A 63,913-nucleotide genomic window follows, 5' to 3' on the forward strand; every position below is an offset into this window, starting at 1 on the left:
TAACTCCTCATGGACGTCATGACCAATGGTCACAAATATCTTGGAGCAGATGTCAATCATGGGTGTAGCCCCTCGTGACGTCATGGCCAGCGGTCACAAATATGTTGGATCAGATCACGGTTAGATGCTGTTCATCTGCTATCGTCCTTGTTTTCCCAGATCATACATAATATGCTTATTCGGATTCACGTTTGGGGAGCGTTAGAACCATTCCATGCCATCAACATCGACGTTACGACGTATGTCGACGACACTCGTGTGACGTACGAGATTAGTATACATCTACCCATACGTTGCCCACGTGAGTAATAGAAAAGGATATCTCCCAGGCGTTTGATCTCACACAGGCATTATCCCCATGTGAAACTCGGTATTAAATGATACAAATACTTATTTAGCTGAACACAGAGATAGTACATCCGGATACGAATAACGCTAATTATAACGTTATAGCCTCCTGTGTTATTTTACATCTCCTGATTTTCCTGGTTACCAACACGATACGACCCCTTTATCCTAGTTTTTGGTGTGCAGCTGGCCAAAAGAGGACACAAACACAACATGTTACAAACACGCTGATAGCAGTAGTTGCAAGGCAGGTAATTACAGTGAGTGTGTACGATTTTAACAATATTCCAACAAAATCACGAAAGAGGACACCTGACTTCTTACATTGAACCTATGAGGGTAATCGAACCCGAGTCTTCTGTGTGACGAGTGAACGCTTATACCACTAGGCTACCCCGCCATCCTAGGTAATTAGAGAAAGAATAATACACATATAGCACTGAAGGATAGGGGAGGTTAAGCAAAAAAAAATAAATAAATGAAATAATACCTATTACATTCTGGACATAAAAGGAGGTGGGACGGCCGGTGGGCTCAGGTATCGGTGTGGCGGGTGTGGGGTGTGGGGTGTGGGAGGCATGATGCAGGAGAAGTCCGCCCGACAGAGTAACGCGATAAAGTGTGAATGAATATCATCCATATTATGCTGTGAGTAGTGTGAGAAATGCTACGAAACGTTTAACACTGTCCAGAACAATATAGACGCCCCAGGACATGTACTCCTCTGTTTGGTGAATGTGTGAATGTGGTGACAACAGTATTTGCAATGTCAGGTCCACATCAGCTACATCCTGGTTCTGTGCTCTCAGTGTCACGGATAGCGTTGCCTCTCTTGACTTGAATCAGATATCTGTGTGATGCCTCGACAAACACCGACAGGAATGATAAAATTCATTAGAAAATTTAAGTGCAAACTTATGCTCCCATTAATGGGGTAATAACGTAACATCCGGCGTGACATCAAGCTTTGGAGGAGTGGGTTAGTCCAGTGTGGCTGGGCAATGTGTCACAGTAAAGGGTTGATGTGTGAGTGCGAGTGTGCTTGCGTTTGGTTCCAGACCTAAAATTCTGACGAGCTCACGGAGAGCTGCCCGTGTTGATAATACATGTGAAGCCACAAAGCTGATAGATGTGTTTTCCGCCTCTCCATGTGTAATCGCCCTTTTTACTGCGTGATAAAATCCAATCATGTTCATAATGTGATACGCGATGAGATTATCGACCGACAGGTACCTATGGTACTTCGTGATTTTAGGTATACACGTTTACCACGCATTTCGTTATAGTTTTTTCCGCACTATTTTTCAGTGTGTATAATACTATCATCAAGATGGGTTAGATCAGAGGTATGCGTGACAAACCGTACATGTTGTTTCCGGTACACCACTGTTAAATGGCTCCTACACTGTCTAAACAATACCTTAGCAGGAATGTATGTGCACAACGTCCGACTATTACACATGCATGTACGTTGCGAACAGTTCATGTGTGGGTGACTGTTACTGCTTACAGTAATTCTTCACGTGCGGGGGCGGTTTGGTAACTTCGTGGTAACTTTCACCGGATGTAATGTTCCCCCGTAGTTCCGCATTCTGAAATTGTTGAGAGGTCAACTTAAAAGCTGTGTGCAAAAGACACTTTCCCTGTCCTCGGCAGCGTATGGATAATAACGTGGATACGTAATGTCGATTTTACCCCCTAAATCCGTTATCTGAACAAAACTATATTGAGGATTCTATAAATGACCACATATCGATTTAAGTAAACTGTAGTTGGTCATAGTTCATTGTATAAAAACAACCCCAGTAGAATGGATGAAAACACGGAAGGAGAGTTATGCAGCATGCGCATTCTATCAAGGGGAGATAACTTTGATGTACTAATAAAACAAAACGCCAACGACAGAATTGGAAATCTTTATTGACAGCTGAAACAAGAGGCCAAAGAAGCAGCGAGGAATGGGTCACCATGGCCATGGGTCACTATGTGTTCCGCGCTGTATTGTTAACAATTCCCTGCGAAAACGCCATCTCCATCTGTGGACGGTGCTGTAGATTAGCGGTTAAAGCCCGTCATGCCCACGATCCGAGCTCCATTCCCTACACGGGTGCCATGTGTGAAGTGCATTTCTGGTGGCCACTTCGTGATATTGCAGGAATATTGCTAAAAGTGGCATTAAACTAAACTCACTCACTCACTTACCATCTGCATATGTCCTCCCTAAGATGAAAGATGCATCTCCTTTCACAATTTTCTGCCAAAATCACCGGAGTCCCCCCCTTTTATCTCCGTTATTGACGTCAACAATACTCTCCCCTTTCTGTAATCTTCATGACTCGTCCCTGGAAAATGTTACGTGCGAAAATGTGATAAAACAATCAGAATGCGCGTGAGGATAGATGTACTTCTGGCATTTTGTGATTGTTTAAGAGGTTGTGGGAAAATAAATCTATAGTCAATTTGACATTATGACGAACATAATTCACTGAACTGATGTAATTAATTTGAGGCTTTTTTATATAAGCATATAGCTATGGGTGGTAAGAGATTCAGATGAAAACACTTGGGTATATGTTCATAACGGATCTCCTGTTTCCTTTTGAGTGCCCTCTCTGACACGCCTGTTAAATAAATAAATTCGAGATATTAAGTGCGCTTTCCGGCATATTACGGAAGTGTAATAATAAATAGCTACGAGTTAAATAAAAGTATGAATTTATATAAAACTAATCAACTTTCAACTCAAACACTGTGGTTATATGTCACGCCACGGAGAGTATTTTTTAAACAAATTATCATTACAATCATGATTATTGTTTGAAACAGGATATATTCTATTAGAAGCAGCAGTTTACGAATGCTTCAGAAATACTTTATTACTGACGTAATTAAGCAGAAATAGAGTTGTCGTTCTTATATGAAAAAGTTCAAACATTCATACGCCAATATATACTACCCATCAAAAGTTTAGACTCACTTAAAACACTCACTACATGCCATGCATATGTATATGAAGTTACGTCCAAGATGATTTTTTCCACTAACTTGTGGGAACCAATGCAAGTGCATACGAATTGCACGAGGATCATGCATCAAACTGCTGAATAGCATATGCTAATGCAGGACATGGGAACATCTGCATTTGGGAGTAAAATCGGTATAAGAAGTAACCAATATTCATCATTTACTGAACTTTTCAAAGTAACGAATTTGCTTTACAATACATAAGTTTATGCGCAAACAGTACCTTTTAACATGATGGAATATTTGCAAAATCTAGTTTAGGACAGATGACGGAATTAAGTGGCTACGTTTACATTAGTGAGTATTGTTACGACAGTGTATTTTCTGTAAATTGTTTTATTGATTAAGTAATAATTATTATTGGGTCACATTGTTTAGACTTTTGAGTGATTGTTGTTATGTGTCACATTTCGTATCAAACATGTTCAGTACTATTTTTGGCTGCAGGCCTTTACGGAAGTTGCCTCCCTTGATAAATTGTTTACTTACCTGAGATTACTGGATAATTCTGTGTTGATGGCGATGGTCGTATGTGGACGAAAATTCAAGAACCGATGTTTTTATATATAAAGGCTGGTTGTCGTGTTGACGGCGGACACACACACACAGAGATTAACTGGAGTAACATCAAACTACCTTCGTCAACGTTTGATCTACATAACCGCTCGCTGTGTTGCATTCAGTAAAACTGTTTCTCACTCTCACACCAAGTTGACATTATAATTGTGACCCATTACTTTAGAATTGACCCAGCTGTATTGTATATGGAACCTGTGTCAATCTCTGTATCTTGCTTTCTGTTAATACAATATTATTGAAAATATCAGACTTCTCAGTGTTGTATTTTGCTGGTTCTGAGGGGGTTTCATACACATTTTGTCACTTTTCCCGAGAAGATCTTCAGTAGCAAGTGCTCGTGGTAAGAGGCGACTAAAAGGATCGGGTGGTTAAGTTCGCTTATTGGGTAAACACATGTCGTCTTTTCCCAACTGCGTAGATCGATGTTCATGATATTGGTCACTGGATTGTCTGGTCCAGATCCAGTAATTTACAGACTCCCACAATATAACTGGAATATTTGCTGAGTGCAAAACTAATCTTACTCATTCACTCCTTGTCAAACTATTGAGGCATGTTTTTTCCAAAATAATAATGCATTTAGAGACAGGCGCTACAAGTCCCAACTGGTCATTGTATTACACTCAGTGGATGATTGGATTCCCCAGAAGAAGATACAAATACTCATTTGTCATTGTGCCATATAAACTGTTACACTAATGTTCATTTTAGGCATTGCCAACCTATTCTCATGACGATATCAAGTTGCTAGACCATCATTGTGATCTATGACCTTGTGTCGCATGGAAAGGAATTCATATATGTGTTGAAGAACGCGGACGAAAACAAAATGTACTTACTACAGTAGATTTACATAACTGAAGTGAAAGGTTTCATGTTGTTGCTTGTTGAGTTTTGTCTAATGTCGCACGCAGCAATATTCCAGCTATATGGCGACGGTCGGTAAGTAATCGAGTGTGTAGACCAGACAATCCAGTGACTTACATCATGAGCGTCGAGACACGCAATTGGGATACCATGATATGCGTCAAACAAGTCACTTGACCTGACCGCAAGTCGTTAGTCACCTATTACGACAGTTATTGGCTACTGAAGATCCGGAAAATTTAAAAAAAAATATTCCCCATTTAATATGCATGAAAAATATTGGAGATCTCACGTATATACGTTAACAGCGCAAATTCTGTTTCAGCTGCGTTCTGTTTTCATTTGTCTTTGTGCCACATACTGTTTTCTTTCCAAGAGAGTCATTTTTCTTGGGTTCACGTGCTATTCGGTATTAATGGATTATTAAATGGTTTCGTGGAAAAAGGACATATGCTTCTCCACTTCTTCTTTCATTCGTTTTTTGCTAGACGGCAGATTAAACCTTCTATATCTTATTCTAAACTTACCCACAGACTAGTACATTTCGGTTCACGCAGTGCGAATGCAGCGTGTTCTACTGTACGAAGAAAGTGCACCTGTCTCTTCTCTGTCTGAGGGGGCGGTTGGGTCGCCTAGCGGTTAAAGCGTCAGTACCTCATGCTGAACACCCTGGTTCCATGTCAGACATGGGTACAATGTTTGAAGCCATTTCTGGTGTCACCCTCGATATTCCTGGAATAATGCTAAAAGCGGTATAAAAAACAATCTCATTCACTCACTCACGTTTTGCCCGCTAAGTTTAATCTGACACGCTTGTCAAAATCTTTGTTTTACGTGCTAGTGCTAAAATACATGTAGAGATGTTCACATCACCAGCGGGGAGTATACGTTAAATTCTTCACGAACACCTGGTATCATGACTCTCTGATTAGTGACGGCGTGTGGTCCTACATCAGTTGTAGTTAACAAACACTGGTCGCGGACAGTCTTCAATAGGTGACCGTTTTGGACAGCTTGACTCCTGGGAGGTTTTAGGAATTCAATCCTGGCCACAAAAAGCAAGCATGACACATTGGTTTGTTCACGAATCACATCTTTTCATCTAGCAGTGAATGGGTACCCGGTGGGATAAGTAAAATGACTCTAAACGTTCTTGCGCAAACAGCTTGGGTTAATCGCGCTGATAATGCGTTTGTACTCTGAGCATGCAAGTTCGCCGAAACATGGCGCTTTTGCAATAACCATTATTATCTCATAATCCCAAATGACTGGATGGGTTGGATTTTAGACCTACCTCACACAATTACAAAAACCTGGACAAACAAGAAGACAAACAAACAGACAGAAAGACACACGTTCCTGACATAACAGACGTTTTCACCACAGATTTCTAACGGACTTGTAAAAGTTCTATGTACCTTTCATTGCCAGGAAGATGATGCACACACACCACACTCCGCCACGCGATTGTATAATCTGATCTCACAAATGATAATAAATGTTTTTGAGTCTTTTGATATCAGGAAGGGCAAAGTCCTGAACAATTCTGAACTTTAAAATGGGACAAAAATACATTTGTAAAACAAACTACATGAAAGATAGATGCTATGCTTTCTGTTATGAAAACCGAGATAAACCTTTCTCGTGTACTTAATCACTTTTCAACCTATCATAGATCAGCTGTCCCTTCACCATCAAGAAAGACGTTAAGCCATAATCTACTTGTGCTTCCTCCACAATCACGACTAATGCACAGACCAGTTTCTAGATGTGCGAAAAGGGCACGGACAATATCTACAAATCGATATGATGACATGGTTTAATGGTACCTGCAGAAGGATAATAATAAATCAAACCAATATGAATGCAAGGTCATTATTCTTTTAAACGCCATTTTCCAGAAATTCTCTCTTAAACTTGTGTTTTCATAGGATATGATGTACACTTGTCACAGAGAGTTCATAATTCAGGATACACACGACATCTCAGCAACATAGCGACATACTATGTAAACTTACATAACATGATGATATATGCTTCTGGGCGTTTTGATATCCGTATCCGGGAGAATACGTATCAAACTTTGGCAAATAACAAAAGTTATTTACAAAACGAAACGTCAGGAGACACATTTCTTCCTCTTGTACAACGCCAATACCTAACCATACCTTACTATACCTTACGATACAATACCTTACCTTACGATACCCTACCCTATGTTACAATACCCTACCGTACCCTACGGTACCCTACTCCACGTCACGATACTCTAACCTACGTTACGATACCCCATCCTATCTTACGATACCCTGCCCTATCAAACGATACACTACACTACCTTGCGATATGCTAGCAAACCCTACGATATCCTACCCTACCTTAACATACCCTACCCTACCTTCAGACAACCAAATGTATGATCTTCTGTGTTCACTTTCTTCAAACTTTGAAGACAAGACAAGTGTACCTCAAAAACACCTCATAGCAAGAAGTTTAGTCTTAGCAATATTTCAGCAATATCACATGCAGGGACACCATAAATGAGCTTCATACACTGTACCCATATGGAAAATTGAACCCGTTCTTCGGCGCGAAGAGCGAACACCTCAACCACTCGATTATTTACAGACATATAGCTGAAATATTGCTGAGTGCGGAGTAAAACTAAACTCACACACCCATTATGTTCTTATTAATGTTGTCACAGTCGATCCAACTTTACGTCAGTGAATGGTGTGACATTGGAACATAACACACATAAACACATAGCAGCCGCAAACACCAAACTCACAATGCAGCTATGCATTTGGGGATGTCTGTGTACTGAGTACGAATGCAAAACTGACTAAGAGGTGTCTTATTTCATACTGTATGTGCCCCTTTAGAGACAGGTATTTGTGTGCAATTGTTTATTAATGAAAAGACAAGCAAACAACCGGTTCTGCTATTCTCGAAGGAATTACTATTGTGAGTCTTTTTCACATTAAACCCTGGCTGGTATCAAACCAACATCAGATTGACCTTTCAACATCGTTCATCCTCCCCTTTGCTTGTATCGTGTCTCATGTCTGTACATGAAAAGTACTTAAACAAAATCTAACGGGCGTGATGACTATTAACATTAAGTACCTGATACATGCAATATTGTCAATGTATTTTCGATTATAAACCAAACAATTCTAACCATCGTGTAAGCTGTTTTCTCAAATGGGTCCCTGATCATTCGAATGTGACATAGATATTCTTTTTTCACACATTTTACACAAATTGTCAGTGTTTTCATTTGAAACTGTATCTTCCGTTTTATAAGTATGACCCACAGAAACTTCATATTATAAACTATTCATTTTTAACCAAAGATATGATCAATATGCATTGATTTTTCATCTTTGGTTCTCCTGATATATGTTGTTGTGAAGCAGAGAGAAATGCGAAAATTTTGTAAAACGAAAACAGTTAACACAGAAAATCTGAGAAGTGGTGCCGATGATAATCTTTTGTCGTTAATTCACGCCATATTTCTGAAGGAACTGCCAAGCACTGTAATAGAGTAATGGAGGCGAGTGACGTTTAAATCTTAAGTGTAATATATTTCACGAAAGTAACTAACAAATATGGACTTGGAAATCTGAAAACACATCTCTGTGCGGAAATTATAGTTTCGATATTTTATTTGGACACTCAAAATATTTAATGTTGCTGAATATTAGTCGCTTAGCTCGCCTATAAAAAGACTGGTCTTTCGTCTTTCTACAAAACCTTTTTGCGCTACATATTATCTGTGACTGAATACATGCACCAAATGAACCAAACGCGTTCAGCCGTTTTTCTTAAAGATGAATCGAGCAAGTGGATGTAGTTCGAGGGTGGTATCATCTCGGGCATCTGCTACTAGAAATAAAAAAACATGAATCGTCAAGTGACGGCACCTATAGAACTACTTAAGACAACGTCAATGGTGTATGTTGACATTCAGTCCTCATCACACTGTCAATATCATTGACAGAGGTCATTTAGAAGTGCCTCACCGTTACTCTGATCAACGTTTAAATATGTTTCGCTGGTGTCATTATGGAATCCTGCTCCTCTCCTGCTTTGCGGTTGTGTTATGTTCACTAAAGGTCGACCTGTGTGAACATTGGTCAGAGATGAGACAGACTCACTTCATTCACACAATAAAAAGTATTGGCATCAAATTGTGTGGACTGAAATGCACTGAGAATGGAGGGTGTCTAAGCTTTCAATACAATATTAAAGCTTTAACTTGTCGTTTATCAAGTAAAGAACCTAAGAGGATAAACCGTGAAGAAGGATACGTCAATATTCCAAGAACCCATTCCAGCGTAAGTCAAATTTCATTGTCATGATGATCACAGCAAATCATGTCAATAACGCTTTTAACAGTTAAATACACGGGATATTTCAGAACATGACAAGGGACATCAATAACGCACCATTTGATCTGTAAACATATATGTGAGCTATCTAGAATAATAATCGAATGTTGAGTGTTTGTTTTCCAGTTGTTTTTCTTAAAATGAAAAAAAAAACCCAAAAAAACCCCGACTAACCAAACAAACCCAAAACAAAACCGAGCCACTAAGAATAGTCATGTACTCGGAGGGTTCAAATGCTGTATATCTCATGACCAGAATTTCAGTGTTCAAACAGACTTACATCGCTTTGTTCTCGTTTATCCTCAGGTTTTAACAGGCCAATGTAGACCCAAGAGCTGCCTCCCGAACTTCCGATGTTTGGAAACTCGAAATGGACATGCTGTTTGTGTCAAAGGTAACTGCACGTTTTAAATAATTTAATAATATATAATTGATAAATTTAAATATTACGTTACAGTAAAAAACAAACTTGTCTGCAAGGAAAGTGATGTTTTGAGGTACGATGTACATCCCACATTATGAATTCTCTAACGTGTTGTAGAACGAAGCAGGGCCATTCTTTGCACGCCTTTATGAATCCCTTGGTAAAGGAATTGAATGGCTGTACAATTCCAACATTTCTTGTGAAAATGGACGTCTTCGTTTGTTTAACGCTGTTTAAAGCGATATTTCAGCTGTGTGACGACAGTCTCAAAGCAATTTTGTCAGGACCAGACAATTCAGTGATTGGCATAATGAGATACAATGACAAAGTCGAAGTTTGTGAGCGAGTTAGGCAATTTTTAAGGTCTCATTATCACATCATTATCACCATACATTTGACGTTGCTTACGTTTATAAATCAAACAATGATGATGGAGATGCTCGTCAAAAACACGATGGCATTTTTTAATCCTTCTGCAATAGTGTTTCTCCGTTAATGTTGTGTAGAGTTTCATGTATGTGACGCCAGAGAATATGTTTGGGACGTCATGGAAAATACTAATTTCCATCTTATGTGGAACAGGCTCGTATTCAGCCTCACATTACCTCAAACTGGATAAAAAAAACACGTTGTTTTTGACACAACTTCACTTGCACTACTTCTTTCATGATAGACTCTTCAGATCTGAACATCATTCGGCATAATCACTAATCATCTGAAAACTATAGAAAATGTGGAACCTGTGGTCAACTTACTGGAACAATGGGGTACCCTGAATCACTACAGTAGAACTTACATAACTGGTTCACATGTCAAAGAACAAGTCTATTGTGGGGGGTCTTCCAACACCATTCATTCCCAACACAAGGAAACATGGATCATGGAGTTGTGAAGAGTGTGTCCCTCAGCAATAAACATCTGTATCTCTGGGAAATTATAATCGTCGCCTATCGTGCATCAAACACGACGTTTACATCAAGGAACAATATGGCGTCAAGCAAGGGAGCTCTTATTACTCAAAAAATATCTCCGGGAGAATTCATTAAATCTAATCCTTGATATATAAGTGAATATAAAGTCCCAACTATTCAAAACAATAATGGTAAGTCCTTTTCTCCATTCTGTATATATAAATCATGCACGGATACTGCTTACTCAGCGGCATTGTAAACAAATACCGTGGATGCTGTACGCGGTAGCAATCACGGTCATTGGTGTATGGTTCTATCCATCAAACGAAAAGATGACGACATACCACAGGCGATGTTTCCAGCAAAACAATTAGGGGTAAATCCCCATGTTATGTTAAGATCATGTCCACCACCGATGGAACAACATTTGTCAACGACGCGTATCACTCCACCGTGGTCAGCGGTATGACATTGGCAACACGCATTATGTAAAATAATCACAAAACAATTCATTCCAAAATTCGATTTCAACGCATACGACATGGACATGCTCGTCCTAGATTTGGGACTGGCTATGACTACCAAGGATATGCTCCTCAAGCAATGGATCATTCCGCAAAACATATTAAAATCATGATATACCACATAGTAATGGATACGACTGCCTTGATGGTCGGTGGGGCTTTAGTCAATGCCCTCGCTTTTTCTGGCAGCAATTACCCTTTTTCTTATCTATGAACGTCGAATGCGGCCGACATCGAAGCAGAGTGCTTAGGCCGTAGAGCAACGGCAAGCCGAGTACACTAAAAACGCGTGCAGAGAATCGATTTCATTAACGCCCAAATGGCGTGTGAAAACCATGCTGTTCGTACGTTCAAGAATGTCGAAGACGCCATGCACGGATACTACTTACTCACCAGCAAATGGCTCGAAACTCTCGGCAACAAACCCACCCTCTTGCAGTTTTACACACATTCTCCGGAACAGAAAGACCGGAAGTTGACTTTCGTGGTATTTTAATTAGCCGCAACTGTGCTGATCGTCTATCAATAAGACTAACGTTTATCAATGTGCATACATCGAAGATGAGACCTGCACTGTATCATTGCAAGTACATGCTTCTGGGAAAAGCTGAGACTTGTAACAAACCATGCAGGGTTGAGAACCGATGTCTAGACACATGATGTCTATCCGGAACGGCTTGGTAAACTATATATGTTCCGTCTACAGCGCTGGAGTTAAATGTACAATGCCCACTGAGCAGACGTGGTCTGAAACCAACCTATTTATGATAAAGAAAAAGAGTACCTCAGTGAATGTATCCAACTTCTCAGAATATCAAAATACGACTAGGACGTCCGAAAATGTAAATATGACTAGAATTAACCCTATAGCTGCACTCGTCCTGCACTGTCCACCCTAAATACTATTCATTGCATAAACATGACACAAATCTAGTTATTTTCTAATTTCTTTTATTTAATCCATTCCAGCCATGCATTCTAAACGGCTCGAACAATCAAAGATACCCGTGTAAACATGTATAAGAAAATCGCCGCTAGAGATAAGGCCCGTGATTTAGTCAAATATTTAAAATGCACAACACTGGTACTTTTACTGAAGAGATGGGACAAGTGTCATATGTATCATCTTTCAGAAAAACAAGATAACGTCAGTACCTGTCCATTGGGAGATCAGTTTGCCTCATTATTTCCTTGAAGTCATGAAGATGACGTGATAAACAGTGAAAAACGTCCTCTTCGTGACTTCAAGGAAACACTGAGGTACATGAAACATGAATTTTTCGAGATTCACTTCCTGCTCTGAGCTGCTATGTGATTCCAATGTTATCAAATTCACTCATGACAATCAGAAGCAAAACAGTCGTTGAAACAATGTACAACATCTGAAGTTTGCAAGGGTTTATAAGTGCAAATGGCGACATGTCCTTTCTATTCAGTTGAAAATGTTCAGGAATGGTTAATCTACATATTACTTTCATAGATTGCTTTTGAGAATATTCCGCCGACACAATCGTGATTATGCAAAGTTCCTGTCTTCATAACATACAGGATGTAAGCAATTCACTTGTCATATTGACACGTAAATTCCGTCAGATTCCAAGTGTCGCAGGAACTACAGACAGTTGATTCTGGCTGATGTGTTTTATTCGAAGAGTGATAAACCCGCGGACCACAACAAGATGCTATAGTTGTTGCCTGACATGGTGTGTCCATAGACAATGTTAAGGTTAAAGAATTGTCAAATATTCAGAATATATTTGGTGGACTTAATTGTACTTTGTACAATGAAAATTATCAGTTACAATTCTCTCAAAACATGGTTGGATATTATGTTGAATAAAAGTCATACATGAGAAATAAATACCTTCTGCATAATTACCACAATCATTCAAAATTCACAGCATACCTGTGGACCACAACAACATGCTATGGTTGTTGCCTGACATGGTGTGTACTGGGCCCCTGACACATGTAGCTTTTATAGAGAGCAGTCATATGACCTGCCTCTGCAACACTTGCATAGGCGGCATGTGCAAAGGCCCAGGATGTACCTGTCAGACCACAAGTAAGGTGGGCTGCCTATGCCAACGTCAGTGAATGCTGAAAGTAAGGTGCGGTGTTAATGATAAAACATTTTAGCCTGTGACACAACTGGTAGTTTCTGGGTCGGGAAAGGTGAGAAGACTGCAGGTGGTAGGAGAGTGATAGTGAATGTAACCTCCACAATGTCACATTCAAGCCCACTCGTTAGATCTCTAGAATCACACACACTGAACAGTTTTGGCTCCCGTAGAGTGGGACAACACTGAACGTGAACTGGTACACAAGTACAGACTCCGTAGGTGCAGAGGTATCAACAACAATCATTCTGTGACGACAACCACCAAACGAAAACTATGGCGTCACAAGCTCAAATATTTTATGTTTGCAAGAATTAAAACCATGCACATTTACATGGTAAGATCACAGTTTCAGGTTAACTGTGTGTCATCCTATCTAATTGCATTATCACTATGGCCTTGATGACGAGAAGGTGTTGTAGAAATGATTTGGTGGAGGTCACCCAGTAGGGAATGAATAGTGATTAGAAAGCTACGTAACGTCGGCCATTCATAACGTTGTGTATTATTGCACAGCTATGATGAGAAAATATGACATTTGGATCTATTTAACCATATATATTCACGATATATATATATGGTCCATTACGTAAAGATATTCAGCATGACTAATTGCTTTTGTTAAACATTAGGCTTATGTCAGACGATAACAGGTAATTTTTATTCATTTTGACTTACATTTTGACTTATATATATATATACCCCAGTATATATAGTCTTACTGAATATGGCTTAAATTGTTCCAGTTGTGTCGATGTGATGGGCACCCCGAATTCAATGAAAATAGTAAGGCTATGATGTAATGGACCCAAGCATGCTCTGGTCACTTTTCGTTGGAATAGACCATATATGTACATGGCACCACATGCATATATGTATACCCCAGGTCTGACACCGTGTGCTTCTGTTCATGTAAATCTACCATTTTAACAGCTAAATCCATTCTAAATTACGTCATGTCATATGTATGTTCCCACAGACCGATTTCAGTGTTTTATGTCAGTACATATCTTCAGGTTCCAGTCAATATTACCCTGGAGTGACCCCTCAATATATGGAGAGAATGCCTCTAAAGATAAAATTGTATGATGCCTGCAAGGAAGGTGATCTTGCAAGAGTGAAGTCGATCCTTTCTCATACTCGGGTGAACATGAACGGTAGATATGGTGAAATGTGACACCTCTCCTGGTGACTGCATTCCATGGGCACCGACACGTGTTTGAGTTCCTTATTAGTAAAGGTGCTAATGCATCCCTCGTGGCTGTTAATGGTGGCAACATTCTGCATGCGGCATCTGAAGGAGGACACGAGGAGCTGGTGAAGTGCATCCTTTCACAAAACATTGTGGACGTCAATAGCAGAGACAAAATGGGAAGGACACCGGTGATGTGGGCAGCATTTTGTGGACAGAGAGACGTTTATAACCTGCTTGTAAAGGCAGGAGCTAACATTGCCCTTGTTGACAATACACTTAGAAACATTCTGTTTCTGGCCACTAGGCCAGGACATATGCAGATTGTACAGGACATCCTCACACGGGACAAAGCTGAACTTAACAGCAGAGCAGACGGTGATATGACAGCATTAATGCTTTCAGCATTTTGTGGAAAGAAAGACGTGTATGACCTACTAATCAGTAAAGGTGCCCATGTACTCTTGGTAGATGATGAAGGCGGGAATATCCTTCAAGTGTCATGTTGGGGCGGACATGTAGACATGGTGAAGTATATCCTTTCACAAAATATCGTTGACATCAACAGCAGAGATAAGAAAGGGAACACACCATTAATGGTGTCAGCTTACTGGGGCCATAGAGAGGTGTTTGACCTGCTGGTTAGTGAAGGAGCTAATGTTTCCCTGGTGGCAGATGATGGTTGACATATTCTTCATAGTGCTGCTGCGGGCGGACATGTGGACATGGTGGAATATATCCTTTCACAAAGCATTGTCGACATCAATAGCAGAGATAAAGAAGTGGTTACACCAGTGATGACGGCAGCAGGTCGGGGGCGGAGAGAAGTTTATGACCTCCTTGTAGCGAAAGGAGCTGATGTTTCTCTGGTAGCACACAGTGGTCTCAACATCTTACATGGTGCTGTTAAGGGAGGACATGTGGAGATTGTAAAGAGTGTCCTTTCAGAAAGCATTGTTGACATGAATAGCAGAGATAAGAAAGGGAACACACCATTGATGGTGTCAGCATACTGGGGCCATAAAGAGGTGTTTGACCTTCTTGTCAGTGAAGGAGCTGATGTTACATTAGTAGCTCACAATGGTCGGAATATCCTTCACCGAGCCTCTGAGGGTGGAAACGTGTGGATTGTAAAGAGTGTCCTTTTTGAAAATATCGTTGACATCAACAGCAGAGATACGAAAGGGAGGACAGCATTGATAGTGTCAGGACACGGCGGTCATAGAGAGGTGTTTGACCTTCTTGTCAGTGAAGGAGCTAATATTTCACTCGTCACTGATAATCATCGAAATGTTCTTCACAGTGCTGCTGTCGGTGGGCATGTGGACATGGTGAAGCACATCCTTTCGCAAAATGTTGTTGACATCAATAGCAGATATAGGAAAGGGTGTACACCGGTGATGTTGGCAGTATCTTGGGGACGTAGAGAAGTGTATGACTTACTTGTAAGTGAAGGAGCTGATGTTTCACTTTTGACCTATAAGGGTAACAGCGTCCTCCATACTGCCTGCAGCAGGGGATGTACGAGAATGGTGAATCACATCTTGCAACACCAAAATGGTGTAGACATTCAAACTACGAATGTATTTGGCCTTACACCAGCTATGATAGCAAAACGAAAGGGGAATATGGCAATTTTCAGGTTACTTCTGTCATATGTTCAAGATAACCAGATAAAATAACAGAAAGTATAGAACTGTGATAAGCTTACCGAAGTAAATCAATGAATGGCAGATAATGAATGAATGCTTCCTGAGGTGTACACAACAGGCACATTCACTCTGAACAGTTTGTCTCTTATTATCAATCTCCAAGTCATTCATGATCACAAATGAAATGATAAGGTGACAGCTTTTGTGATTAATGTGAGTACAAAATATGACTGATCTAATCCCATACAGAGCCCGAAATGGGTATTTTTCTCACCCACCCAAGATGCCTGGGCAAATCAGCCATGTTTGGAGGTACTCGAGTAGTATAAGTAATGGGGGTTGTAAATCACCCCATATAACCCCATAATACAATTGTCTTCAGTGTCCTTTTCTTCTGTTTCATCATTTACTAATTCATCTTTATGTTTATCTTCACCCTTTTCTACAATCGCAGTTTGTAATTTAACACCAAGTGAAGTACCAGTACTATTAATACAAATAACTAACATCAGCCACCCCTGAATATTTTGACCCTTTAACAAGACGTCTATGAATATTATTCTGATCATAGTCTTTATCAGTTTCCCTTAATGGATAATAACCAGATATTTTACCGTTTTTAATATTCGGTTTACTTTTATCACATAATTTTACCCAATCAGCAAATTGAGATGAAGGTAATTCATGTATTTTAATTCTTAAAATAGGATTATCTAAAGGGCAATTTTTAACACTTGTTTGGATTTGTGTGAAAAGTTGTAAATTATAAAGTTTTATTCCATTCTGTGGTAAATCAGTATCTTTTTCCTTGTGTCGAAAATATAAAGTTTGATCTATCACGTTTTCTGTAATTTCTTATGTGATTGCCCTAGAAATATATGAAATAGCTTTAAATAATGAAGACTCTTATGGACTTTCATCTGAATCTGGAATTGTGTGTGCTTTTGTTATTGAAATAGTTAAACCAAAAGGTCTCTCGTTTTTAGGTAAAATTCTGTTCGCTTGAATTTCATTTTTGAATCTAAGTCTGAGTATTTTCTTGTTAAATAAATTTTGCATAACTTATATCATTCCTTGTTATTGTCCTATCCCAATCAAACGTTAACAAGTCAGATAAAGTATGATTTTCAATTGCTTTTTCACAAGCGGTAATAAAATCATCTACGTGTGTTGTCATGGTATTCTAATTAAAGTATAAAAGTCTAAATGTGAAGTTCTATCCAGCAAGCCTGCGCTGACAACAGGTACACAATCAACCATTTAGAGAAGTGTTTCACATATAATATAATCGCTGTCCATGCAACCATGCAACATGTTTACAGTGAATGAATTAAAGACAAAAGTGCGTGAACGTGGCCTTAAAGGTTATTCTCGCATGAGAGGAAACACGAGTTATTAGATTTGTAAGGTTTGAAGTATCAAAAAAAAAAAACATCTACTGTGAAAAAGTTCATAAAACAAGCTCGTGACCGAGGAATGCAGGGTTATTCTCGTATGAGGAAATCTGAGCTAATCGAATTACTGAATGAACAAAAACCTATAGAATTACAATTCCTACCTACTGAGCATGCTGTAGGAAAATATTTGAGAGGTTGGAAGATGGAAATTCAATGAAACATAGACCTTGAAGATATAAAACAATTGGTATTTGACAAAGTAAACCAAGAAATTAAAGATTTAAGAGGTATTAAATTTCAACTCACATTAAAGATGACGCTTAATTATTTGGGATGGTATTGATGAACCCACCCCTATTTCCCAGTGCACAAAAGTAGAAAACAAAAGAATTCAGATTTGGCTATAAACGTATTCAGACATGAAGGAAATAAACTTGATTATGCAAGCTATTTCAAAAGTCGAAGGTAACATATCATGTATCCCAAACAACATGGAAAGATATATATCCTTTTCGCTAAACAGGTTGAGATTCATAGATAGTGTTAAGTTTCTATTGTCTTCTCTAGACAGCTTGGTCAAGGCTAATAACCCAAAAGACTTGGCTATAACCAATCGGCACACAGAGGAAGACACAAGATCTTTGCTGTTACGTAAGGGAATATACTCATATGAATACATGGATGACTGGTTTAAGTTTAATGAGACACAATTACCTCCAACTGACCAATTCTACAGTAAGCTTTCTGATGTGTCTGTTTCACAAGATAGTTATGAACACACTAAAAACGTATGGGAAAAACTAAACTGTAAGAATATGGGTCATTACCATGATATATATTTGAAAACATATGTATTATTGTTAGCTGATATTTTTGAGATATTTAGAAAAATGTGTTTGAAACAATATGCGTTGGATCCAGCATGGTATTATTCAAGTCCTGGACTCTCGTGGGATGCCTTACTGAAAAAAAAACCGGTATTGAATTAGAATTATTTACTGATTATGACCTGCATCTATTTATTGAGAAAGGATTACATGGTGGTATTTCCATAGTATCACAACGTTATGCTAAAGTTAAAAACAAGAATGTAACAGACTACAACCCTAAGAAACCTTCAAACCACCTAGTCTATCTCGATGCTAACAACCTATATGGCTGGGCTATGAGTCCATATCTACCTATGGGTGGATTTGAATGGTTGACTGACCAGCAGATGGATGTCATGAACATTACACCGGATTCTAATAAGGGTTATATACTCGAAATGGATTTAGAATACCCGGAGGAATTACATAGATCTCACAACAGCTACCCCCTAGCTCCTGAAAGGTTGAGAGTTAACCAAGACTGGATGTCTGAGTATCAAACTAACCTGATGAATGGCCCACTAGCAAATGTAGAAAAAGCTGGTTCCTAATTGGAGGAAAAAAACAAAGTATATCGTTCACTACCATAACTTACAGTTGTATCTGTCATTAGGTATGATGTTTACTAAAGTACATAGGATACTAAAATTTAATCAGAGCCCCTGGATGAAACCCTATATTAGAATGAACACAGATCTGAGAAAGGTAGCTACTAACGACTTTGAGAAAAACCTGTACAAACTCATGAACAACTCTGTATTTGGAAAAACAATGGAGAATTTATGAAAATGAGTTAAAGTCAAGCTAGTCCGGTCAAGCGAGGAAGACAAGCTCAGGAAACTGATAGCCAGCACTGCATACAATAAAAGTACTATTTTTGATGATGGGCAGCTATACACATGTAAAAAAAGCCACATAAAACTTAATCGCCTTGTTTACGTAGGTATGAACATTCTAAACTTATCTAAACAACTGATGTATGACTTTTACTACAATGAGTTAAAGAAGCAGTATGAAGACAGATGTGAAGTGTTGTACACGGATAGGGGTTCATTGTTAATGTAGATTCAAACAGAGGATGTGTATGAGGATATGTATACCAATATCAACCTGTATGACTTTGAAACATCAGATGAACACACTTCACAGTGATGGGCATAAGATATACGGATTGACTTTCAATAAGAAGTCTCTATCACCAATGGATACAAAACGTTGGATAGGCCCGGATGGTATTAATACCTATGCTTGATCTCTGGAGCTGTCCCCAGGACCTCACACCCCCTAGCCGACCTCAGGTCACGATAAAAATATTTAAATGACATATATATAATGGAGAAAATTTACTACAGCCTGAGGATATTGGAAAGGATTCCGAGGGAGACACCCCTAAATGTGCTACAGATCCTATTTGGTCTATGAAAACGTACAATATCGATCGAGTGGATATCAAAGTCAGGGAACCTAACCTGTACTCCTTACAAAATGGGCCACGAAGGGGATTTGTTCGCGAGGAATTACAAATTATACCACAGGGATGAAAAAAAATACACATTTATCTTTAACAAACGTTTAACTTCGATGATGTAGTCTTTTTCTTCTCATAAATAGGCTCAAATCGTTTTTTATCCGTGCCATGGGCTTTACATAATCGGTAATGACATTTAACTCCTATACCACACACAGAACGCATAGTTGGTATAGGCTTTACGGTGAAAACAACAATAACCCTCAACTTTGCTTCCTTTGCCGCAAATATCACTTTTCCACCATAAGTACCCACTGACAAGTATATGGTACTGTCCTCATTTTTTATTTATAATTTTGTGTAATTAGTCTAATTGTTTAATGATTAACACTGTTGCTGCTACCCCCAGTAGCATAAATACCAACTCAGAATCTTTTTGCCCCTCTGAAGGAGTGTAATACTGAGAAACCGTTGCTGCATTACCTAATGGTTCTAGTTGTTTACCAGTTAACACGTAGTATTCTTTCATAGCGTCATTGACGTCCTTTAAAGTTCTAATGGAATGATTTTCACCTTGGAGTTTAGTATTGATAACATCTAGTCTCTTCATTCGTCTCATAACATATTCAGCCTGTGTGGCCTGTAGTTTTTCTATTGCTATATCATCTCTTTTTCGTTCCGCTTCTACCGCAGCCGCGTTTGACCCTCCAAATTGTGAAAATAGAAAATTACTCCCAGAAAATGTTTGTGCATTCACAAGAGCCCCACCAGCTATCATTGCTATCATATCATTATGTTTAATACTTTAAAATATTTTCAGGTATAATACCTTGCTTTACCAAAACGTCCTTAGTGGCCATCGCCATACCAGTAATCATAGTAACCATAAAGATATCTTGCAGGTCGAAGTCGAGTTTTATAGTCGGTAGTTTTAAATCATTTTAGTCAACCGAGCGTATCTTACTGTTAAACCGGAAACTAATGCGTGGTATGCATCGTTAACGAATGTTTTCCCCTCGGACATAATATATATAAAGGGAAATATATAATATATAACATAATATGAGGGTTGATAGTGGGGGACACCCTCACACCCCCTCGGCTGTCTGCAACTGGTTGTGGTGGGTGAGGTTTGCCCCCAAACCTATATAATGAAACAGTATAGATCCAGGTCACTAACCACGTTGTCAACTATTGAGTTTTGTTTGATCGCTGGTAGCTTCTTTATTTCATTCCACAGCTGGAATGCTCTCATTCCATGGCTAAACAACTGATTAGGCAGTCCCTCTATGGTCACTTCTACTTTGGTGATTTCTGGATTGTAAAATTTCTCACTTTCTCTTTTGAATTGACCATATTCCTCCACGGGTATGATTAAAACACCTTTCATCGATCGTGCCGGAACGCTCATATTGAAATTCCATACCGTGTCACTTTTATCGAGTACTACCGTTCTTAGTCGTAGTATCCTATCATACAGGATAGTCATTTTTCCAGCGTACTGACTTCGAATCTGTCAGGCAAGATCTAGTCACCTTATAGAACTCTAACGATATGTTGTTTGTCTACCCTCATCACCATTTTATGTATGCATGACTTTGCCGTAATCATTGAATGTGAGTTCATATTCCAACCTGTCACCCAATGCAGCTTGGTAAAACGGCGCATGCCCAGTTAGTAACTCAAAGTCAAGTGGGATACAAAACCTGTGTCCATACGCTTCATTGATTGCTTGTTCACTAACCGTTATTTTATCTAACTCTTTTTACGTGAAAATGTACCCGATACATAACCTTTTCGACGTTTTGTTACCGAGTCCCTGGTACGAACCATTATCGCGTTCAGTTTTACTTTTGAATAGGTTTGTGTAACAGTAATACACATCGCTGTCATCTATGTTAAGCACCTCGTTACCGCTATTTTTATGGTGGTCTTCTTGACTATAGCACGACCCACATTATTCACGAGCTCACGTTTGTTATTTTCTAAAGACAACGTGATATTAAACAATAAAAACTATGTTGAGTCTCAAGGTCGAGTGAGTGAGTGAGTGAGTTTAGTTTTACGCCGCACTCAGCAATATTCCAGCTATATGGCGGTGGTCTGTAAATAATCGAGTCTGGACCAGACAATCCAGTGATCAACAACATGAGCATCGATCTGCGCAATTGGGAAACGATGACATGTGTCAACCAAGTCAGCGATCCTGACCACCCGATCCCGTTAGTCGCCTCTTACGACAAGCTGAGTCTCCTTTTATGGCAAGCATGGGTTGCTCTCAAGGCCGAGACTATTCTAATTTTACAATAGATAATAAGGGCATTCTACGTCTTAAGGAAAATGCGGAGATTGATATAATTAACAGGCAAACTAGAAAACCACTTGCCTTATCAACTCTAGCCAGTTGCCATGGTACTAATGTTATACGCGAAAAACTAAACATACAGGATTACGGTGGTTACCTAAAATGGGGGTTCACCCATACCCCCGAAGGTTGTACAAGGTCTGCAAACTACCAGATCCGAACTAAGTAGTAGTGGTGACATTACACAACGTGCTACAGAAGCATCTGACAGCATTGAAAATCTGTTGAATAAAAACTGGGATGAACCATTACCGGGATTTGAATTTCCAATGAGGGAACTGTATGGCCTAGATGAAACCTTGAAACACGTGCGTGGAAAACTCGTGAACAACATGGGGAAACTGAACGAACTCGACAAACACACAGCTCGTGAAAAAGTTAAACTCAGGGAAATGGAAGACGATGATATGAAACGTCGTATCATGGAACGAATTAGTAATTTAGAAGATGAGAGACGTACCCGATTAGAATCCACTTCCTCAAATCGTGAACAGCTTCGAGCTCAGGTCGGTCGCATTCGGGAAACCATCGATAGAATACTGAATGAGGACACAACATTAGCCGACAGGATTAGAATTTTATTCCGTGAGCAAGGTATCACTATTGTCAGCATTCTGACAGCATTAGGTTTCATTATATCAACCATTGTAGTATCAGTTACTGGTTCCCCCAGTGGGACTACCCCACACCCAACACCCAGTGGTGATGACTGGATAAAAAGACATCTCAAATCACTTGGGGAAACCCTAGCTAAGCTCGCTGGTAAGGCTGCAGAAGCCCTGCCCGGTATACTAGGAAGTATTGTTTCCTGGTTACTCAGTACACTAGGTAAAACCATCACGTGGTTTAGTCAAAATCTGTGGGCAGTCATCGTCGCCATGGGTGGGCTGGTGTACGTTACAGCTAATGAATTTATAACCAAATAAGAAACAAGCTGACAGCGATACCTCCGACAACTAACGCTGTTTTATAGTCGATGTGTTGTTGTTTGGTTGCTGCACAATGGGTTAACCCTTGGCTCTGGTGGTGATACCACTGTACCCTTTTCACCAGTATGCATTGATGGTGGTATGTTGAAAACATTGTTATTAACACCCAGTTTTTGATCGGCCATGTCAATAATTATTTCATTGTTGTATCCCGTTATTTTATTTTTTCTCAAACGAACACACTGAACACGTAGTCGCCTTTTGACCTGGCATATTGCAAAGTGTTTTGGTATTGTTTTATTGCACTAGGTAGATCTACAGGTGATGCAACAGCATCTTCAATGTTAACCAAGAATTGTTTCTGTGCATCGTGAGCGGTTCCATTACCTATGATACTGGAGCGCGTCTGTGATTGAACCCCAAGAATAGCCCACACGTACGTTCTAATCGAATTGTTTAAATGGATAATACCAGTGCGAGTGTATCCTTTCGATATATCCAGCATAAATATTTTCCAATTATCTTCTGAACCTGGAGGCTTTTTGAATAGTGAAAGCAACAGTGCCTTTAAAATTCATACAATCATCTCTCCATTCATTACTCGACAGAGCAAAGTCCTGCCTAAGTATACCTCGTTTCAGTAAATTATCGCTGGCATCTTTCACTGGTTTTGGTCCATATTTGGTAGGTTTGGGAACGATATCATCTACGGCATGAAAAAGAAATACCCCACTAAACATTTTTCGTTTCATAAAGTTTGTTAGTAAATCTTTTTTAAATGCTTTTACTGAGAGCCCATCGCTGAAAGGAATTCGTAAGCCATGATTTATACCTGGTAAACACCAATTGGCATTAGGGTCAATTCCGAATTCATTGCAAATCCTTTCGTTAGCCCGTCTGTCATATGGGTTGTTCGTTACATTACATGCCCTGTCCTGTGGAAGTGGAGCGCTGATCTCTTTGAAGATACGCCTGATCTGGTAGTATACATGAAATGTGAAAACTGATGTACTCAAGTCATCAGGTATAGTGTCTGTCAACGTCAGACCGCACCCAGTCATAGCGCACCATACCGCGAAATTGAGTTGGTTCTGCCAAACCTGCATCGGATTATTGAACCATGCGTGGACAGATTTCTCATCAATGACTAATAGCTTATACTTACCAAACACATCTACAAACTGGGTTTTGAAATACGAACCATCCACATCAACCAAGATTTTCATGTGTGTGAAGTCGGAGGCATTTATTTTGTCGTTTTTTGAGTAACGTACTTCAGGTTTATACATATTATTATATTTACTTTATATAATAGTAATATGTACATTACCCTTCCGGATATAACAAAAGGTGAGGCAGTTCGACTTACACATGCTACTGATAACACGTCTGGCCAATTCGAAATAGCACTATGTGATAATAACATGCTACCTGCGATGGACAAACATTAATAAAAGTAATAATAAGATGTTTGTTACTGGAGCTAGACTCCTAATAACTGATGGATACTACAGCATATGTTCTCTCAAAGATGAAATTTTCAAATCCTTGGGAGCTGAACTTAAAATAAATGACTCAAATGGAAAAGTGATGTTGATTAACAACAGTCCAACACCACTGAGACTAGACCGACTGTTGGTGAATACACTAGGATTACTATAAGAAATAAAACCCAATATTACTGTCACCGGTAGGAAAGTACCAGAGCTAGTTCCATACCGCGAGCTATATGTTCATCTAGATCATCTTAGCACAATGTGTAACATAAAACGTGAAAAGCCTTCTACATTGTTGAGGGCTGTCCCGGTTAAAACAGAAAAATTCAATAATGGACGAACTGAGTCATTTTCACCGAGACAGTATAAAAAATTAACTAATCGTTATATTTCTGAATTAAAAATTTCAATTTTCGATACAAAAAATAATACTACAAATATAGGATACTTAAGCGTAACACTATATATACAATAATGGTTAGTAATCAAGGCCCAGGAATGCGAATAAAAAAATGCATTAATATTGGTTTATCAGACATAGGTGATACTAGAGGGTTTGGTGACTCAGGAATAGATGGTAAAATATACGCTTGAAAGCTTATGAACAACATTTACAAACGTGTTGAAGTTCCAACCGTCGGTGGTGATTCTGGTAGTGCCTTTATCCTAGATACATCAAGATCTATCAGCAACACATGATATGATATAGTTCACAACGACGAGGATGAATGGAGAATACACCCATCTTTTGGTGGTAAATTATTCGATTCAGAAGAATAAACGTTACACAAAAACAAATCGTACATATCAAGTGGGTATTGTTACCTTCTCGAATCGATTGGCTTCTCAACATAACACTAAGTTCACCATACGTTTTCATGGAAAACAAAGACCACTAAGTAAACAAAGTCGTAAATAGCGGAACCCTGCTCATGGCTTATGTCCCATTAAATAGACGCAATGTAATCATCAAACGGGTCTCAACTATGGTAACCCACATGATATCGTGTAAACTCGGAGAGAACGCAACAACATTGCAGTTGGTTAGTGAATTCACCCTCCTGGAAAAACTCCCGGAGAATCCAACACTGGTCATGCAAGTCTACCTTGGTCAACCAAGATATGAACCTTTTGGGATCGTAAAGGGAATCAATCTCTCTTGGGAAAAAAACACGAGAATCAGGTTTGCTCTATTTATGTGCGGGTGATACATGAAGCACGAACAAGGTGTGTGCGTTAACATGGAAGATACTATATCTGTAACTAAGATTTTTCTATCTGATCGGTTTTATTGGTTTGAAAGTAACACCTACAACATTAGCAGAAAAACAATTTGAAACTATTTTCTAACAGTTATATAAACAATGGTAAGCAACCACTCTAATGTAACACTCAGTGATCTAGGTAAAACAAAGCAATTCAATTCGCCAGGTGAAGAAGGCACCCCATACCTTCCATACTTTAAAGACAACGCATATGAACGAATGCCACTAGCAGATTTTACAGGGCTTGAATGGTTAATTAAAATAACACGAACCAATCCTTACATCTTTTTTAATCAAAATGATTTGGTTTCCAAAATTACAAACACCGGGATCCTTCTCACTTCCTTTAATTCATTATAAGATAATACTATACAGGTATTACGAATACCAGGTCACACTGGTAACATGTTACCTCCAGTTTGCTTGAATGCCAGTTTAGTCATTCGCAGTAATTATGATTACCAACGGGATTTTTTCGGATTTCAATTGTAGGATGAAACCAAACAAGACACCTTAATTATAGAAGTATATCTTGCAGAGATTTCCGAGTCAAGATTACCTTTAGATGGTCTGAGAATAATTTGATTAAAAAGACATGAGAATAAACGTTGTCGAATCATAATAGGACAAGGCTATTGTGACACATTAATAAATCTAGATGGAGTTCGTATAGTAGATAAAAACATACCTATTAATATTTCACCCACTTACCTGTGCAATAATCTAAACCTTATAAGCTTCCAAATATATCACTCAAAAATAAAATGACGGATAATTAAAAAAATAATTTATAGAATATATTATAGAATGGGGCTATATCCAGCCATAGAAGAAGAAGGAAATGTACAGGGGAGTGTAGATGGATTTCATCTTAAAGAGATATGTGTTATAAAACGTCAGCTGGAGCAAGAACATGATATTCGTACATTAGTACATAAAAAATACAATAGAGCTTTAAACTACATCGATGGAGCTGATACCACACTAATGACAACTAGCATGGGATTAGGAGCAGTAGGAGTTGAGTTGTTAACAACAATCATAGCCGCACCACTCGTATCAAGTCTGGAATTAGCAGCTATAGTTACAGGAACAGTTGGGACAGTGTTAAAATGTGTACCCCGCAAAATCGTAAAGCAAAAAAACACGATGAAATTAGAATTCTTGCTGAATCAAAGCTAAACATGACAGAAGATCATATTTCCATTGCAGTCAATGATAATGTAATAGCTCTATTCGCCGGGAAATGACGATGGAGGCTGTATGGGGTTCAAGCCATTTATTTGTGCGTTTTAGTGATCCAGCGTAAGCCGCTAGTATTCAATGCCCAGGAACATTTAGGGAATTCTTACATTTCAACAGATCACATTTACGTTCAAGATCAACTTGGAACAGTCACTACAGGTTCATGCAGATCATGCAGATTTAGGTTACAATGTATTTCATTTCATTTATTCAATACCTTAAGATACAAATGCCCATTTAAAATATTGCATGATATATAGTCTCACAATACATACAAAGAATACAAGAAAAGTAACACAGCCTAGTATCATGTACAGAAATTGATACACAAGCATGCACTCATGTATATAAGGTACACGGCCTAGCGAGCACATGGCGACGCCCTTCCCTTCCATGACCACATGGCACACACGCTACCGTCTGCAGTACACAAACAGCACAACGATTCATTCACAAATCACCCTTGGGACCAGTAATGTGCAGAAAACTATACAATAAAGTAACATTATTTCAGTAACTAAGTGTATAACGCTGATGCTAAAGCTTATTCAACTTTTACAAAATGTTAATTTATTAACTACAAAAAGTTATAATACAATTACAGCTAAAGATGCAATAATATTCCACTATGAATTTGATTATAATACCTGCTCTACCCGTACCAACAAACACTTAGAACATGTCATGCCAACACAAAAAAATTGCTTACCTGTCTATCTCTGTGTACAAATGTGAAGTGAAGGTTAATTGTTCAGATGCAACATGCAGAACCAACTATTAACCCATCAACCAATCAGAAATGAGCATAGCTGATCACATGATAAACAATTTCCAGTGTCATGACCCGACATGACCTGACATGACCTGACATGACAACCCCTTGAACTATGATCCTATGTATTATTAACATATTAAAATGGCCTCAACCACAACATAATGGCATTTCTAAAAATACAATTGAGACAGTAATAAAATATTAAATAAGCTCATGATGTATCAAGGGTTCATGCCCGGATATTTCATCACTGCCACAATAATAAAATCTCAGAAGAAGAGTTTCGTTTGATCCTAAGTGAACTAGAAAAATACAATAAAATGAACGAAGATATTAGGTCAACGATTAAGATAAAGTTCTGCAATAAAAGAGGACGAGAAAATATATATATATAAAACTAGGGATAAAACAAGCCCAACAAACATTTATTACAACAGCCAAAGGTATAATAGAAGATACACGTTAAACTGTCTTGCTGAATTCAGTGTTTTAAATTGAAACTAATCCCATACCTTTTTATCACTTTTACATGGGAGATGAAAAGCAGTCATGTCATTGGGTTTATAAATTAAGATGGGTGAGAGAAAGATAGGTTATTATATTATAGGGTTATATGGTGTGATTTAAAACCCCCATTACTTATACTACCACTCGCCATTCAAAACATTGTGCGATGATATATGCCCCATGGCATTATTGTGTGCTCTGTGTTCTTCATACTCTGTCTATATCTTGCTTCACACTTGATAAACAACAAAGATGCATTTACAAGTGCCATTATGCTGTTGGAAGATCTTTTACCCCATGAAAACAAGTGTGTTTACAATTACGACTCTCATCACAGGTTGCTCACTGAAGCGAGATGAGCTGTATGCACAGGTACTGACCTCATGGACCAGGGTTTTCGCTCATATACAACGATCATGCAAATGAAGATCATTCACACCAATGACACTGAATTAAATCCTGGCCCTATCACTATGAAAGACCTGAACAATCTTACATCCTCGATACTTGCTGAGGTTAGAGAATTTCGATCATCATTGATGAGAGAAACAGATGGTGTTAAGGATCGGTTAGCAGACATGCATAGGAAGTGCTCTTCACTAGAGAGTACTGTTGACAAAATCTGCAGGGATATGGTAACTGTAAAACATGACCAGGAGATAATGAATAGCAATATTCATGCCCTGTGAGAACATGTTGATAAGCTTGAAGATGGCTCAGTCGAACAATCCAAATGGACAGAAAGGCTTGAAATGTTTATCCGTAGGGACAATGTGCCATTCTATGGTATCACAGAGCAGGCAGAGAGTCACTACAAAGATTCCCGAAATACCGTGTTATCTATGCTCAATAAGAATGTACCGAACAAGGCGTTGCTGGAAGGAAATATATTGAGATCCCACTGTTGTACCCCTGCTTCCGCGGTCCTGTACAACCAGAGCTTAGAAGCAGTTATGGGTTATATTAACACTTTGGGTGATGTTATTTCATCAACTATTCTAGGCAAGTGAAGCTTTCATAAACCATATCATTGAAATTTAGCTCTTTTTCTATACTATATAGAACATTTGACATCAAATGAAGTGTTTGTTCACATATCAGTGCAAACTTAGTCCTCTACTTTTTTCTGTATGAGACGATTAGTGACAGCATCATTTGTCTGACAATACACAATACAATAAAAACTGATAGACATGGGACAATCCCGGGAGGGTATCTGCTTTCATACATAATAGCGTACACCATTTCTGTTCTCTACTAACGTTGGATATTGATAATCTAATTGCCTTTCGTATTTCTAAACTGATATTGCAAAGTAAAAAAGATGTTTTGATAGGTCTCTACATACCACCTGAGGGGTCTACATACTACACATCATGACCACCTGAGGGGTCTACATACTACACATCATGACCAACACGTATATAACTACTTGACCAGTGGTTTTCAGAAAACGTGGATATCTTCTCCGACAGTCATATAGTTATCACCGGTGATCTGAACTCTAGGTTGGGACAGGCAACGAACCATCTCAACCACAATCGAACTTTCTGTGCCTCTTGACAAGAGGCAATCGTATGGTAACTCTATCAATGGATTTGGTAGGATGCCACTAGAATTGTGTTATACGTACCCGTTGCATGTTCTAAATGGCCGTGTGAAAGGAGATCAAACTGGCGAGCTTGCGTCCATATCTAGCCAGGGTTCCTCGGTAATTGATTACTGCATTGCCAATGTAGATGCGTTTGAACTGATCGAATCGTTTCATGTAGAGTCCCTAGTAGATTCAGATCATATGCCATTGCGGCAAAATTTAAAGTCTGTGAGCAAAGCCACCAACTAGAAAATAATCATAACACTGACAGAAAGTGCTCTGACAGGATTATATCGAACCGTACTTTGTCAGATGCTTGATACAGAACTTGACCATGCTCTAGACTTGTTGGTACAAACTGTACTTGATGCAGCAGACTGTATGAAAACACGTAACATACAGTGTACTTCTAAACTTTTTTTATAGAAATCTGATCAACCACTATGGAACAACCAGACGTACATGAGTCAATTACCCTAGACTCACATACACTTTTCAAGAAAAAAAATAGAAACGCAAAATGAAATTCAAAAATGATACTTACAATTTTGTACACATATGTAAACTCAAACATTTTTTTAGGGTTGCACTTTGTTTCTGGAATGTTTTAGAAAGATTTTGAACGGTTTTATCGATCAGGATTGTCGTGATGTGCGTGGATGTCATGCAGCACGAATAAATCAAGCGGCGCAATGATTGTTTCTCACGTGCAAAACATGAGTACAGCATGTGACTCTTAAAGACCCGCAATCATAATTTCATCCACGATCTTTGCAAGTACTGTACACGAAAATGGGACATCTCAACACTGCCGATCGAAATCAGGCAACTGGACGACTGCACGCTGGCGAATGAAAGAATGAGCAGGCAATGATCTTCAACGTTCATCCCAGCACAATAACTCGATTGTGGGATCGATTTGGTCAAACAAATTCGACAAATGACCGTCAAAGATCAGGAAGACCTAGAGTCACCACACCTGCCCAAGATCGGTACATCCGGGTAACCCGCTTAAATGAACGCCATGGTACCGCCCGGGATACAGCCCAAGAGTCCGAAGAATGTCTGAGCAGACAATCAGGAGCTTGTGCATGTCCAAGGCAATCGGACGGCCGCACGTCCTTCACCTAGTTCACCGACAGCTCTTCGAACAGGACAACGTCAAGCCCCACACAGCGCGTGCCACCGTGGACTACCTGGCCAATAACAACAGCAGTACCCTCCCGTGGCCCTCCAGATCCCCGGATCTAAACCCAATCGATCACCTTTTGGGTCAGATTGATAGAGGTCGACGTCGTAATCCACAACCGAATCTTCAACAGTTGTTCCAGGAGGAACTGAGAAGGATTCCACAACAAAACATCCAACGACTGATTCGATCTGTACTCAGGAGGTGTCGCGCAGTGGTAGCACCTGAATGTTCTCATACAAAGTACTGACTTCAACACCACCTGGTGGACAGCATTGATGACTGCGATGGCTGTTATTAGTATGAAATATGGACAAGATAGCAATGCATTGATCCACAAAATTTCATTCATGTATTTTTGTATTCCGCTGATCTACACGTCCTTGAATAACACCAAATTTTCATTGATATTTGGGTTTGGGTTTCTTTTTTGAAGAGTGTATTAAATTTTTACTTCGTCTGAAATTTGCGATGCTATAGAACATATAGACAACAGTAAGATACCTGGAATAAACAATATACTGACTGAAATGATCAAAACACATATTTCGTGCCTTTACTCGCTACTCTCTTCAGTAAACTATATGATTCGGGAGAATTTGCACAAAGTCTATCGTTCTCTCAATACACGAAAAGGTGATAGAAATAACCTCGACAACTACAGGGGCATATCGTTGTTAAGAGTGAGTGAGTGAGTTTAGTTTTACGTCGCAGTTAGCAATATTCCAGCTATATGGCGTTGGTCTGTAAATAATCGAGTCTGGACCAGACAATCCAGTGATCAACAACATGAGCATCGATCTGCGCAATTGGGAACCGATGACATGTGTCAACCAAGTCAGCTAGTCTGACCACCCGATCCCGTTAGTCGCCTCTTACGACAAGCTGAGTCTCCTTTTGTGGCAAGCATGGGTTGCTCTCAAGGTCGAGACTATTCTAATTTTACAATAGATAATAAGGGCATTCTACGTCTTAAGGAAAATGCGGAGATTGATATAATTAACAGGCAAACTAGAAAACCACTTGCCTTATCAACTCTAGCCAGTTGCCATGGTACTAATGTTATACGCGAAAAACTAAACATACAGGATTACGGTGGTTACCTAAAATGGGGGTTCACCCATACCCCCGAAGGTTGTACAAGGTCTGCAAACTACCAGATCCGAACTAAGTAGTAGTGGTGACATTACACAACGTGCTACAGAAGCATCTGACAGCATTGAAAATCTGTTGAATAAACACTGGGATGAACCATTGCCGGGATTTGAATTTCCAATGAGGGAATTGTATGGCCTAGATGAAACCTTGAAACACGTGCGTGGAGAACTCGTGAACAACATGGGGAAACTTAACGAACTCGACGAACACACAGCTCGTGAAAAAGTTAAACTCAGGGAAATGGAAGACGATGATATGAAACGTCGTATCATGGAACGAATTAGTAATTTAGAAGATGAGAGACGTACCCGATTAGAATCCACTTCCTCAAATCGTGAACAGCTTTGAGCTCAGATCGGTCGCATTCGGGAAACCATCGATAGAATACTGAATGAGGACACAACATTAGCCGACAGGATTAGAATTTTATTCCGTGAGCAAGGGATCACTATTGTCAGCGTTCTGACAGCATTGGGTTTCATTATATCAACTATTGTAGTATCAGTTACTGGCGGGGGTTCCCCCAGTGGGACTATTCCAGCTATATGGCGGTGGTCTGTAAATAATCGAGTCTGGACCAGACAATCCAGTGATCAACAACATGAGCATCGATCTGCGCAATTGGGAACCGATGACATGTGTCAACCAAGTCAGCTTGTCTGACCACCCGATCCCGTTAGTCGCCTCTTACGACAAGCACAGTCACCTTTTATGGCAAGCATGGGTTGCTGAAGGCCTATTCTACCCCGGGACCTTCACAGGTCTCGTTGTTAAGAGTCTTGAGCAAACTCTATACAGGTGTGCTCAATAATTGACTGAAAATATGAACGGAGCTATCATTTAAAAGAAAAGGTGTGCTCTACTTACACCAGATTGAGAGTCCCTAGTATGGTGATCTACCTTCTGTTGTTGGCAATATATAGCCTGTTTTTTATATTGTACTGTCCAAATAGTGATATTAGTTTTAACTTTCCACGCTAGTAATAATGCTAATTGCGATATTCTAGTTGGGAATCTAATCAAACGTGTACAGTGTCATATTTACCATCCGTGTGTCTAAATAAATATATTTTAGAAACACTATAGACTTCACTTGCATAAACTTATTAATTATGTATGGCATATATTGTACATGGACCCTTGGCCTCGTTACAAATAAAGTCCTTTGACTTTGTGTTGCTTGTATGTTGTTGTTTATGGGTACAAGTACATCAATAACAAGGCCATTTCACACTAATGATGTGCTAGTGTTATTGTAAGGTGTTCCATCAAATATGACTGTTACAGAAAATTATTAGAGCTCGATATGTGACTATATTTTGAGCGACATTTTAGAATTTGGGAAGTACACTATAGAACAAACTTTATGGATAATAACTTCTATTATTTCTTGAGTGAGACGTTTCGATTACAAATTCGTACATCGTTGTCAATGAGGGATCTATATCGCAATGCCGCACTCAGGGAATAAAACACGTTCTTGTCCATAAAGTTTATTTCATATAGGATTTTAAACCTCGATGAAATGTTTCAGGTGTGCCACCCACCAAAACTTTAAGATGCAATTGTCAGAATTCAGATTGTAACTAGATATAGCGTTTTCATACCTTAATATTGAACATTATATATTAAGCAAAATTTATGTGACCGTTAGTTTGATTGGTAGCGTGATACTAGGAAGGTCGAATGACCTAGACAGGAGAGTGTGCGAGTATATTCACACACGTGATCATTATATGACATTTTTCACATTGAACTATGCATATAGTGCGTAGGTAAAGTAAACCCAAACCCAAAAACCGGAAAGCATCCGCGACATCTCGGATGTCTTTGGAGTATGTAATGATGGACTGACTTAGAAGTCGTGATTTCGTTCAGCTGACTCACGATTCGTTTCATACTTCTTGCCTACTGAGCCCTTTTATGTTTGTGTGTGTGATTGCTTGTGCTCCGGGACAAACAGTCAAGTTTCTTTACTGTCAAAGGAATTACCATTTCCAGTTTATTGTTTCAAAAACTCCTACTGTCTCATTCGCATCTTACCCTTCTGTTCACGAAAGGTTCTGCAACTTACATAACGGGTAAGAAATGAAGATTTTTATGGATATCAATTTCTTTATATGAGAACACAACGTTTCGGAGTTAATACTTACTCCTTCATCAGGTGATTGAGAATGGGGTGCAGAGCTATATTTATATTTACAGGTAAAACAATAACAAAGTAACAAGTGGAATGACTGTGACGACCTATATATTGGAGAAACGCTGAGACCAATCAACACCAGAATGAAGGAACACCAGACCTCCGTCAGCAAACACGACCAGAAATCGGCCATTTCTGAACAAACTCTTAAGAACCCTGGAAATTCAATTCAATGGGAGGACACTAGGATACTATCTACCAACAACAACAACTGGCGCCAAAGGAAACTGCAAGAGGCCATCGAGATCCGGAGACAGAAACCAGCAATCAACCGTGATCAAGGAGTGTACCTACCAAGTGTCTGGGACTTATTGATAAATTAATCTCATCTATCTGTGTACATTCTATCTATGTAATTCATGTATAGCCAGTCTACCCGTGTACATCCTTATCTACTTGTGTTTGTACATCATCAACCCTCATGTATCATGCCCCCTATCATGTGTTATGTAAACATCATCCAACCATGCGTAATGTATCACCATTGGCTTCCATCTTTATCCCCAATCATGTACATCGTCCTTATCCCCTATCTGTGTTATGTAAACATATCCTATCATTTGTAATGTATTACAATTGGCTTCCATCATTGTTATCATAACTGTCGGCTTCCTATCAGTGCTGGTTTATACTGGCTTCCAGCTTTCCTTAATTCATTCCCCTTGTTACTTTGTTATTGTTTTACCTGTACATATCAATATAGCTCTGCCCCCATTCTCAGTCACCTGATGAAGGAGTAAGCATTAACTCCGAAACGTTGTGTTTACGTATAAAGAAGTTGATATCCATAAAAATCTTCATTCTTATGTATTTCACATCTAAATGCCCTTCAAAGACTTGATACATAACGTGTAGACCTGAGTATCGTGTTCTTCACGCAGAAACCAAATCCTTTTTATTGGTTGGTTTTTTGCCTATCGCTAATGTAATATAGAGATCTGTTTCATACACGTAGAAAAATATATCGATCATTCGTAACGATACTTTATATATTACACATATTATATGACAAAATATCATGGATGTCAACTTTGTTATCGTATACACAACGTTTCTAGGCTTTTCTTTGCCTCTTTGTCAGGTCATTATTTTATTTGTAACTGTTCATCGATATGTGTTAACAACAACATATTTTGTTGTTTTTTTTAATGTATACTGTGGCAAAGTATACACTACCATTGGGGGATTTCTTAACAATATACATCGAGGGTCCCATTTACTACCATCATGTTTGTCAGCTTTCAGCAGAAATGTCGTATTTGTGAAAAAAGGGTTTTGTCCCTTCCATTTCCAAAGACATGACATCACATATATCACACATGATATGACATCAGCGGAGTTCATAATTCAGGATATATATGATATATCTGCTACTATCATATTAATGTACAATATCACCTCACAATAATATTATATGTTTTAAGTGTTTAGATATCGGGCACAATATTTGTTGACCTTGGCCGACAGATAAGAAGCCATTTACCAAGCTTCATTTCAAGATGGGACAAACGATATTTGTGAGTACATGAAAGATACGTGTTATACATAAACAGCTTTAAAGTAAAAGGAACCACATGATAAGTGCGATGATAACGCTACAAATTTCTGTTCAGTTGTCTCTTCCAACAATACAAGCAGTACACTATCCATCTTTCATCATTATTTTGTACTTATTTTCTCCACATGCGCGACTAATTCATAGTCCATTTTCTATGTATGACCAGTGGACAGTTTCTGCCAGGCCATGCGATGTCATGGTCTGTCTCCCTTTACCTTCAGAAGGATAATTATAACATGCATAAGCAGCAGCATTGCAAAGCCATGATGCTTCTAAATAACATTGTACATTTTCTAGAGTATTCTCCCTTTGCCTGGTTTTGTTCCGAAGAGATGATGCACATACAGCGCATCATTTCAACAGAATCATAAACTGACTTACAAAAGAAATTTTACACCCGTAATTTCGAAAACATTTCAAAACCCATAAAGTAAACTTGAATTCTGTGCTCAGTATGATATTCCAAACACTCAAAATGTGAATCATCAGCCCAAACACACCAACTTCAGTGCTTTTTCACTTTTGATGTATGTTTCTCGAAATTCAGGTTTACTGGTGACTGCACGCGCAGTCCATGTACTAAGGATATAAAATGTGACCCGCGATATAAACTCACGTTATTGCAACGAAAAGTAGACAAGAACAATGCCTAGGCTATCAGCAGAAAAACGAGAGACATGTCTGTATGTCCCGCATGAGAGCAAACAACAGCCACGTTGCTAGAACACTTGGTTGCAGGCGACAAACCATCGCCATCATTTTAGTCGTTTCCCGCGAACTTGTAATACCGCTGACCGACCCAGGAGATGGAGACAAAGGTGACAACACCCAAGAAGACCGCCACATCCGGTTACTCCTTCTCAGAAACAGGTTCCTGGTAATGACGACACCGACATCAACGGTATTCGGACACTACATCCACAGGAACACCGTCAGGGTCTAGGAAATGCCTGCATGGGGTGCACGTGCTGTTACCAACCGATAAACATGTGAGTGTTAGCTTTCCTCATCACAATTACTATTACCAATCAGTTAATGCAATGCCATTATATTTTGTGCTGCCGCCCTGTGTTACCTCCCTGTTGTAGTAGTGAGTGCGTTTAGTTTTACGCCGCACTCAGCAATATTCTAGCTATGTGACGGCAGTTTGTAAATAATCGAGTCTGGATCAGACGATCCAGTGATCAACAACAAGCACTTCGATCTACGCAAGTCAGCGAGTCTGATCAACCAATCCTGTCAGTTGCTTCTTACGACAAGCGCGTATTGCCGAAGACCCAGTTCTTACCCGGATTCCTTGTTGTGTACTTCCACTGTAATACAGTTGTTAGTTGCTTCATTGTTATTCGTTGCTTTCAAACTGAATTCTGATAATTTGTAGATATTGAGGTTGAACCATTGCTTTAATAGAGAAGTCGGCATTTATTTGCCACATCTATCTTCACCTCAATGTCCCTTTGTCACCGAAGGGTTATTGTATGGCTTACTAACATCAGTTTTTACATTAAAATCTGGTTCGTCCCAAGCCATGATCAGGTTAATGTTTAAAGAACTCAGATTGATTGTATCTTATCCTCTCTCAGTACATGACAGTACTTAAACTAAATGTACCTCGGGAGCATGTGTATTTAACATTAAGCACATGAAATGAACAATATCGTATATGGGTATTTTCACTTAGAAACCAAACGCTTCTATACAAAATGTAAAGTATATTTAATTGGGTTTCAGATCATCATTTGAGCATGTTAAATGCATGTAGATGTTTCGTTTTGGGGGGCTTTTTGTTATTTTTGTTTTTGTTTCTGTTATTGTACACAATATCATTTTTTTTTCATTTGCAAGTGTACTTCCAGTTTTACAACTATAATGCGCATAAATGTCATACTATAAGCCATTCATTTGCAACAACTGATAGATATGTATTATTATCATCCATCTACAGTTGGCGGTGTATATTGTTGTAAAGGAAGAGGAAATTGTAATTCTCATGTCATTCCTTTTCTTGTGACCACAATCAAGTAATTATTTGTTGTTTCCGTTCAGACGTTATATTTCTTATATTTCATTTAAGATTCTACGTTTTTGATTAACTAGCGTAACGCTATCCTTTATATCCGTCAGTGGATGGTAAATGCCTGGTGTCAAGCATCATATGACGTGCTCTCAGTGTTCGAGTTCCCAAGTAATAACGCATTCTAATACGAAATCTGTCTGCATTTGTAAACTGTAAAGACACGAGCTCAGGAAACGAGAAGACAAGAATAAAGTATTAAAAACAAGTAACCTGGCAATTACACCTTTCTTCACCTTTCAAATCGCACCATGTTTCTGTCTTGCCCTGTGTTAGAGTTCATGGTATAGGAAGCTTTAACACTTCGTTTTGTGCTCAGACCACTACCCTGTATTGCCCTCATCTTGTAAACCTGTAAAAGTGGTCGAAACTACCTTAACCTATCACGGTGAGGTCTTTGGAATATTCCGGTGCAACTTATAGGACATATTATTACACGTATTTAATGTCAGACAATATTCCGAAGTTTAGGAATTAACACCATTTCCCATTTTTCCATCATTTTTCAATTACAGAAACGCTTTGAAGAACCTGGATCTGAAACTCGCAATGTAAATCGCAGACCTGCTACGATGCATCATACTGCTGTCAACCTCTAGGTCCTATAATCAGAAATAACTTCTCCATAGCTGTCCAAAATAAACATCAACATGAAGTATATCATTGATGTTATTGAAGCAGTGCCAGAACCACTGTTTCCGTACCAAGAAGAAATCTCTTGCTAAACGCAGAGTCGATTGTACAATTGTGACAATACCAGGAGAATATGTTTGTAGCTGTTTGTAACCGAACAACACATGTAACCGAATTCCAAGCAACAAACCCGGCCTTTTTGCTAAAGCCAATGCCTTTATTGAATTTTCTGTCCCTTTTGATTGGCAGGATTAAGGGAAAACATGCTAAATATGCGGACCTCGCCTTTGAAATCTCTCGCTTGCATCACAAGTACACTGTTGTCAGACTCCCTATTGTTCTCGGTGCCCTTGGATTGGTACATCCTGATCTCGGTTCGTAGTGATGGGCGGGGGGGGGGGGGGGGGGGGGGAAGGAGGACAGAAATCCAAGTGACCCTCAGTTAGGTCAAGCTGCCAAACACGATCATCCAGGCTACAGTCCTTTTTGCTAGTACTGGATATTTATATGGCGCACACATCCACGCCTTGGTGCATGCTCAAGACATTGGTATTTGTTTTCCTAGACCACTGAATGAAGATCAAGGAGGTAAAATATTCATACTGAAATAGACAAAGACTGACTACTCTTAAAACAAGAATGAACGGACCCTAGAACATAATACTATGAGAGCAATATATCTAAAATAAGATGGACAGACATCTCATTATAACACTTGTAGTCAACAATCAGTAGTCTGTTGAATAACTCTATGCACTTTTGTGTTATAATAAAACCTGATAGGTACAAATGTTAAAAATATGAAAATGACAGATAATTTTGTTGCAATAGCATGCAGGGACCCATGTGAAATACTCTATCTAGTGCATCCTTTCCTCTACATGATGAATTCAGATTTGACGAATACTTATACAAAAATAATATCTGATTACGTTCTGTTTTAAGCGGCGACAGATCGATCTTTGCCGTATACACTCACTGTAAGTGATATACTATCTGATTACGCTCTTTCTCTCTCTCTCTCTCTCTCTCTCCCATATATACATACATACATACACTGTACAGTTCAAAACGAACATTGAGGTGTTCGATATATATATATGTATGGGATCGTGCACATCAGCCTACCTGTGTGATGTGATAAATCTGGCATCTTGGTGTTTTTTCCCGCAGCATTTGTTCAGTAGAGTCGCCGCGGTGTAATTGTCCTTCTAGATATTCACAGGGACTTCATTTGAACGTTTTGTCAAGATTTATTTATTGGAAAGAGAGGCAAATCTTTTCGTACTCATCACTAGATTTTGTACACGACACATGAAAAACAGATTCAGGGCTATGTCCCTTCCACCGATTTGCATTCTCAAAACATTGGTAATTTGCGTGCATCAAGCGTGATTTCAATGTTATTCTAGATAAAGTACTACATGAAGTACCGAATGAGTTGCCATTGGCAGCGGGTACGTAGAAATGTACCTCGCTTGTATGTGAGGTACATTAAAAATAATTGAAGTATGTTTAGCCAATAAGTAAAACGACATTTATGTGTGAGGTAAGGTTTGTCTGCGCATTTTCTGTATTTCCACAAATGTATTGATAAGCTCATGTGTGAATCTTTTGTTTAGGATGAGCAATTACATAGGCGGATGAAGCCTGTTTACTGATATTCCGTTCTGTATCTGCCCCTCTGCATTGTACATGACATGTCTTTTGGGAAGTAAACCAGTGAATAAATAATTCAGTGAGCCATATAATTTCAGTTTTCTAATGTCATTTCATTCTTGTATGCGATGATGTTTCAAATCTCCAGTTTTGATTCCAGTTTGAAACAAGATTGTTAGGAAATAATTCATAGTCACTTTTGACAACAGGACATTAATACGTTACATTAACACCTTGCACGCTGCAGAGAGTCTAATACGAGAAGTATACTATTTAAAGTATATGTGACGATTGTCGTGTGAATTTCAAGGTGTTGAAAATGACTGAGTACAAGTTATCGAACTAAGAAAAGCCCTCTCCCGATAATAGTGACAGACAAACCCTAGGATATGTACAACAGATTTTAACTGAGAAAACGTTTGTTTTGTTTGAGAGATTATAGACATGTACACATTAAAACCCTTCTTGTTTTCAGTCATCGTGAGACCTGCATTGTCATAAAAGGTAAGATTAATACCAATCAGCTTTCTACTGTTAAAAATATTTTCTAAAGATTATACCAGATTATGCATTTGATTCGCTTACAAAGGACACTCCATGAAGTAGTGAAAAACATTCTCTCATCTATGGCCACACTGACATATTGTCACTGTAAAGGAGACAAAGACAAGAATCTAAGTCTCGCCACTAGAGAGCAACTAGGAGCTAACTGTCTTTATCGAGTCTGCGTCGGTGGCTGCCACTTCCACTGCTCCCACTGTCTCTATGGGGGACAGATCCATGGAGAAAAGATCCGGTATCTAGGTCCAGTCCCTGGGGTCGATCTGCACCGAGTAACCAGTTCTCAAACAATGTGAAAACTTTACTAAGGTATTTCATAACATAGAAATATAGTTTTCCTAAAGATGTCCTGATGGTCATAGAGCAGTTACCGCAGGGTCGGCTTCATCTGCGCCGACATATAGGTCATTCTCCACCGTCACTGAAACACACGACATTATCCATAAACACACGGATAATAAACACAGACCAATAGTGAAACGAGCACACAATGCAGACACAAGAATCACATATATCTAGAGACAAAGAAACAACCATAAAAGGCAAGTAATCCTTTTTCGCAAAACATGGAATTTTGTAAGGGTGAATAGCGAGGTCTCTTTTTCTCGTGTTATAAACATTTAACACTTAAGTGCATATGCACAAGGAGGGAAGGCAAGTCTGCAAACCAATATGTATTCCTTCATGACGGCCTGTGTTTAGTGTTGTGTTAGACACCCACTTTAATAACAGCAAATACCAAATACAATATCACGTTTATGCCAGTAGAATCCAAACGTAAGGCCACATTAATACCAGTAGATGCAAAACACAAGGCCACATTCATGCTAGCATACACCAAACCTAAGGCCACAATAACACCAGTAGATACCAAACGCATTAATGGCAGCTAATACCAAACACAGGGTCACATTAATGCTAGTAGATACCAAACACAAGGTCAAATGAATACCAGTAGATACCAAAGACAAGGTGACATTAATGCAAGTAGATGTCGAACATAAGGTCACGTGGATGTCAGTAGATAACAAACAATAGGTCGCATTAATGCCAGTAGACACACAACTCAAGGTCACATTAAAGCCAGCAGATATCCAACATATGGTTACATAATACACGTATCTACCAAACACGATGTCACATTAATGCCAGTAGATCAATACCTATTAATTACTCTGCTACATTGTGACTACCGAATTATTAATATTTGCTAGCAATTGCTAGCCCCCTTTCGCAAAATCTCTTCACTCTCCTGGTACCGAACCGGTGACGAAATATCACAGGAAATGCCTTTATCTCACAACAGTGAAATGATGGTGTTCTTCTGAAATAATTCTTTGATCGACATTCTAGAATATGGTGCGTCAATAATGAGTGTATAATTGAGTATGGAGTAAGACGGTAGGCCAAAACGTCTCTCTGTGCAATAAACAAGAACTTGTCATGCATGCGCATGTATGTTTCATTATGGAGTAGTCTAGGAATACAAGATAATAGTGAATCTTGATTTGATCCATTGGTCTTTATTCTGGTATATCATGGAACTTCAACAGATCAGTAACTAGACTGCAAGTCTTTATCAAACAGCGCGTCCAAACATCGAACATGTACCAACTTATTTCATCGCCGACTTGGCCTTTGTCCATCGTACTTGATTCATAGAGAATATTGTCCTCCATTTCTGCAACAAGAAGGGTGAGAAACAATGACAGTGACAGCAGGACCACAATTACCCAAAACTACCCACGGGTGACTGAAAGGCAAAGTCCTCCACACATTCATTACAAATCTCTAGATTCAATTTTACCATTCCGACTGTATCATGACTACATGCAGTAGTATATTTAGAAACTTCGGTGTAACCGCCATAAAACATTATTAATAGTTTTCCCCTTATTGCTCTCTGTTGTAGATGACGTGAACAAGCATGCTAGCTGACCCTTTCGCCGCGCACCTGCTGCACAACTTAGTAACGATGTGCCAATTATACCCAAAACGTATATCAAACACTGTTCTGGTCGAACGTACGTTTGTCTCGAAATGAAGACTTGGTCCTACCTTGTCCTACGTTTATGATTATTTCTCTGTAGCGTCGTCATTTTGATATCTTGAAGTTTATTTATATGACACGCAGTTTTATGTAAAACCAAATCAGCGAAAATGGCCGATAACCCAGCGAATTGTAAGATGTGCCTTTGGACTCGACTGCTTGAATACAAACCAGAATCGGAATAACTGACGGGTATAGAGCCTGTTCTACCAAACAGATCGGTGTATTCTTACAAAGTCTTCATCGATCGTTCTCCATTTAGCATTATGTCTGACTTACCTATTTTGTCTTTTCGATTCGATCCAGTTGAGCTTAAATGAAAAATATTCATTTGATTACATTCAGTTTTAAGTTAACAAGCAAAAGAGAAAGGTCACACTTTCTAAATATTACCTTATATACAATCCTTAATGTACCAAGTATGGCGTGGCAGCAATAACTATCGTTGTAATTATTCTATGCTCAAATCTTTGAAGGACATTTAGAAAGGGAAGGCATAAGAAAAGCAACATTTACGGATGTCAACTTGTTAATGTTGAATAACACTTTCGGAGAGTATGCTTGCACTTCCATGAGGTCAATGACAGGCAGTATCATGGGAGTATATTATAAATTGTTCACTTGGAACATAAACAAACATCGAGGGTATATCATTATACCATGCGCCCCAAGGAACCAGACACAAGAAAGCAGTTTTAGAGTTATCTCCCTTCCATCGATTTGCATTCGCAAAACATCGGTAATTTCCGTGCATCATGCGTGATTCAGTGTTATTCGAGTTAAAGAAGTATTACGAATAAGTTGCCACTGGCAGCGGAGTACACTGAAAACTACCTTGCATATAAGTGTGGAACCTTCAAGATAATGGAAGAGCACTTAGTCAATCAGAAAACGACATTAATGCGTGAGGAAAGATAAATACGTATATACCAGCAATATCCATGCTGTATGGTGGCGGTCTGTAAGTGACAGAGTTTTGTCCATACCAAAGATCTGTGTTTAGTACACAATCATACAGTAACATATAATGGAACTACTAGATTATGGGAATAGACACTGTAACAGACCGCTTGACTATATTTCCTAATCATATTCACCTTGAACCAAGCTGATCCTGGGACAATGAAGAACAGAATGAGCAAAGGCAATGGTTTAATATGGATGCTGGTATTTAGATGAATATCATCCTCAGCGTATTGTCTTAAAGGGGCACTGATGCGGAGCGAATAATGTTTCTCGCCAACGGTCGAATTACGAAACCAAACTGCAAATTGGTCAGCGCCCGCTCCTTCGACCGTGAAAGGAACTGGGCTCCTGTCCATATTAGCAGAATTTCTTCACCTAAACAGTCAGGAGGCCGGATGCCATCATATGACATTTGTTTAAAAATATCCATGGTATTCCTTGTCTGATCGTAACCAGCAGTGTAGTTCTTATCGGATGCTTGGATGATATAGTTACTGATCCAATTTGATCCTATTTCTGTGTTTTTAACCTCGATATTTAATCATGTTACATGAAAATATGATGTCTACAGGCACGTAGCAAGCCATTTGTTTCAGTACGGAAGATTGCAAAGCTTTATATATATAGGTAGTTTTGAGTGTTGGTTCAGCTGTGCTAGCAAATATCATACGTAAATTTTGGTAGCTATGGTAGCTACAATGGTTTATTATTTATGATAATAAAAACACACAGTTGATTTATTTGAATTCATAAACAAAAAACGATGACTTTGCCTTTGGTAGAGAAATCTGAAAATTTTCGTACGTAAAAAAACCCTTATTTCACCTATTTACCCAAGTACACAGCAAATGCCTGTGTGTATTCCTTATGTAACGAAATTCCGTTGGTATCCTCAAAACAGTTTCGGCCCATAAGTGTTTTCAGGCTGCATGCGACACAGAGATTACATCTTCCTTGCTGTAACCCGCGTTTGATGGTGTAAACCTACACGTGTTATTTGTCATCATTCTCTGGATGGTCAATTAATGAACTTATAACAGGTATAATTAGTAGTAACACCACTTCGGTTACACAACAAAGGTTCCCATTTGGCATTTCTCCTGTCTGGAGTGAATACTCAACATTATAAATTAAGGTCTGTAATGGCAGATGTATTGTATGTTATGTAATATGTGCATGTAAGTGATGCAAGAGGGTTTATCAGCTGAGTTACAAAAAACAAACATCGATCAAAGGATTAACCGATAACACACTGATTGATTAATTACTTTTATCTTCTAGCGGATTTGTCAAAAGGCAGTGTGTGTAGATGACTACACCCTGTCGTAAAGGGTGAGTGCAAAAACAACATCGTCCCTTCAAAGAATTAACCACCCTTGCGTTGATTGATTGATTGCTCATTATTGGAAATTACTTAGAATAGTGGACATCATACAGTTAGTTGCCAGGTGTGCTATCTTGGGAGACCAATGAGAGGTTTATCTGGTTTTCACCAACGAAAGACGTGAAACGATGTGTTACTTTTTCGCAAACTAGACAGTTGTAAGACACGCGACACAGAGCAGGATTATTTACCAGCTGCAGATGAATGGAATACGATTTCTTTTACGTGGATATTGATGGATACATTCCTGAACAAGGTAGTAGCCTGACACTGTTGCTATACAATTAGTCTGTTTACATTCATTATTTGCATTTTGTTTTAATTTATTTGTTGTAGCATTCAGCAGAATCTGTATGACAGAAAACACACACTAGATCGCGTATGTGTGTGAAATAGGATCCACATTGGCAATCTATACAATGTATAAATGTTGCTGTTATGTTAGAAATTTACTATTAGTATAAGCAGATCGTGTGTTCTTTTATTAATTTTCAGAATCATACAAATATGACAATAAACTAATTAGGGTTATGAGACAAAATATAGAGACGTACATTGGCTTCGTTATTTTTCCGTCCGAATAGTTTTTTACCATTTCTACCACTGGCAGATGATTAACCTTCAAAGTGTTTCATTTGTTTTCATAATACATTTGTTATGAAGTAAAAATGACTTCACCTAAGTTGATCTGTCTATAATTAAACTATCAATTGCGCTTACGGAATGCGCAGTAGAGGTCACGAACCAGTCACGAATTCTGGGATATCATCCGGGTACTCACGGGAGAAAAACAATAACAAAAGTTTACACCAGTCCACGGAAATTGCTCCGCATCAGTGCCCCTTTAACAACAGCGTGTGATTACCTTTCAGCCACGTCTGTCTTTGATTCTGGAGATAAGATAAACACACTTTGATATGTCCCTGTAGATGGCAGGGTGATAAACACAGAGGGCACGCTATGGAGATTGTGTCCATATTTTGATAGAGAAGACATCTGTTTATTGAGACCCACTGCGTATAATGAGTCAGTTTATCGAGATGACAACATTTTTTAAATTTAATTTAATTTTTGTGCTGTATCCAGATGAACAGTTGTATGAGTTATAGCTCACCAGCGTGAACATGCAGGTACTCACAAAGGGTCATAGTCAAGGGGGCAGCGTTTATGGGCCAAAACTAAACTGACGTACAAGTGAGTGAGTGAGTGAGTGAGTGAGTTCATATTTAACGTCACATCGACAATATTTCAGCCATATCGCGACGAGAACAGATTTGAAATTGAAATGGGATATGTGCATATTGTAAAAACCTGTCGTCAAAGGACAGCAAAACAACTAGAATATCACAGTTACCAATAAATGTAGCGTGGAACGGTAAAACTGATAGATCTATTTGGACAAGACAAGATAAAACACGGGCTGTATACATCACCAGCAGCTGAAGGTAGATCACCATGCGAGGGGCCATGGGGACTTACAGTATCTTTGCTGCCTGCATGGACCCTACCTGGATTCACACCATCCCTTCACACACTGGCGATGATAGGAAGATTTAGCCGGAATTTAAAAGAACAAAAATACTACGACTAAAAAGTATGGTTGAACAAAATTTACTTTGAACGTTCTTGGGACTTACCTACCGTTTTGGGAGGACAATGAAAACTGACGTACAAAAAATGTACACACCTGGCAATGAGCGTTGGATATCATGAAAAAACATGTTTTGTTTGACAGCACTTGTACTGTAAGCACAACAATATATAACACCATATGTGTATTAATGCACAAATTGTAAAGGTGAATAACGTGTTTATTGTACGAGCATCTATGATTGGTGAAGCGTATGAGGATTAAAACGGCATTGCCTTCAAACTGCAACTGGAATCAGGCATGAAATGTTTGTACATATCCATTCTGTCAAGGCATGTGTGTACCCGGTGTGGTACACACCTGGTCTAAATCTTTTGGGGGTGTTTTTGCTTTTTGTTTAAATTGTTGTAGTTGTCCATTCTACTTATCTCTTCGGCCACTTAATCATTCATTTTGTTTTACCTTCTAGTGTGTTTGACTTCCTCCTTTTCAGGACAGCCACAAGGATGACGGCAGCGAGTACGACTACACCAACGCTGCAACCAATGGCGATGTACAGGATGTTGTTGTCGGTATCAGGTGAGCCTGTAACACGATGTTCCATTTACCTACATGTAAAATACTTTAATTTCATTGGTCATGAAGGTGACAAGTGGAAACAATATTACCCGTTGCCACGGTAACCGCCTAACTCTCCGGCGAAAACACTTCTGCTAACACTGGTCTGACGTCATAATATCGCACATGCGGCGCATTTGAGTTCACTGTGTACACATTTATTTTACTGACTTTCACAGCTTTGATTCAACCATTGTATACATTCAATTGTCTGCACGCTCAGCTTAAACATGATTAACTATATTTATAACAGATTTAAGCTTGTCACAATATATTTCACCGATGCAGTGATCTGATCCCAAAATCCAGTCGAGGAACAGATGACATATTTTGTACATTTAACATGGCGGTAAAATAAATACGTTGTATGCTTCTCCATTGGGTAACACGGCGTGAGCAAATGTCATCACACTGGCGTGGACTGGTGATTCTGTCTGTCCCACGTTGCCACCACGCAGTACAGGACTAAAGGTTAAAGTGTAAATATGCTATAGTTAATCTATCAAACCAGTCTTTTTGGTCAGATGACTAAAATCTAAATGTATAGGGTGCTCACAAAATCCCTTTACAATGGATAGTAACGGAACTCAGTTCGGCTGTATTATAAATAACAGGCCTGGTCTATCTCACCTCACTGCGCTTTACTACTTTTTGTGATAGGAACTCAGGTTGTCCTTCATATATGACAGAACCTATCCATGATATGATAGCTGGTATAAAATGGTGTCCCGATCATGAGTTGTTTTTCATCAACGCGTGCTTGTCTACCACACGCCCCATTCGCACCAACAGACACACACACTGGACGCCATTTTAGCATTCATAACCTCTTCAACGTACCTGCAATAGGGGAAACCGTGGTCACAGAAGCACCTGGGTGAATAAAAACAAAATTAGGTTTGGGATATTTTTTCTCATTCAACCTTTTCGTATGACGGTACCTGGCTCGCGGGCTGAAAATGCAGTTTGACCTAGGAGGGGTGTCCCCAAAGTGGCAGGCCTCACTATATTCTCGATGTCCAATATTACAAAAGCTTCCATTTTCTTTTGAAGGAATTATTGGCAAAGGAATATTCAGATTTTCACATATGTTGTTAACGTGGTTACCGAGATATTTGTCATCACAACACATTGGGTTGTAATATTTCTGTAAACATTGCAGAAAGTGAAAAATAATCTGCCATTTGGTACCTCTTGAATGATGGCATAGCTCAGGTAATAAGATATAAAATATGTTCAGCATAGTATGGATGACTTCACGTCATAATCATCATTCAAAGATTGTTTTGCTTGGTTTATGTTTAGACGAGGCTGTTTTAAAGGACACGTCCATTTTAATCTTTCAAGAACAGGTTTTCCAGACATTCAAGTTGACACTGTTTACACCATTTACACCATTCAGTGTAGTTTGTTTGAACCCTTGGCATCATGCCTGAATAAGTGAAAACAGCAGAATAGGTTATGTACTTTTGATTACGTCATCTGAAAGTTGGGGTGGGTAGTGGCTACAAAACAAGCTCTGTCAGTAAACACCATAGGGAGTCACTTTAACAAGCGATTGTAGCTTCAAATTGCATTTGTATACACTTTAATGTCCTCTTTTGATTCTAGAGGACATCTGCGTATCTCAAACACACAAAATGTTTCTTTCGTATTTTGTTTCCTGAAGTTAATGATGCATTTATCGCCGAGTTTGCGTTTTGGGCGATACCAAGAGAGAAAGAAGTAAAAAAAAAATGAGAATGGTGAGGAACACGGCAAAAACAACTGGTTTGAGACTGACAGATGATATGTAGAAAAATAACCATAAAAACAGTTGCATTTTTATAATTGTCCAGGTGACTCCGATCACTTTTGGGACACCCCTCGTATATACATGTATATGCTTCAAAACAAGTACGGGAACCTGGACTTTGAAGTCTGGTAGAGAGAAAACCCATTCAGGAACGTTATAATGACATTCACCTTGTGTGTCATTTCAGGTTATCATCACACGCAAACACAATGCATGGAAAGCACGTGCACAACGTGAGAGCCTCCTACACGTGCATGAGATGTCATTATGAATGAGGCTTTTCAGGCAGGTCGATAATTCACCATAGATCATTTTTCCGATAATTTTCTTGCACTTGTGCATGACAAGGCTTTCCAGGGTCAAATTCCATATTACTGACTGAAAATTGTAAACCTGAAATTTTCATGTCATACTCCAGTCACCTAACAAGGGAGATAACTGAAATAACACCTTCGCTTTGAATGAAATCTACCACCTAACGTTCTATCTACCAGCAGACGTTCCATCTACTAGCAGACGTCCTATCTACCAGCAGAAGTTCTATCTACAAGAAGTCTTTCTATCCACCAGCTGACGTTCTATCTATCGGAAAACCCTCTATTCACCAGCAGACGTTCTATCTATCTAGCAGACGTTCCATCCACCAGATGACGTTCTATATACCTGCAGATGCAGCAGACGTTCTATCTACCTGCAGATGCAGCAGACGATCTACGGAGCAGCAGGCGTTCCGTCTACCAGCTCACGTCTTCTGGACTAAAGCCTTCGATCACCGGCCACGTCATTCTAACAAACATCAGGAGATGGTAGTTCCCGGTAGGAAGCTTGAAGGTGTTAAAGTACGAATAGCCTACTGTATGTCATTCCAGACAATGTCCAGGCTATACTTCCGATAAATCTCCACTAGTATTAGTATACCATGGAGATTAGGCAGGCTGGCTGCATGCGAGAATGGGTTATCGCTGTTAAAATGTGGCACTAGTATTTCAGTGAGCTAGTGCTATAGATATGGCATTAATCCAAACAAATACAAGCAGACACACGCACACGCATACTCACACGCACACGCACACGCACACTCACACGCACACACGCAAACTTACCAGTTTCAATAACAATGTCGAAAGAGTTGCTAGGCTGATCTATCAGATGATTACGGCATGTCCACGTGGACTGCAGGTGAGGTCGTGCAACCAGTGTGACGCTGTGCTCACTGCTGTTGACGCTGACGGTGTGACTGACAACTGTCGTTCTATTTCCATAGTGAGGATCCAACATCAGAAGTGTTCCGTTTTGAAACGTCACCGCAAACATGGTATCATTTCGGATCCAGACCATTTCGAAGTCCTCCGCCTGCGACAGGAGAGTGGCATTCTCAGCATCCAAAACACAGCTCATTGTGAAGTTGCTTCCCTCGACAATACCTGTCGACGGCTTGACTGTGAATGTTAGGTTCCCTGAATGAATAAAGGAGGTAATTAGTACTTATACATATTATGTACATCTGCCACGGCTCCGATCTAGTTTTCTTATCCAAATGTTTTCAGAGATAGTATTTGTTAAGTATTTGTCAGTGTCTTTTAAGCTAAGAATCTTTGACCAATGAATGAAGGTTGCGTGAATGAGTGAGTGAGTGAGTTATCATTTAACGTCACGTCGGCAATATTGCAGTCATATTGTGACGAGAACATACGTACATAAGGAATATATACTAGGCATATTATGAAGAACCTCTCGACGAAGGACAGTAAAACCACTAGACTATCACAGTTAGTATTTAAAACTAGCGTAGAAACGTAAAAGCTAATATTATCACTATTTGGACAGTACAATATAAAAACAGGACATAGATCGCCAACAACCGAAGGTAGATCACCATACTAGGGACCATGGGGACTTACAGTACCTCAGCTACCTGCATGGTTCCTAGTTGGATTTACACTATCCCCTCAGCTGCTGGCGACCGTATGCAAGATTAGCCACAATTTAAAATTACACATATTCTACGACTAAAAAAAGTGAAAGATTTAATCTGACTTCAACTGTTTGGGACTTACGTACCGTTGTGTGAATGACTGAGACAGGTAATGTAACGTACCGCTGACGGTCATCAAAGCTTCTGTCCCTCCTCCACTGGGCGTGTCACCTGTAGCAGGAAGTAGACTATGACCAGAGATGAGATATTTCCTCATGCCCCAAGGTTTTACCATCTAAGTGAATTCGACCTGTGAAGATCTGGGTTAACATTGGTCTTCAGTAATCCATGCTTTTCGCACAAGGAAAGATCGATGCTCGTGGTGTTGATCACTGGATTGTCTGGTCCAAACTCGAATATTTACAGACAGCCACTATACAGCTGGAATATTACTCAGTGCGGCATTAAACTAAACTCACACACTCATTCACCCGTAGACCCTATAAATTCGGATTCCTAGCTATAGCTATTGTAGAGTAATTTGCTGGGATATCAACAACAAATAAAATGAGTTGCTTATTTCATCCTTTGTTAAAGGAAACCTGAGTAAATTATAAACGAAGGAACCGAAACTTATGAACGCGTTAACGCACATTCTTTCATTCCCTCATCTATATACCCTAATAAATAACAAAATAAGTCTGATCTCTCATCAAGACTTGACTGATGCTTTCCTGGGAAAGTCTAACCCTAAATATGACACTAACTGACCACTTTCTTAATGGAATTTTGTAGTCATAGCTTTTGACGGCGAGTACTGTGAAAAAATTGCAAAGTTACACACAGTCAGTGGTCTAGACTACCAGTTGCGGTGGCTGAGCTGGTTAGATGGCTGACTTCGTGTGTTGGCGGCTCTAGGTTAGGGTGCGGGTTCGAGTCATGGATAGGGCTGAACCCAACAAAAAACACTATAATCTGTATTTAACTGAGAAAGTGGTGTCCAAAATAATGACACCACATGACACAAAGGAAATTTCTCCAGGATACATACCTGACAGACAGATTTCGTTGCTCCAGTCGCTGTAGGTACCCTCATCATCATCACCACATTTCCATTTATAACTGTCAGGCATCTGTGAAGATTCTTGGATGTATACATAGTGCTCATTCCAGCTTGTGAACACACGTACATAATTCGTAAAGGAGGAATCTATGACGAGGGCCCGAAAAAACACTGTCTTAAATACTATGGTGTTGTTCAGTTTCCAATAATACAATAACTCGGGTCCCCATCCGTATTTTGAACAATGCAAATACATCCAGTTTGAACCGTCATACTCGTATCTGGTGCCTTCCAGATGAAGTTCACCTGAAGAAAGACACCACACAATTACTGTTACTAATCTACTACTGCTGCAAAAACACAAAGCTTATCGATTTATCTTTACACAAAAACTGAATCCCCTTTGTCACCAGTTGTTACTACATTACTGTTTGTAGATATACTTAGAAGCGAAAGACAAAATCAATACGTTTGTGTCAATGTTCGAAAATAGAAAACACATACACACACACACTGAAATGACATGGGTGCATCTCAAAACCTAATGAGATCCTCGCTCTTCAATGAAATATTATCGGTTTTCATTCTACATATCATGCGACAGTAAATTGTACAGCACCCCTCGCTGTCAACCCCCGACCCCCTCGCCAGAAGCCCCGACAGCCTCGCTATCGGCCCTCACCGTGCCACCAGAACCCTCGACCGCATCGCTATCAGCCCTCACCCTCCCGACACAACCGTCGACACCCTCGCTATCAGCTTTTACCTTCCCACCAGAACTCTCTCCCCCCCGACACAACCCCCGACACCCTCGCTATCAGCCCTCTCCCTCCCACCAAAATCCCCGACGTCTTCTCTATCAAACCATTACCCCCGCGTGACAACCCACGACACCCTCCCAACAAACCCACGATTCTTTCATGCCACGGATTTGACGATCTGCAAAAATCCGTACTCACTGTATGACTGACGCACAAGCACGAGACAGAAAGCTGCAAGATTCGCAATCCACATCCCCGGGGTGCTCGCTGCAACATATTGAATCATGTTTCACATGATTACTGTGTAAAGTCTGCTTACAACTGAAACTAAGGCTCCTTGGAGAGATGTATTCCTTGTTTTCAACAATTCGAAAATACATTTTTGTTATGTAGTTCCTTTTCTATGATGCTTTGGTGAAAGATCAAAGGCGCCAACAGTACTTTATCAGACGAAAATATGGCGTCACAATGGCGTTATTGCGCCATTCTAGTCTGCAACCTCGTAATCGAGCAAGTTTGCATTACGTCACAATGAAATCGACGTCATTGTGCATGTCATTTGTCATCGCCTCACGTGTCCTACAGTAAAATACTCCGTTATATCCCGCTTCTGGGTTTGCAGTCGCGTCGCTCAGCTAACATCACTGGTGGTCCAAACATTGCGTCTATGTTTTCCGACGGATAAAACGTCTCATAATTCGACTTACAATTTTCCATCGACACGGCAACGTTCGCAGTGTTTAAATTCCCACAATGCAATCGTTGAATGTCACTTGATTACTCACACACTCCAGCGCAGCGATGGCATGGCATGCTGGCTAGACTGATTCCTCTGCCCTATTCCGCGCTGCGCTATCGCTGCACTACAAGCTTTGTGTAGTCAGCTTGCTGAGCGTAGCATAGGCAGAGTACCAGTCTACATGCTGGCTGGTCGCATGGAACTCTGGGTAGGAGAGAGGACTATTCAGCTTCATCTGGAGGTGTAATCTTAGGTTGGTATAGAAATGCGACGGTCATATTGCACCATGTTGTTTACATTATTCACAGATGCAATAATAAATAATTTGAAGAAGATAAACCGTCATCAAACTGTTTATCATCTGTTTCGTTTGGTAAGGTTAATCTTGCCGTAGTGCGGTAGACACGTCCAAGGAACAGCACGTCATTTTGCCCTGTGCGAGGATTCTTAGCTTAGATCCCGACATCGTCTTTTCTTTTTCTGCCTTTCTACCGTCCTCGTGCTTTATTAGTTCAGGGCAAACCTATACTTGATTACAAAACACATTGGGGTAGAGCGAACTTTATTCCCCTAAGTAACACTCTTTCAAAATGCATCAGAATCTGGCACAACCGGGTGCAGTTCCAGTGGCCCCTTATTACCGAGCAGGTACACAGTTCAGACTTGTTTTTGTTATGGTCATACTAACGGTATGTGACGTCCGTCTGTAAACTGTTGTTGTCGGACTTGCGTTGAGTAACTGAAATGACCATCGACCTATCATTGTAATAAATATTCCCAGAATCTGCATTTCTAAAGTGCCTAATATTCACCTTACCGATGTTCAGTTTCACAAATACAGTAATAATCAAAACTGGACCATACAGTGTATATACATAACACAGAGAATGATTATCTACTTGTACACATAAAGAAATAGGCGAGTCTTAAGTTGTGATTTAATGGCGTCTCTAATGGGTGCATTTCTGAGGTTTGGGAGAAGCGAACTCCAAAATTGTGGGCTGACGAAAGCGAAGGCGCGTAAGACAATCCACTTAATGAGTTTATTGTAGAGACAGTCGTGAGTGAGGGCGAGGAGTTTGAAGGTGATGCTTGCAGAGATGCGAAGCCACTGAAGTGACTGCACCAAAGGAGCGGTATGGTCACAGCGGGAACAACGGGAGATATATTGAGCAGTCGAGTTCTGAATTCTGTGAAATTTCAGAATCGATTTGGATGACATGTTGGCGGACGGTGAATTGCAAGTGTCAAGTTTCAAGTACTAGGTAGTACATCAACGTTTTGCTGGTTGTAATGCCAAGATCGTGGCGTACTCCACTCATGTTTAAAGTAGTTTAGTTTAGTTGCAAGCTTTTCTGATAGAAACAATATGGGCGCCCATGGACATGGTTGAATCTGGAATGACTCCCAGATGGATGATCAGCATCACAAGTGTGGAGACACATGGAGACGGATTCTAACTTTCTGAGGTGGTGCTTGGATCCAGAAACATTAAATTCTGTTTATTCTAATGCCATTATGCTAGTGTGAGATACCAGAAAATGCTAACAGCCCGAACGACATTAATATCGCCTGCCAGGCATCAACACAGTCCTTATTACATTTCCACAACTGCCAGGCATCAACACAGTCCGTATTACATTTCCACAACTGCCAGGCATCAACACAGTCCTTATTACATTTCCACATCTGCCAGGCATCAACACAGTCGGTATTACATTTCCGCATCTGCCAGACATCAACACAGTCCTTATTACATTTCCACAACTGCCAGGCATCAACACAGTCCGTATTACATTTCCACATCTGCCAGGCATCAACACAGTCCGTATTACGTTTCCACATCTGTCAGGCAGCAACACAGTCCGTATTACATTTCCACAACTGCCAGGCATCAACACAGTCCGTATTACATTTCCACAACTGCCAGGCATCAACACAGTCCGTATTACATTTCCACAACTGCCAGGCATCAACACAGTCCGTATTACATTTCCACAACTCCCGGGCATCAACACAGTCCTTATTACATTTCCACAACTGCCAGGCATCAACACAGTCCTTATTACATTTCCACAACTGCCAGGCATCAACACAGTCTGTATTACATTTCCACAACTGCCAGGCATCAACACAGTCCTTATTACATTTCCACATCTGCCAGGCATCAACACAGTCCGTATTACATTTCCACAACTGCCAGGCATCAACACAGTCCGTATTACATTTCCACAACTGCCATTGCATCAACACAGTCCTGATTATATTTCCACAACTCCCAGGCATCAACACAGTCCTTATTACATTTCCACAACTCCCAGGCATCAACACAGTCCTTATTACATTTCCACAACTCCCAGGCATCAACACAGTCCTTATTACATTTCCACATCTGCCAGGCATCAACACAGTCCGTATTACATTTCCACAACTGCCAGGCATCAACACAGTCCGTATTACATTTCCACAACTGCCATTGCATCAACACAGTCCTGATTATATTTCCACAACTCCCAGGCATCAACACAGTCCTTATTACATTTCCACAACTCCCAGGCATCAACACAGTCCTTATTACATTTCCACAACTCCCAGGCATCAACACAGTCCTTATTACATTTCCACAACTGCCAGGCATCAACACAGTCTGTATTACATTTCCACAACTGCCAGGCATCAACACAGTCCGTATTACATTTCCACAACTGCCAGGCATCAACACAGTCCGTATTACATTTCCACAACTGCCAGGCATCAACACAGTCCGTATTACATTTCCACAACTGCCTGGCATCAACACATTCCGTATTACATTTCCACATCTGCCAGGCATCAACACAGTCCTTGGGATGAAGGATGAAACCATTTCTGATAGCTCCTGTATAAGGCCCGGCGTGGACAAGGATGAAACCATTTCTGATAGCTCCTGTATAAGGCCCGGCGTGGACAAGGATGAAACCATTTCTGATAGCTCCTGTATAAGGCCCGGCGTGGACAAGGATGAAACCATTTCCGATAGCTCCTGTATAAGGCCCGGCGTGGACAAGGATGAAACCATTTCTGATAGCTCCTGTATACGGCCCGGCGTGGACAAGGATGAAACCATTTCCGATAGCTCCTGTATAAGGCCTGGCGTGGACAAGGATGAAACCATTTCCGATAGCTCCTGTATAAGGCCCGGCGTGGACAAGGATGAAACCATTTCTGATAGCTCCTGTATAAGGCCCGGCGTGGACAAGGATGAAACCATTTCCGATAGCTCCTGTATAAGGCCCGGCGTGGACAAGGATGAAACCATTTCCGATAGCTCCTGTATAAGGCCCGGCGTGGACAAGGATGAAACCATTTCTGATAGCTCCTGTATAAGGCACGGCGTGGACAAGGATGAAACCATTTCCGATAGCTCCTGTATAAGGCACGGCGTGGACAAGGATGAAACCATTTCCGATAGCTCCTGTATAAGGCCCGGCGTGGACAAGGATGAAACCATTTCCGATAGCTCCTGTATAAGGCTCGGCGTGGACAAGGATCCATGCAACGAATTCCGGTCACGGCGCCATTTACATTAATGTTTCTACCGGTTCTACCGCATTAGCTGATTCAGATGATGGAGCCACTGCGCTATCTGCCATGTTCAACATTGTAAACGTCTGCTAGACGTTAGACACTGTCTCCTTCTCACCTTGTCTATCAGAAAGTATCAGACAGTATCTGGATTCGTCTGTGAACAAAATAGGTCTCCATGCAGTCTTGTGCAGCCCAATCCCCATGGCCAGCAGCCTAATGTCTACGTGCACAAAGGTGACCATTGTTTCAGCTATTCAAGCACAGGCTCGTCTCACACGTTAACCTTTCTTATGCAGCAATATGCTGAAATGTTTACATTGCGGATGGAGACAAGGGTAGGAACGCGAGATTTAATTCAGTCGCGATTACCATGCACACGACTATAAAAGTCACACAAATGTGTGAGGATTGATTTAATGACCCAGTATACGTTGTATACGACTTACGACCCATGCTTTGCGTTTGTTTCATGCGACATGGAACTATTACATCTCACCCTCGCCTGAAAGTCTACATAATATACCCATAGCATACGTGGTAAAGGGCGGCCTATATACCTAAACATTAAACACAGGAAAGCATAACAACGTAACCGGAAATGTTGTATGATTCAATCTAAACGTACACAGCAAGGGTATTGTGATTAGTCGGTGAGGATGATATGTAAAATACAAGCGAGGCGAGACATTAGTGAACACGTTCGCGAATACTGTATTGTTATGTTGATCTGCGAGGTTTCAGGACATCGCAACCATGTAAGGGAGATTTTGAGTGAGATGTCATGCTTAATATGAATGTGGACACCTTTCAAACACAGTTTTCCGACACTGAGTCGACCAGGGTTTTCACTCTTAATGTGGAGTAGCAGGCAGGGTAACAACATGCACCATCTTTTATCGTGATATGATAAACGTGCAGTGATACCACAAAGAGTGAATGACGTTTAACACGCGTTCAACTATGAGGTGTAGCATTGTGTGTCATCGTCATGTGGGACTAAGTTTTACATGACATACAGGTCGACTAGTGTTTACCATACCGTGTCAACTTCATCTTGACGCGATGTCAGTGTTGACATGACATGCAGGTCGACTAACGTTTACCACAGTGATGGGACCCCTGAGTAAGGATATGGTACTGACAAGCTACCATAGTTAGAAAGGTCAGATCCTTGCCAGGTCAAAGAATGCGTCTCTACACTAACCCATCTCATTTCACGTTCACCACTACTCATCCGTGTGACGGAGTCTCATATCCATATGTTACACAAGCGCCTCGTAGCGTGACCGCGGTCAAGTGGACTCCCCGTCTACCCGGAGAGAGGAGGGTCGGCAGGCCAAATGTTTGTTTGCCTATTGTTGTCACCCAACCTCGCGTTAACATTACAGGGGGGATATAACAGGACAGTTTGCAGTTATACTATGTCACAACTGCGTATTCTCCACCTACTACCGTACCATCTCTCTTTCTCGCTCCTGTCTCTGACTCTCACTCTCTCCTCTTTCTCCCTCCTCTCTCTTTCTCCCTCCCTCTCTCTCTCTCTCTCTCTCTCTCTCTCTCTCTCTCTCTCTCAGACAGTCACAAGTGACAATTTGTGTCTCCACATAAATGTTGTAATCTCGCAAACGTCACACACCTTTTCGCCTCCAGCAAACACTGTAATAAGATTGAGTCAAAATCACCAGACGTACCTTCCTCGGAAATAGCAATACGCCCGACAACGTTGTACATAGGCTAGTATGTAGTGAATCTAGTGTGATGTTCTACATCCTTGTTCAGCAGGGCGGAAAAATGCACTGTCGCCTTCACATCAAAGAGGAAGTGTATCATCATGGCTGACGAGACCATGTGTGTATACAGTTTTCTCCTCTTCTGTGAGTGATTTTGTAAAATCTCCGTGTTAGCCACACGGAAGACCCACCTAAGTGACCTACGGTTCGATTCCTCACCCAGGTGCAATGTGTAAAGTGTGGAAGTGAATGAGTGGGTTTAGTTTTACGCAGCACTCAGCAATATTCCAGCTATATGGCGGCGGTCAGTAAATAATCGAGTCTGGACCAGACAATTCAGTGATCAACAACATAAGCATCAATTTCCTCAATGGTGAACCGATGACATGTGACAACCATGTCAGCGAGCCTGACCACCCGATCCCGTTAGTCGCCTTTTAGGACAAGCATCGTCGCCTTTTATGGCAAGCATGGGTTGCTGAAGGCCTGTTCTATCCCGGACTTTCACAGGGTCTAAAGTGTAAGATATAACATGACCTCTTTTCCCTAAGAGGGCTTACTTTTCAATAATGCCCACGGGTCATGTTATATCCAAGTTGTAAACCGACCGAAGATATATACTTTAGATATAAGTTCAATAGTTGGTATTCATTGGTGAAATCAACTGGGATGAAACTGGTAAGCAACGCCTCGCCTTGCAAGTGCAATACACTTGCTTCGCACGCGCAAACCGTGCCCTGTACGTGCGCTGTCCGTGCTACCCGTTTTGCCAAAAACACACGGTTCATACCGAGAATCACAGCGACCCTTCAAAGCTTTGTGGATAAAACCGCCAGTGAGGGAAGGGTTAAATTTTTGCAACTGACGTTAATATAATATTTTACGATCACATTCAGTGATGTCAAGACAATTTCGTATCAATATTCAAAACAAGCAGTAATTCCAAAGTGTCGGAGCAGAGGGTTGTAGTAGTATATACAATGGGGGTTTTAAAACACTTTCAAGAAAAGTCTCTACAAAGCCTTATTTACTAAATAAGGCTTTGGTTGGGTCCTTAGCTCTTGCTACTATTACCCCTACTACTTAACGTGTGTTGGAGGTAACACTGTGCCGTACGGTACGATCAATAATTCTTCTCTTACAAACCCCCTACCCGACCCATCCCTCAAGTAGTACAAGTTAGGTTCGTCGGCTTTCATATCCACTTTATCTATGTTGTAAGTTTTGACTGACCATATAGGATCGGTGGCCCGCTTACGGCTATCACCCTCGTGTTCCCCCGGCTGGTATAGATACCTCACTAGGGCCCTATCTGGTATCTGTTTCTCCTTCCCATGCAATGGAGCGGCCGACTCTGCAACTATTGATTTTAGTTTGATAGCGTCTGCCGGTTTCTTACCGGTGAGATGGGTGATTTCATGGTTGATTGCCGACACCACCTTGGGTAACCTCGTGACCCATTCAGTCGATCGTTTTCCAGGGGTGACCATCTCCCTAGCATACTGATGGCCGAACAAGCGCTCAGCCAAAGTCCTATTAAATCTCTCAACTATGGCTTGGCTGCGATGGGCTCCGGCCGTGCCACGCCTGACCTTTGTATCGTGTTTGGCTAGCAGTTGTGACACGGCACCCATGAACTCCCGTCCGGGGTCAACTTGCAGCTCTGTTGGCCACGTCAGCGGACTGCGTTTGTATATGCGTTCGAATCCTCTGGCTACCTGGGCAGAATCTTTCGTGGTCAAGGGTTCGGCTTCCTTGTAACGACTGGCTACGTCCACTACGGTTAAGGCATACTTGTACCTCTTGTCGTGGGGTAGGAACAGTAGGTCTGCCTGGTGAACGCTATTAGGTATGTTAATACCGAACCTCCTTCTAGGCACGTAGCGTGGTGCCGGCAAATAGATCTGCCACAGGGCTTGTTTTTCAAGCCACGCTTTGGCTTCCTCCGGGGGTACTCGCGCTATTTTAGCTAGCTTATCTACTGCGCTAGCTCCTTTCCAGTACCCACGCGGGCTGTAGTAAATAGCCTCAAATTTTTTCATGTCCATATGCGTATGTGTTTATCCCATCAATAGCTATCCAACGTTTCGTGTCCATAGGCGACAGGGACGTCTTGTTTATAGTCAGTCCGTATATCTTATGTCCATCACTTCTAAGTGTGTTCATTTTATGCCTAAAGGTACGGGTCTTGAACAGGGCTTCCTTGAATCTGGCGTCTTTGATGTGTTGTTTCACCACATACTTCTTAACCCCCTTAGCCTTCCGGATCTCACTATTGTCGGCTTTCAGTATGGAGTACATCTTAGGTCTCAAACCTATGTACTCGGCTATGGGCGTGCCAGCACACTCGTCCTTCATCTTACCTAGGACCTTTTTATTTACCGTACTGTGTATGGCATGGGTCTTAGGGTAGTCGCTGGTGTCGTATAAATCGAGGTGTTTTTTCATGTCCTCGTACACGTCCTCGGTTCGAATCTCCATCAGCAGGGAATCCGTGTCAGTGTACAGCACTTCACACCTGTCACCGTACTGTTTCTTGAGCTCGTTGTAGTAAAAGTCGTACATCAGGTGTTTGGATAAATCGAGGATGCTCATCCCCACGTAAACAGGCCGGTTGAATTTTATGTGGCTTTTCTTCATGTGTAGGGCAACCAGGTTGTCTGTGAATATCTTACTACGGTTGAATGCCGGACTGGCTATCAATCTCCTGAGCTTGTCTTCCTCACTCGACCGAACCAGCTTCACGGTCACGCGTTTCCTCAGGTTCTCCATAGTCTTACCAAACACCGAGTTGTTCATGAGCTTGTAGAGATTTTTCTCAAAATCACTGGTGGCTTTTTTTCGTAGGTCTGTGTTCATTCTGATGTAGGGCTCCATCCATGGGCTCTGGTCGAACATGAGCACCCTGTGTATTTTGGTCAGCCTCATACCCAACGACAGGTACAGCTGTAGGTTGCGATAGTGAACGATGTACTTGGTCTTATTCATTAAGTTAGGCACGAGTTTTTCAACGTCTGTCACACGCCCACCTAACAAGTTATGTTGGTACTCAGACATCCAGTCTGGGTTAACCCTCATACGTTCGGGGGCCAGGGGGTAGCTGTTGTGTGATGTGTGTAATTCCTTGGTATACTCTAAGTCAACCTCGAGGATATACCCTTTGTTCGAATATGGTGCAACCCCCATAACATCAACGTGGGGTACCCATTCGAATCCCCCTGTAGGTAGATACTGGCTCATGGCCCAGCCGTACAGGTTGTTTGCGTCGAGGTAGAGAATGTGATTGGTTGGTTTGTTAGGATCGTAACCTTTCACGTATTGATTATTTGCTTTCGCGTATCGTTTGGATGCCATGGAAATCCTCGCAAGCCTTTCTCAATGAATAGGTGCATGTCGTAATCTGTGAGCAATTCCAAATTAACTCCGGTCTTTTTAAGCAAGGCGTCCCACGACAGACCTGGGCTGGTGTAATACCATGCGGGGTCGAGTTTATACTGCCTGAAACACGTTCGCCTAAACGTCTCAAACACGTCGGCTAACAGCATTACATCTGTCCTCAAGTACAGGTCGTGATAATCACCCAGGTTCTTACAACCCAGTTTATTCCATACGTTAGTCGCGTGCGAGTAATCATCTCGTGAGACGGACGCCTCATTCAGCTTGCTATAAAAGCAGTCAATAGGGGGTAGTCTGGTCTCGGTGAACTTGACCCAACTATCCATGTACTCATAGGGGTACACACCCTTCCTCATAAGCAGGGGTCTAGTCTCGGCGTCTGTGTATCGATCGGTGATAGGGAAGGTATTGTTGGCCTTGACCAGACTGTCGAGTGACGACAGGAGGAACTGAAACGAGTCAATGAACCTAAGTCCGTTTAAGCTGAAGGAGATGTATCTCTCCATGTTGTTGGGGATGCACGTTATATTACCATCGATTTTCGCGATGGCCTGCATGATCAAGTGTGAGTCGTACCCTCTCAAGTTGTGAAAGACAACGGGGATGTTTATTGTCTTAGGGTTGATTTTAAGCTTGAGGTTGCACGCGCTGTGAGCGGCGCCTCTATACTTACCAGTTATGTGGCAGTGATCTCTCACCGAATCACCGTTAAGTGGTGAGTCACACACGTGACAGTTAGTGCTACTAGCGTGAGCTAGCCTGTCGACTCGGGTCATACGCATGGGAGCGATTCTATACAATGTATTCCTAATAATTTTTTCTTCCTCCTGCAAACACTTTAGAAACCTTTCAGCCGCGTCAGGGCCCCTATACACTACCGGAGCTTTCGTTTCCCCGTCACAACGGACGACAATGTATCCAAACCCACAGGCTTTATGCTCTTGTGTTTTGTGGGTAAAGCTCTCACCACTGGGGGGTGTGGGGGTATCCCCCACCACAACCAAGGCTTCGAAGTCGGCGTATATGATATAAAGCACAGACATTTGGTTCTTGTGGTTACTGAATTTTAGGATATTATCACCTTCCTTAGGCATGTCGACTCGTATGGCCGTCTGCCCCACACCTTGGCAATCATCCCGGTGGGATTCTAATAAATCAGCTCGTGTGAAGCCATGTAGGCATCGTTCACAGAAGTGGGTCTTTTCTCTGTGTGCCGATTGGTCATACAACAGCCTGCTAAAGTGTTTTATCCATGTGTAGTGATACTTGTCACCTCGCTGGATCATGAATATATTGATAACTTGGCGATCCTTCACCGGGCTGACCCTGTGTACTATTGTTGTGTTACCTTCGTG

At 40.4% G+C, this 63,913-nt stretch overlaps 1 protein-coding gene across 4 annotated transcripts; it reads right to left on the reverse strand.

Annotated features, from left to right (window-relative positions):
- Positions 1–39,996: 39,996 nt before the first annotated feature.
- LOC137278892 (uncharacterized) lies at positions 39,997–59,294 on the reverse strand. 4 transcript variants are annotated; one of them, XM_067811424.1, is made up of 11 exons: positions 59,124–59,294; positions 53,325–53,393; positions 52,354–52,671; positions 51,486–51,533; positions 50,491–50,844; positions 48,433–48,465; positions 47,437–47,559; positions 46,249–46,273; positions 43,313–43,344; positions 42,599–42,664; positions 39,997–41,404 (listed from the first exon to the last, which is right to left on the reverse strand). In XM_067811424.1, the coding sequence occupies exons 1-11, from the start codon at positions 59,161–59,163 to the stop codon at positions 41,340–41,342; spliced, it is 1,173 nt and encodes a 390-aa protein (XP_067667525.1). In that variant the 5' UTR covers positions 59,164–59,294; the 3' UTR covers positions 39,997–41,339. The 4 variants fall into 4 exon arrangements, with proteins under 4 accessions (XP_067667525.1, XP_067667641.1, XP_067667711.1 ...); XM_067811540.1 differs by having other exon boundaries at positions 52,354–52,435; positions 59,124–59,227; XM_067811610.1 differs by having other exon boundaries at positions 40,001–41,404; positions 42,595–42,664; positions 52,354–52,435; positions 59,124–59,255.
- Between the last annotated feature and the right edge of the window lie 4,619 nt (positions 59,295–63,913).

This window comes from Haliotis asinina, chromosome 1 (assembly GCF_037392515.1).
Source record: "Haliotis asinina isolate JCU_RB_2024 chromosome 1, JCU_Hal_asi_v2, whole genome shotgun sequence".
Lineage (NCBI taxonomy): Eukaryota > Metazoa > Mollusca > Gastropoda > Lepetellida > Haliotidae > Haliotis > Haliotis asinina.

Excerpts from the sequence above, each read along its gene's own strand:
- LOC137278892 (XM_067811424.1), bottom strand. The coding sequence starts at position 59,163 with ATGTACAACGTTGTCGGGCGTATTGCTATTTCCGAGGAAG. Across the intron at positions 50,845-51,485 it reads AGCTTTGATGACCGTCAGCG|GGAACCTAACATTCACAGTC; the intron begins GTACGTTACATT and ends TTATTCATTCAG. Across the intron at positions 46,274-47,436 it reads GAAGTCAAACACACTAGAAG|AATCAAAGACAGACGTGGCT; the intron begins GTAAAACAAAAT and ends TCTTATCTCCAG.